Source organism: Phoxinus phoxinus (genome assembly GCF_949152265.1).
Source record: "Phoxinus phoxinus genome assembly, chromosome: 25".
Taxonomy (NCBI): domain Eukaryota; kingdom Metazoa; phylum Chordata; class Actinopteri; order Cypriniformes; family Leuciscidae; genus Phoxinus; species Phoxinus phoxinus.
In genome coordinates, this window is record NC_136900.1 from 3085253 (window position 1) to 3152759 (window position 67507).

Consider the following 67507-nt stretch of genomic DNA (forward strand, 5'->3'; position numbering starts at 1 on the left):
ATTCTGGGAAATACCCACCAACTGAATATTACTTTATAGTCCCTCCCATTTTGGAATCCCTGCCGCCATTTTGAAGTTTATAACAGACCCTCCTTCCCTCGATTTTGACCAAGGCAGCATATTATGTACACTTTTTAAAAAAGAAAATAAGTTATTTTAAAACAGATCACAACTAAAAAGTATAACCTTTTTTTAGTGTTACATGTTAATCAATTTAACGAATCTACTTTTTGTTTTGGAAAATAACAATTAAATACCAATTAGATCAAAACAATTAGGCTACCACAGTTAACAGAAGTGAAGATGCAGATGCAAATGTGATTGTAACTTAGGCCTACACAAACGGTCAAATGAGCTTGTATTTGCTTTTTCTGTCATTTAAGATCTCAACAATAGTTTCACGAGGATAAACTGTTTTAAAATGTGTTTGTGTATTCCTCTCTTTTCTCCAGAACTTCCTCAATGGATTTATAAGGGGTTTAAAAATTACTCGAGGATGCACAATATTAGAAACGCTTCTTTTCTTAAAAAGTATTGAATAAAAGAGCGGGAAATGAAACAACGGAAACTTCGGAGAGGGTGTCGTTCAAACATGGGGCAGTGGGCGGGACTATCAATTATCCGCCTCTGATTGGCCCTCATTCTTCTCAAGTTGTCCAATGAAATATAAGTTTATGGGTTTGGCCTATGAAAACAGACAATCAGAAGTTCCCGTAAACCTTTGAAAATTAGCATAGGGCAGTGAATAAATGCCTCTGTATCGCACTAGAGTTCACATTGATTCGTCAGTCTTGTGATCTCGCGTCATCATGCCTGAACCAGCAAAGTCCGCGCCTAAGAAGGGCTCAAAGAAGGCCGTCACCAAGACCGCCGGCAAGGGAGGAAAGAAGCGCAGAAAGTCCAGGAAGGAGAGCTACGCCATCTATGTGTACAAAGTCCTGAAGCAGGTTCACCCTGACACCGGCATCTCCTCCAAGGCGATGGGCATCATGAACTCTTTCGTCAACGACATCTTCGAGCGCATCGCCGGTGAGTCGTCTCGCCTCGCGCACTACAACAAGCGCTCCACCATCACTTCTAGAGAGATCCAGACCGCCGTGCGTCTGCTGCTGCCCGGAGAGCTGGCCAAACACGCCGTGTCCGAGGGCACAAAGGCCGTCACCAAATACACCAGCTCCAAGTGAGGGGTGCCTGACCTCAACTACCCAAAGGCTCTTTTAAGAGCCACACATCTTCTCCGATAAAGAGCTTATATTTTATCAAATTTTTATTTTTAAGTAACGTTACTGAAATATTGCATGTCTTTATTTTGGTTATCCACTCCATGGGTTTTCTTTATTTAAAGTGAGTAACTAGAATTTCTTATAATACCTGCTTGAAAATAAATATATGCTTATGTCTATTTTTCTCTTATGATGACAGCCTCGTCAACTTGATCCTTTTTGAGGCCAGAATCTTAAGCAACTTATTACTTGCTGGATTTCCACTGAAACCCCATTTCTTCACACACACACGGTATATATATATAAATAAATGTATTTTCTTGCTTGGTGATCAAGAATCTTATTTAATGAAATAACAAAAATAAACGGCTTATGTCAGCACATGTATAAAAAAATAATAAATGTTGACTTAATTTAATCATTGAAGTATTGTAGAAGACGCAAAACTGATATATTTGTGGAGGAGTTAAAGCACTGCTCTTGTTCTTTATTAAAATAATCAAGTGGGATGTTGTTTTCCAGCCTTTCCCAGCATTCAGCACATCCATCTGTGTATTTACACGGATACAACTCACACCTCTCGTCTCACACGGTCATGAATAGTTTATGCAAGAAACGGTAACGGGAGTTCTTTACATTTAGGCTCTTCAAGAACAATAAATGAAGTAATATGTGACTATACAGGGACTGCATGTGTGTTTTCTTACAGAACTTTCTCCCTCTGACCGGTTTGCATTCAGATTGTCTTTGTTGTCTATAAGTTAGTCATTTTAAACCAGGAGTAGGCAAGTTTGGTCCTAGAGAGCTGCTGTTCTGCAGAGTTTGGCTCAAACCCTGAAAAAAACCTCACCTCCCAGTAGCATTAGTAATCCTGAAGACATTGATGGCTTGTTCAGGGGTGTTTGATTAGGGTTTGAGTTAAACTCTGCTGGACAGCGGCTCTCCAGGATCAGACTTGCCTCCCCGGTTTTAAATGATCATTCTTTACATCTGTGGACCAGCAAGCATATATTGTATGACAACACTTTTTATATACTATAACACAGAGGCCTTAACTGCACCTTTTTGCCATAGTGTAGTAGATCATACAAAAATAAATGACATTTGTGTTTTTACAAGTCATTAAGAAATCTGACTGGCTGGTAATTATAAAATAACTTTTTTCTGTGCCTCATTTCTCAGGCTCTTTGTGACACGGATTCACAGAAAGAGTCATAAACGTAGCCAATCTGTTCACAAAACTTATTCAGCATGTTAGCTTTTATTCAAGTAACTGTCCAGTGAGAATATACATTATTACCTCATATATCCAACACACACACACACACATACAAAGAGATGAACAGTTTCTGATCAAGAACAGCTTCTCCCGTCTCTGCATTTCTCCAAAGTCAGATAAAGATAAAAACAGGGAGAGACAAAGACAGAAAAGTTAAGCTGAGAAAATTACTCTTTTAATTCAAAGCAAACACGGTCCGTTTCTAAAAAAAAATTATCAACAACATTAGACCTCAGCATTTGGGTAATTTGAATTAAGACGAAATAAAAGGGAATTGTTGGATCCTCTTGTCATTGATGTCCTCAAAATCTCACTCCAACCTGGCAAGGAAAGATGGAAACCCTGATACCATTTATGAACACAACAACTCAATGGTTCAATCAGTTTTAAGAACAAAAGTATATTAATTTAAGCACATATATGTCCAAAGTATGTTGTTTTAGGCCGAGAAGTTTTCTCAGTTTTGGTTCGGGGTTAAAGAGAGATGTTGTATGTTTGGTTTTATGTGTGAGGCTCATAATCTCCTCATTAATATGGTGAATCATGAGGAAAATTATGATTAATAATTGTTTTTGAATGTTTCAATTCAAAATGTTTCAACATCATTCTAGTTATTATCAGCTCTTCAGCTGCGGTGTCTTCATACTTTAGTCCTCATCCAAGTTTAATGTATATAGTGTAAATACATTACTATTATATGAATTAGCATGGTTAAATCAAGAAATAACAAAATTACAATAAGAAACCTGTGCTTATTATTTACATTTATTCATTTAGCAGATGCTTTTATTCAAAGTGACTTATGGAGAAATACAACAAGCGATTCAGGCTATGGCATTAGAAATTCTAGCAATAAAAAGTTTTAAACATTGTCCAGAAAATACAAGCTAGAACAAGGGAAATATGAAACTGTTGTAAAGTAGTTTTTTGAGTCACTTGCTCTGCCTTGCTTTAAATGAGCAGCTCGTTCAGATGACAATCCTCATTCACTTTATGAAAACTGAGATGAATATCGAATAAGGAGAAACAAATATGATGATTTACGTCATATGATGTAGATCAGCATATGAAAATTATTTATATATAAATACACTGATGCTGATTTCATTATTTATTTATTTATTATTGCACAAGTCATACATACATGCATAAATGTTTAGTTCTTCATTCATCACATGCATGACGTGCATGAACGAACAAACAAAAAAAGGAACAGGAAGAAGAAAATCGTATAATACCTGTCGCTTATTTGTGCACATCAAACGAAACTAAAAACAAAACAAAACAGCTGCTTTATGAATTAATCAATCAACCCCAAACACCAAACATTTTCAGTAATGACTCTCTTTACACTTAATTATCATCATTTTAAGCATTAGTCATAATTTTTCTTGTAACATTAAAGTCTCTTTCAGACTGTTTTCTGAACACACAGAAGAGGCGTTCAGGCTTTTATCAACATTTCAACTTAAACTATCCATTAAATTTACACGCGGCTTTTCCCCGCGGCTGATGCTCGGCTTGGATTTGATCTGACGCAGGCAAAATAAAGATTTCCTCTCGCGTATTTTAGTCTCCACTGAAAGCTCAGAACCACTGCTTGGTGTTCACTTTGTTTTGACTGCGCCAAATTATTTCACCACTCCAGTTTTGAACCAAATGTAAGAGAAGAAAACACACGCGTGAGAGGATCGTGGACGCGCGCTGACGCCGAGCTGGCAGGTTGAGTCTAGCAGGTTCTCATGTGCTATTTAAGAGCGCAGCGCCGCGCTCGAGCACCATTCATCGGTGAAATTAGAGACAGTGTTTGGAAGTCTTCTAGAGAGAAATGGCAGAAACCGCACCCGCTGGTGCCGCCCCGGCCAAAGCGCCCAAGAAGAAGTCCGCTGTGAAATCCACGAAAGCAGGTCCAGGCGTCGGCGAGCTCAGCTCATCGTCAAAGCTGTGTCCGCATCCAAGGAGAGGAGCGGTGTGTCCCTCGCCGCGCTGAAGAAAGCGCTCGCTGCCGGCGGCTACGACGTGGAGAAGAACAACTCCCGCGTCAAGATCGCCATCAAGAGCCTGGTGACTAGAGGCACACTGGTGCAGGTCAAAGGGACCGGGGCCTCGGGCTCATTCAAGCTCAACAAGCAGCAAGCCGAGACCAAGAAGAAAGCGGCTCCTAAAGCGAAGAAGCCCGCGGCCAAGAAACCCGCTGCAGCCAAGAAGCCCAAGAGCGCAGCGGCAAAGAAGCCCGCCGCCAAGAAATCATCGCCCAAGAAACCCGCAGCCAAAGCCGCAAAGAAGGTGACGAAGAGCCCCAAGAAGGCGACGAAGAGCCCCAAGAAGGCGACGAAGAGCCCCAAGAAGGCGACGAAGAGCCCCAAGAAGGCGACGAAGAGCCCCAAGAAAGTAAAGAAGGCAACAGTCGCTAAGAAAGCAGCCAAGAGTCCTAAAAAGGCAAAGACTGCCAAAGCCTAAAGCCGCCAAGCCAAAAAAGGCAGCGCCAAAAAAGAAATAAAGTCCAGTGTTTGTTCCTCAACGGCTCTTTTAGGAGCCACCCAATAACTCTGAATAAGAGCAAATTTTGAAAGTGAATAGAAGAGAAGTGATCTTGACCTCTTGTTAATCATTCTGGACAAACAAGTCAAAACACAGTTTTGAAGAAAAAAAAAGTAATGTTATCCATTATTTGTTTATAAGAAATGTAATGTAACGTTAATTGGCCAAAAAAAAAGCTGAAGAAGGTTCAGACAGTGATCACAATGTAAATAGGATGTTGTACAACACGCCTTATTTGGACATGCACACACACACACACACTGCTGGAGAATTGTGACAAGACAAACAACCCACATCCAACCAATATGGGCAGTGATTAAACTCCAATATTACGATAGGAACATAATACTGTACAGTATCAGACGGTCATCATGCCCAGAATGTACATGACATTTGTGTGAAAGGTGCAGCACTTCTGGAAGAAACAGCGTACAGTATCCATTTTTGTATTTATTTAAATAATATGCCGATATATATATATATATGGTTTCATATCGTCTTAAAGGTTATAATACCTGTGTATAGTAATCCCCACCAGAAAGGGGGTGGGGCTTTGGAGGGAAGTTCAGTGATTGGTTGGAATCTTTACAGCCTCTAAACCAATGAGCGATTGGCACTCTCGTTTAAATACAGTATGTGGACACTCAATAGTTTCATTCGACTAATTTGTTGACTGTAATAAACTAAAATGAGCGGCAGAGGCAAAACCGGCGGCAAGGCCCGAGCGAAGGCTAAGACTCGCTCCTCCAGGGCGGGACTGCAGTTCCCTGTCGGCCGTGTTCACAGGCTTCTGCGCAAAGGAAACTACGCCGAGCGCGTCGGTGCCGGTGCTCCTGTTTATCTGGCGGCGGTGCTCGAGTACCTCACCGCTGAGATCCTGGAGCTGGCTGGAAACGCCGCTCGGGACAACAAGAAGACCCGCATCATCCCCCGTCACCTGCAGCTCGCGGTGCGCAACGACGAGGAGCTCAACAAACTCCTCGGCCGAGTGACCATCGCTCAGGGCGGCGTGCTGCCCAACATCCAGGCCGTGCTGCTGCCCAAGAAGACCGAGAAACCCGCCAAATCCAAATAAGCCGATTGAAGACTGGGTTACTAAAACAACGGCTCTTTTAAGAGCCACCTATTTTATCTGAGAAAGAGTGAATATTTATGAACACCGTGAACATATTTGTTTAATGGAAGAAATTAGCAATCAAACCAGTAAATCATGATTACAGGTACAATTGTGGTTGTTAATGTTATAAACACATGATGATCTCCTAATGTTGTTTTGCCCCCCATCCCCTTAATTAAAATATAGTTATATATAATATAGCCTACCAAACTCTGATAATGTTTTAAATACTTCACTACATTTTCCAAAATAAAAGGCGATATACATATCGGCTTCGAGTAACAGTTGGTCAATGTTATGTCTTTTGCCCAATAAGTAGCAGCTGATCTACGGAACGATCCCATATTTTACGGGACAGATGGAGACCCTTATGTTTCTCTCGCTGCAGTGCTTTTATACAGACTTTAATGTGATTTGATTTTATTATAATTATTGCACAACCACTGGGACTTAAGGCGAGTATTTCAGAAGACATAAATACAATATAATGAGTATAAAGGCGCGCAAAGTAGTCAACGGAACAAAACGGCTCTAGCGGGAAGCCCTCCCCTTATTTGAAAAGAGGAAACGCGCAGTCATTGGCTGGCACTCATGCGCAGACATCACGTATTAGCCAATCACAAGGCCTGTATCCTCGCGACATTATGAACACTGATAACAAAGCTACAATGCTTTAAAAGCGGGTGTATAATACAGACCGGCATTTCCAGCGCAAGCAGGACAGAGAGAAGAAGACCGCAGCAATGGCAAGAACCAAGCAGACCGCTCGTAAATCCACCGGTGGTAAAGCCCCGAGGAAGCAGCTCGCTACTAAAGCCGCCCGTAAGAGCGCTCCGGCCACCGGCGGCGTCAAGAAGCCTCACCGCTACCGGCCCGGGACCGTGGCTCTGCGGGAGATCCGCCGCTATCAGAAGTCCACCGAGCTGCTGATCCGCAAACTGCCCTTCCAGCGGCTGGTGAGAGAAATCGCTCAGGACTTCAAGACGGACCTGCGCTTCCAGAGCTCCGCTGTCATGGCCCTGCAGGAGTCCAGCGAGGCTTATTTGGTCGGCCTGTTCGAGGACACCAACCTGTGCGCCATCCACGCCAAGAGGGTCACCATCATGCCCAAAGATATCCAGCTGGCCCGCCGCATCCGCGGAGAGCGCGCCTAAACCCGCGTCTGCGTCAAACCACAACGGCTCTTTTAAGAGCCAACACAATCGCACAAATCGAGATTATTTCCAGTTTAACTCTGGAGTAGAAAGTTGTATTCATGCATTATTAACACGGTCTTGGTCACCGTTCTCTAAATCACCAGGCAGTCACCATTACTAATATAATTAAATATAATCTATCTACACACAAGTATTTGAATGTTTGTATAGACATTACAATCAATCTATAATCTTCCATTACTTGTGGTGATTTACCATTATGGCTGTATTGGTGCGGATAATAAAGGAGATGTGGCCGACATCTAGATTAGCGCGTTCCTGGAAGTGACGTCAATTCCGGTGCGCCTTGTGTATGTTCAGGAGGTATGACCTACTGGTGTTATTGTAAACAGTTTTTTTTGTGTGTGTTTTGGGCAGCGCATTTGATAATTATTTTATTTACAATGTGGATGATGAGTATTACAGACACGGGGAGTTAATTCTTAGCTAGGTATGTTATGCTGGATTAACATCTGGGTTAATTGAGGTTAACAAACTCCCTATTCCGCTATCCAATTTTCATAGACGGGCTCTTTTATGTTGGCTTCTTATATACAGACATAAGTCCCCCCTTCCCCCCACAAATTGTTAATTTGAAATAATAAAATGGTTAAATATAAGAATAAATCAGTCTTCTACGACAATTGGGCTAAATTATATTAAAATTGTCTCACAACTGATAAATAACGAGGGCCACTTATTTACATACTGACATTTTAAAGCCATTTAAAAATTGCTAATTTTATAAATTGCTGAAATCATTTATAGTCTGCAAATATATACAAATTGTCTAATACAAATGTACTATACTGTCCATCGAGACTAGCAAGTTTCATTACCGTTCAGTATCTCTGTATTTGATGATATTACAAATTAATTTTATAAAACATGTAAGAAGTCGGATATGCCTCGTTAGATTATGGTCTGGGTTAACTCACATTGTTTTGTGCTGGAACTATATTGAGGGGAGGGGCGTGTTTTTGCCTTGTGACGCGATGTTGGTTTCTGTCAGGTCCTGTAAGTAAATATAAAGGGTCTCTGTGCAACACGAGAAAGTACATTTGTTGTCACCAGTTGATCGTCATTCTGCATCATGTCTGGAAGAGGCAAAGGCGGTAAAGGACTCGGGAAAGGAGGCGCTAAGCGTCACCGTAAAGTTTTGCGCGATAACATCCAGGGAATCACCAAACCCGCCATTCGCCGTCTGGCTCGCCGCGGCGGCGTCAAGCGCATCTCCGGTCTGATCTACGAGGAGACTCGCGGAGTGTTGAAGGTGTTTCTGGAGAACGTGATCCGCGATGCCGTCACCTACACCGAGCACGCCAAGAGAAAGACCGTCACCGCCATGGATGTTGTGTACGCGCTGAAGAGACAGGGACGCACCCTGTACGGCTTCGGGGGATAAACGCCTGAAACCAGGAGAAACCACTCAAACCCAACGGCTCTTTTAAGAGCCACACACTCTGCCACAGAAAGAGTCCATTTTTGACCATGTTAACCATATATAATTATTTTAAAACGTCTTGAGTTTGTTATCTAGAATGAAGTGAGGAATCACTAATAAATCAAGACTTTAAATTTTTTTTTATCTTAAACATTTGTTTTAATTTTTAGGTGTGATCTGTTAGTGTTAAATGGTAATCAATTTAACAAATCTATTGTTTTGGGGGAAAAAAAATATTAAATATTAGATCAAAACAGTTAGGTTACCACAGTTGACAGAAGTGAGGATGAAGATGAAAATGTTATTTTAACTTGCTCAAATGAGCTTGTTTGCTTTTTCTGTCATTTAAACATCTCAACAATAGTTACAATAGTTTCACGAGGATAATCGGTTTTAAAGGGTGTTTGTGTGTTCGTCTATTTTCTCCAGAACTCCCTCAGTGGATTTATAAGGGGTTTAAAAATTACTCGGTGATGCAAAATATTAGAAACGCTTGTTTTCTCAAAAAGTATTGAATAAAAGAGCGGGAAACGAAACAATTAAACTTAGGAGAGGGTGTCGTTCAAATTGGGGCAGTGGGCGGGACTATCATTTATCCGCCTGTGATTGGCTCTTTGTCCTCTCGAGTTGTCCAATGAAATATGAGGTTTTGGGTTCGGCCAATGAACCAGTCAATCAGAATATCCCGTATGGCTTCGAAAATTGGCATAAGGCAGTGAATAAATGCCTCTGTATCGCACTGGAGTTTACATTGATTCGTCAGTCTTGTGATCTCGCGTCATCATGCCTGAACCAGCAAAGTCCGCGCCTAAGAAGGGCTCAAAGAAGGCCGTCACCAAGACCGCCGGCAAGGGAGGAAAGAAGCGCAGAAAGTCCAGGAAGGAGAGCTACGCCATCTATGTCTACAAAGTCCTGAAGCAGGTTCATCCTGACACCGGCATCTCCTCCAAGGCGATGGGCATCATGAACTCTTTCGTCAACGACATCTTCGAGCGCATCGCCGGTGAGTCGTCTCGCCTCGCGCACTACAACAAGCGCTCCACCATCACTTCTAGAGAGATCCAGACCGCCGTGCGTCTGCTGCTGCCCGGAGAGCTGGCCAAACACGCCGTGTCCGAGGGCACAAAGGCCGTCACCAAATACACCAGCTCCAAGTGAGGCATGCCTGACCTCAACTACCCAAAGGCTCTTTTAAGAGCCACACATCTTCTCGGATAAAGAGCTTTTGTGTTTAATTATTTAACCAATGAGGTTTTTGATGGATTTGCTGATATGAACACTGTCAACACTTATTCAGATTTTCTCAGAAATCACTTTTTATTCTATTGTTCTTAAGAGTATTTCATGTGTATTTGCATGGTGCATCAAACAAATTAATAAGATTTAAAAAAATAATAATATATCAGGTCCATAGACATTCCAGTTCAAACCATTGCATGAGAAGTGGGTAAGAAATGATATATTTTAAGTGCCACAAAGATAATTGTTTTGGTGATAAATATCAAAAAACAATTACAAATCTCTTTGCAGAATGAACTTAACTAAATAACTCGTAAATAACTTATCACAGTAATAAACCGAGACCATCAACATTCTTGTTTTCTTGAAACCGATAATATCAAACAATTCAACATTTAGTTTTTATATTACACTTTAATCGATTAAACAAATCCTTTTTTACGAAACTAACCAAATAATACCACAGTTAGGAAGTGAAAATGCAGAAACAAAAATATTATATTGGTGCACAAACGGCCAAATGGGTTCATTCTCCTGGCACCGTTGAGGAAACGAATGATAAGGTTGTTTTTCCCCAGTGACTGGCCAACCACAGGAGCAATGGCTGCCACATACACTTTGAGCGTGCAAGGGGAGCGAAGCGACCCGCATCCAACAGCTCTTGCAGGAAGGATAGTACCACTGGCAGTTCGAGTGCAGATTCACTTCCAGTGAATACTGACCACTTCAGAGTGTAGAGACGTCTGGTAGAGGGTGCTCTAGCCTCCATAATGGTATTCAAGACCTTTTCTAGGAGGTCCCAGATACCCGTTGAGGGGCCACACATGGAGGGCCAATAAGTCGGGGCGAGGGTGCCAGATCGTCCCGTTTGCCTGTGCGAGGAGGTCTTTCTTCATTGGCACTGGCCACGGGGCAGTGTCCATCATCTGTGCCAGCTCTGTGAACCATGCTTGGGTTCTCCAGAGAGGGGCTACTAGAAGGACTGGGAATCCGCTCTCCTTGATCCGTCTGAGGACCTGAGGGATCATAGAGACTGGCGGGAACGCATACAGAGGGCGTCTGGGCCAGGCATGGGTTCGAATGTTTTGCGCACATTACGCAGTGAGCAAATCTGCTAGCAAAAGTACGGGACGCCAGAGACGCAAAAGTACTTTGTAAAATACGGGGCGCCAGAGACAGACCGAATGGTTGGACCGTGCACTGATAAGCCTGGCCCTTGAAGGCGGATCTCAAGAATGGCCTGTGATTGGGGGCTATCTGAATCTGACAGTAAGCATCTTTCAGGTCCACCGTAAAAAAAAACAGACCCCCGGACGAATCTGCGCGTGGATTTGTCTAGTAGTTATCATTCTGAACGGCCGTCTCATGACAGCTTTGTTCAAATGTCTCAGATCTAGAATGGGGCGAGTTCCACCGTCTTTCTCCGGAACAAGAAAATAACGGCTGTAAAACCCTGACCGACTTAGGGCTGGGGGGACTAAATATATCACCCCTTTTGCCAGCAGATTTGCTAGCAGTGTTTTGTGCACATTACGCAGTGAGTGTTGACTTCCGAGGCGAAGAGGTCGACCTCTGCCTCGCCAAAAACAATCCATATCAGACGCTCTGTCTGTGGGTTGAGAGACCACTCGACTTGAGGAGTGTTGTTTCTTGATAGCATGTCCGCACCCAAGTTTTGGATCCCCGGAACATGAGCAGCTCTCAGAGAGCACAGGTTGGCATGCGACCATAGGAGGAGATTTCTGGCCATGACGTACAGGTTGCCTAATCTGAGGCCACCCTGTCGGTTTATATAGGTCACCACTGATATGTTGTCCGAGCGGACCACAAGATGTGGTGTCCCCTGAGGTCTGGCAGAAATGCATTCAGGGCCAACCAAACTGCTCTCATTTCCAGACAGTTGATATGTAAGCTCTTCTCCAGGCTCGACCAGAGGCCAGAGACAGGCTTGCACTCGCACAGCGCTCCCCAACCCTGGTTGGAAGCGTCTTTGAAAATTACTTTCCTCCTGGAGGCCACACCTAGCCTGGCAAGCCAGACTTACATCAAGATGTTTAGTCTGGCAACTCTCCATAGACGCGGCTTAATCCGAGGGGCGGGATAAACGGTTGTCTCTCAAAATCCCTCTGCCCACAATAGGATAGCACTACAACCAATCAGAGCAACGAAGAAGGTGAAACTTTTTCCGTATCCAGTCGGCAAAACTCCAAACACATCTACCTTTTTTAAATGACTTAAGTGCCGTTCTTTGCTCTTTTCTTAAAGAAAAACTTAACTCCAAGTCCTCCAGAGTCGCGGCCAAAGCCGATTCGAAAGACCGCTGTTCTCCATCCGTAGCCGCCATTCTTTGTTTTCAAGTCGCAACTCTGTCGTCATATGTTAAGCCCGCCCCCGCCTACTCTATACACAACGTGATTGGCCTGACCCAATTTAGGGTTTTGCAGCTAGAAGGTCTATGGAGAGTTCCTAGACTGCCCTGGCTGCAAAATACATTTTGCTGCCGCTAGGGTGCGTCTAGATTTCTAGGCTAGGCCACACCCACTATCACACTCAACTGGTACCAGTCCTGGGCTTTCCAGGTAGCCAGCGCATTGATGCAGCGTTGGTCCACCGCAATCTGCTGGCGACCTGACCGACACACAGCGTTTTAGCCAGTGTTGAAGGGGGCGCATATGAAGTAGTCCTAACTGGAGGACTGACGATGCGGCGGCCATGAGACCGAGAAGCCTCTGAAACTTCTTGAGAGATGCACTCTCACTCTGAAGGAGGCTATCAGCTGTTGTATATAGAGCGCACACTCTGGTGTGAGCCGCGCTTTCATCGTCATAGAGTCGATAACTGTGCCCAGAAAGATTATACTCTGGCTGGGTAACAGTCTGCTCTTTGAAAGGTTGATTCTGAGCCCCAGGCATTCCAAATGGCTGAAGAGCATAGATCTGTGTGTCAATAATTCGGTCCTCGACTGAGACATAATGAGCCAATCGTCGAGATAATTAAGCACGTGCATTCCCCATTGTCTCAGGGGAAAAAACGCTGCGTCCATCCACTTCGTAAAAGTATGGGGCGCCAGAGACAGACTCAATGGTAGGACCGTGTACTGATAAGCCTGCCCCTCGAAGGCGAATCTCAATAATGGCCTGTGACTGGGGGCTATCTGAATGTGAAAGTAAGCATCTTTCAGGTCCACTGAAAAAAAACAGTCACCCGGGCGAATCTGCACGAGGATTTGTCTGGTTGTTATCATTCTGAACGGCCGTCTCATGAGAGCTTGTTCAAATGTCTCAGATCTAGAATGGGGCGAGTTCCACCATCTTTCTTTGGAACAGGAAAATAACGGCTGTAAAACCCTGACCGACTTAGCGTGGGGGGGGAATAATTATATCGCCCCTTTTGCTAGCAGATTTTGCACGTGAGTCACGTTGTTTCTAACCAAGGTCTCGATGAACGCCTGAAAACGCGGGGGTCTGCGAGCGAATTGGAGCGAGTTGAATTGAATTGTAATTGAAAATTAATCCTTAGATTTCTCTTTGAGTGATTGTTGGGAGAGTAGTTGGAGAAAAAGGTTTGTAGACCTTTTTGTTTCATAATCTATACTCTTTTACTAAGTTTATACTAACCCATTTACATGGTTGGTGGTTTTGCTATTAGTTTTTGTTTTTGCCTTATTTCTCTTTCTCCCTCTCTCCAGACAATTCTAACTCTCTCCAACTGCAGGGCACTTTTAGCCAAGATGATGCTGATGGGTCCGGTTCTGAGAACGCCACCTTCAGCTAGCATGATGCAATGTTTTAGCCCCTGTTTATTTAACTTGACATGAGTCAAGATTCTGTGTAACAAAATATAACTGTCTTGTGGAGTGGGTTTCATGGTTTGGTTTGTAAACTCATCTTTCGTTTAGATTGCCAAGGTTTTACCGCCTCTTGGATTAGTTTGTGATGGCTTTATTGTCATGTGGATAACAGGAGGACTGTCTATTGAGGTCAAGTTTAGCCCAAGAAGTCTTCGGCTGTGACATACGGTGAACATTTATTCTTCCCAGTTTAATTTCTTTGAGGACTATGAAAAGTGTTTAATATTTTGCAGATATTGCCATTATTCATAGATAAGAGAATGAGTCCCACATAATTGCGGACGTAGTTTGCCCAACATATTCTAGTTTACTCCCCACGATAGGAGTGGCAGAATGATGTGCTTGCTTATATTTAATTTGCAGTTCACAAATGATGTTGCATAATTTGTATATAAATTCAAATCTGTTCCTTTTGCTTACAGGATTTGTTGAATGTCATTAAAGCTCTGGACTCTGTAAATGAAAGAAGAAAAAAAACAAAACAAAAAAACACACACATACAGTGACCATTGATAGACTATGATATGAAAAAGTGTCTAAATTTTTTTGTGGATATTTATAGATGAGTCAATGATTACGGAGTCTTACTTGTGGAAGCAGTTTGAATGACTAGTTTGCCCAACATGAATCTAGTTTACTCCCCATGATATTACTCTAAACCCTTGTATTTTCATCCATGAAACAAGGCTGAAGGGTATGTTTGTGATTGTAATTGTCAGTCACAAAACAGCACATTAAATGATCCAAGAGTATAGTCTGAGATTCATGTGTTCATTAATTGTAAGTTGTTTTGCTGTTTGATAGAAGCAATCCAAAATTTCTGAGCCCCCCTTCTACACTGATATATAAATCCCTGTAGCTATAGTAGGAAGTCTGCTGCATGTCTGGCAGATGTCTCTTCAGTCTATGTTTAGACATCATTTCAACCCTGACCGATGGCATCACCTTGCGGAAGACCGAGCAGCTTGGCGTTCTGCGCTGACAGAGGGCACGACTCTGTCCTGCATGCTTACACCAGCTTTTGCTCAGAAAGACGGCATGTTAGACACTGTCCAGATCGGCGCTTGCCCTGCAAAAGGCATTGGTACTAAACTTTTTTTTTTTTTATGAGACAACTGTACTTGTTCTGTCCTCTTTATTTGGTACATTGCTGCCTTCACAAATTTTCACCAGATGATTTGGAATAATATAGCATTGCCTGGTTTCACAGACAAATCTTCAGCCTAGCCCCAGACTAAAATGCATGTTTGAGTTGGTTTACCCTTAAAGCATAATATATGCAAATGCTGTTTTGTCTCAAGATGCACACCAGTAACGCCTTTTTGTAAGACATTACTGGTGTAAGAAAACTTGCACTTTGATATGTTGTGGCAAAAATTATCATTAAACATCATCACTGCTTAAGAGACACTCAGAATCAAATTTGTAAAAAGAGAAGTATTTATTCTTGCAAGAATAGGTTCAATCTTTAACACAGTAGTTACTCTGTGCAGGAGTGACACACTCAGTCACAGAACTGGGCAATCTTTAAACTCAAGGCACTTTCCCTACAGAGTTTCACCTCCCAATAGTTTTCCACAGACAAAGGACCCATATTGCTAGTTTAGATTTATCGCTAACCCTTTAAGCCCCCTCAAACTAGATGACCTGTGACCTCAGATGTCAGGGGTTCTTGCCCATCCATTTTCTTGAGTGTCTCGCTCCCGCTTGTCAGGTGTATCAACATACATAAATTTCAGAAAAGTCCCCCGTCTCTTATCTCTCTACAAATGGCAAAACCATAGCACATTCCTTTGCAGTATCTACTGAAAATTTCCCACAACAGAAACACGGTTTCAATGCGTTTTCAGGCTCCCAAAGCACCGTTGTCATGTAAAGGAACGGCCAAAACACATACAAAGTTTTACGTTTTTAGTTGAAAATGGTGTCGTGTAAACAGCCCCTAAGCTCTATGAAATATAACATCAGCTGGTATAATGGGTGATTAATTCATTATTGATCTCCTTAATTAGCAGATTAGCCTAGTAAACGAGTCATCCAGGTGGTACAAATGGTTTTCTGTTTGGCTTTAAAAGACATGTTTGGGTTTGAAACTTTAGCTTTTGCAGTTGAATTGGCTGTCTTAGAGGCTCAGTTCGTGTTATAGAATGGGTTCGATTAAAATTGCTGTTTTGTTAGTTCTTTATCACCAGTTAGTATGGCATGGTGAGTTTAATTTTTGTTTGCTTTTATTAAGTATATTTGTCTTTTTTTTAAAATGTCAAATTTGTTTCTCAGTTTTCAGCTGCGCAGTCGAAGATGGATCCTTAGATTTCTCCTTGAGTGATGTTGGGAGAGTAGTTGGAGAAAAAGGTTTGTAGACCTGTGTTTCATAATCTAACACTCTCTTACCAAAGTAATATGAGTTTATACTAACTATTAGCAAAAAAATATATATATATATTATTTATCTTTCTCCCTCTCTCCAGGAAATTGTAACTCTGTCCAACAGCAGAGCACTTTTAGCCAGGATGATGTTGAAGGATCCAGTTTGGTCAACGCAACCTACAGCCAGGACTCTCCTGAGGGGTCCGGTTCTGTGAACGCCACCTTCAGCCAGGATGATGCTGAGGGGTCCGGTTCTGTCAATGCCACCTTCAGCCAAGACTCTCCTGAGGGTTCTGGTTCAGCCAACGCCACCTTCAGCCAGGACTCTCCTGAGGGGTCCGGTTCTGTGAACGCCACATTCAGCCAGGATGATGCTGAGGGGTCCGGTTCTGTCAATGCCACCTTCAGCCAAAACTCTCCTGAGGGTTCTGGTTCAGCCAACGCCACCTTCAGCCAGGACTCTCCTGAGGGGTCCGGTTCTGTGAACGCCACATTCAGCCAGGATGATGCTGAGGGGTCCGGTTCTGTCAATGCCACCTACAGCCAGGACTCTCCTGAGGGGTCCGGTTCTGTGAACGCCACCTTCAGCCAGGATGATGCTGAGGGGTCCGGTTCTGTCAATGCCACCTTCAGCCAAGACTCTCCTGAGGGTTCTGGTTCAGCCAACGCCACCTTCAGCCAGGACTCCCCTGAGGGGTCCGGTTCTGTGAACGCCACATTCAGCCAGGATGATGCTGAGGGGTCCGGTTCTGTCAATGCCACCTTCAGCCAAGACTCTCCTGAGGGTTCTGGTTCAGCCAACGCCACCTTCAGCCAGGACTCTCCTGAGGGGTCCGGTTCTGTGAACGCCACATTCAGCCAGGATGATGCTGAGGGGTCCGGTTCTGTCAATGCCACCTACAGCCAGGACTCTCCTGAGGGGTCCGGTTCTGTGAACGCCACCTTCAGCCAGGATGATGCTGAGGGGTCCGGTTCTGTCAATGCCACCTTCAGCCAAGACTCTCCTGAGGGGTCCGGTTCTGTGAACGCCACCTTCAGCCAGGATGATGCCCAGGGGTCCGGTTCTGTGAATGCTTCCTTTAGCCAGGACTCTCCTGAGGGGTCCGGTTCTGTCAACGCCACCTTCAGCCAGGACTCTCCTGAGGGGACCGGTTCTGTGAACGCCACCTTCAGCCAGGACTCTCCTGAGGGGTCCGGTTCTGTCAACGCCACCTTCAGCCAGGACTCTCCTGAGGGGACCGGTTCTGTGAACGCCACCTTCAGCCAGGACTCTCCTAAGGGGTCCGGTTCTGTCAACGCCACCTTCAGCCAGGACTCTCCTGAGGGGACCGGTTCTGTGAACGCCACCTTCAGCCAGGACTCTCCTGAGGGGTCCGGTTCTGTAAACACCACCTTCAGCTAGGATGATGCTGAGGGGACCGGTTCTGTGAACGCCACCTTCAGCCAGGACTCTCCTGAGGGGTCCGGTTCTGTAAACACCACCTTCAGCTAGGATGATGCTGATGGGTCTGGTTCTGTTTTAGCCCCTGTCTATCTAACTTGTCAAGATTCTGTGTAACAAAATAAATGTTTGTTTTGGAATGGGTTTCATGGTTTGCTTTGTCAACTACTTTCTTTTAGATTTGCTAAGGTTTTATAGCCACTTGGATTAGTTTGTGATATCTTGATTGTCATGTGGATAACAGGAGGCCTGTCTATTGAGGTTCGGTTTTGCCCTAGAATTGTTCAGCTGTGATGTGAACATTGATAGACTATGATAGGAAAAATTGTCTACAAATTTCTGCAAATATTTATAGATGAGTGAATGATCCATCAAGAAGTCTTACTTGGGCAAATTAGTCCTTTAAACTGTTTCCACAACATGAATCGAGTTTATTCCCCATGATATTACTCTGAATTCTTGTCTTTTTCATCCATGAAACAAGGCTGAAGGGTATGTTTGTGACTTAAGTGTCAGTCACAAAAAAAGCACTGTAAATGATAATGTTCCAAGAGTAGTCTGAGATATTTGTTCCTTCTTTTTTTTAAGATGTTTTGCTGTGACAAACAATCCAAAATGTCTGAACCCCCTTCTACACTGATATAGATTTCCCTGTAGCTATAGTAGGAAGTTCGCTTCTTATAAATAGAGCTTTTCACATTACAAAATTAAAATACTTTTTAAAGCAAATAAGTGACTCCAAAAAAATCTAACACCCAGCAATGTGTCATTTCAACGAATACAACATTCAAATTAGACAAATTATATCCTGAGAAAAGTGGATTTTGAGGAGTATAGCTCCATAGACCTCCATTCATTCTGCACTCGTCCTGTGAGCGCCCTCATGTGGAGCCAGAGTGGAACTGCAACCAGTTCAGAAGCTGGAAGTTTACTGAGAGTGGCAGTTCTCCCATTATTAGACATTCTCTGATAAAACTGATCAGAGATCAGGTAAAATCAACCCGTTTTCTGTCTTTTCACACTCTTATAAACTGGGTGACTGACAGCATTTGAACAGGATGTTTTTCTCCTCTTTGTCTTACCATGAGGCTCCAGTGCTCAGGTTACCTGGACAGTAAATGTGCCACAGAGAACGATGGGAAGATGTCCAATGGATTATGCTGGCAAAAGAAACAACAGTTTTTGGGGAAACTCCTTAATAGAGAATACAGGGAGATGTTACCGGTTCTGAATTTCTCAAAATATAAAATTTTAGACCTTCTCATGAAGGTCTAAAATCTCACATATTTAAAACCCCATAGCATCTGAGGGTTTGGATCCTGAAGATGTTGGACATGCCCTAACATTTGTGCTTCAGCTTCATCATCTTCAGCTATTAACATCAGCTATTTATACCAGAAGGCAAACGGCTCCTATACTGCATTCAGCCCAGATTGTATTACAGCAATAAATGCTACTTTCATTTTCTTAGAATGGCAGTATGCAAGACAGTGTGTGGTCATAAATACTGCGCATTAATGCACCCGGGAGATATTGATCCGTTCCCTAATGGGTCTATGAATATGAAAATTGAGAATGTGAGGAGACTTTTTTTTTGTAGTTTATTAAAAAAACATAGTGCACAGTATACACAAAATCAAATAAAAAAAGGTGTTAAAGGCACATTTTTGTGCACCCAGATTTGAACACACTCACACACCTTTGTGCCATTCCTGGAAACAGTTCCTGTTCAAATGAAGACACAAGTGAACGTCACATCCCTGGCATTTCCATGGAGTTTGCTGCTTCTTTCCATGCACAGCTTTGCAATGAACACACAAGCGGCGACCAGCAGTGGCAATATTTCTGACATTGGAGGTCAGCTCAGCTCCTGGAACCGGCACATGGTCACTACTGGTGTGTTTTGGTGTTACTTTCTGAGACACCACAGAGCTCTTCAATAAGCTCTTCCATAAACTCCTTGTGTGTCATGTTGCCGTGTAGCTCCTTGTGCAATATGAAAGCGTTGGTGGCAGCAACGTCCAAGAAGTGTAGAAAGACTTTTCTGTACCACTTCATGGTTTTGTGCTGTGCAGTGTAGTACTGCAACAGCTGATCGGATAGGTCAACACCGGTCATGTGCTGGTTGTACGCGGTCACAGGCGCAGGACATGGAAAAGTCTTTGTCCTCCATGTATCTTGTGCTTTCACTTTTCGTTGCACACGATCTCCTGTATAAGCAGCATGGATGGTGGAGCAAATAGACACTACTTGTTTGTCCATCCACTTCACACACACAAGAGGCCCGTCCCGAATCCACCGGATCGATCCCCTGCTGGACTTTTTGGTCAGTGAATTAGATGAGCTCCGTGGGAAGTCCTTCCTATAGTCTCTGTACGTTCCACAAGCACCAAACTTCATAGCAAACAAGTCTGTTAAGAGCTTTGGACTTGTGTAGAAATCGTCCATGTACACATGGTACCCAGAGCCCAAAACTTTCTTGTCCAGAAGAGACATCACAGCTTCATAAGAAAGCCCATGGCCTGTGGGAAAGATGTCATTGTCCGTGTACACAGAGAGGTCCACAGTATATCCATTCGACGAGTCAGTAAGGACAAAACACTTGAAGCCCAGCTTTGTTGGCTTGGCTTTCATGAATCTTCTCATAACTGTATTTGCTCTGCATGCCACCAGTCTTTCCTTCACAGCTAAATTTCTTCTAGGATGATAGAAGGCTTTGCACGCAAGACGGATAGTGTCCATGAGGGGTTTGACCCTGAAAAGTCGGTCATGTTCAGCTGTGCCGCTATTCTTGTCATTTTCCGTGTCTGCATCTGGGTGGCTCATGTGCAAATTCGATGAAATGGTGCGGTATCGGTCCCTAGACATAACTGTGGCGGGAAAAGGCACAGAGAAAAGACTGTCCTGCCGCCAGTAGTCAGCGATGGAGCTCATCTTCACCATGGCCATGTAGAAAACGAGTCCAATGTAGCGGTACAGCTCGCCAACACTGACATCTGTCCAACCGTATTTGCGATCCTTTGCAAGTGCGCTGGCAGCCTGAGCGTTTGTGTTGTGGCATAGATTTGACACGGCGCTCTCTGAGAAGAACAGTTTGAACAGACTCACAGGGGAGTGCGAGTCAGCGAGACTCAACTGCGGCCCAGGTTCCCGTGCCGGCAGGAATCTCCGAGGCTTTGGGGCCACGTCGACATCAGTCTCTTCTCTCCATGACAGAGTCTTCTTGGCTCTCTTTGCAACAGGTATCTGGTCATTCTCACATCTGTGGGGGAGAAAACAAAAGTGAGCATGCTGACAACAGGATCACAACGACATCCATTACTAATACATAGATAATGCTGATATATTACCCACTCATTAAAGGGTTAGTTCACCCACTCATGAAAATTAGTTCCAACCCCGTAAGACTTTCGTTCATCTTTGGAACGCAAATTAAGTTATATTAAATGTGTTGAGCGTGCATAAGGTCGTCGATGCCCCATCAACAGGCATGAAGCACGAGACCATAATATATCCATTAATTGCCAATCACTTATGCATGCACTGGTGTGCCACCTTCTCCAATATCTGCTGAGGTGTAAATGTTTCAATGATGCCTCATCGTCAGGCATAAAGCATCAGCGATATACATTAATTGCCAATCACTTATGTATGCACTGGTGCCATCTTGGACATCCTAGGCTAACAAATGTTTACTAATATTTGTGCTTGTACCTTTTCTTTTCTTAGGAGTGTGTTTCCTTCACGTGCACCTCACACAGGGGCGGCACAAAAGCATTGTTCAGTTTTTAGCCGGGTTGAGAATCTTAATGAGTAAGTGCACATTATCTGATATTTTACAACTGACAGATTAATTTTGATGACATACTGTAAAATAATACAAACAAAGTGATTGTGAGTGTTCTAAAGCTTTTTAATGGATATATTATGGTGTCGTGCTTGTATTAGCAGATATTAGCAAACATTTGTAAGCTTAGGATGTCCAAGATGGCACACCAGTGCATACATAAGTGATTGGCAATTAATGTATATGGCTGATGCTTTATGCCTGACGATGAGGCATCATTGAAACATTTACACCTCAGCAGATATTGGAGAAGGTGGCACACCAGTGCATGCATAAGTGATTGGCATTTAATGGATATATTATGGTCTCGTGCTGCATGCCTGTTGATGGGGCATCGACGACCTTATGCACGTTCAACACATTTACACCTCAGCAGATATTGGAGAACACAGTTAAGCTCCGTTAATGAGCCAGTATTTTACAGTCAACGCAGATGTTCTGTCGAATAATGCTATCAGATTGTGCTACCAACACTAAATTTGCATTAAGGGGAGGTAATACAGCCTCAAACCACATGAATATGATGTAAGCTAACCCAGAGTCTGAATATTTAATTTGATCTCTCTTCACAGTATAGAGAATAAAAGCTTTTTTTGTACGACATAGGCTACTAAATGAACACAGGACAATATCACCCATAATATTAAAAACAGGCAGATGTCAGTCTGGACAGCTCTTAAAACGGCGATTGAAACGTCTAACACTAATAACTAATAACTCTAATAACTAAAATAAGAATACATGACTTACTCTTCAGAAAATGTGTCCTGTGCTGGATCAAAGCGCTCCCCAAAATGCAGTTCTTCATCGTCAAGGTCTTCGTCGTCTTCGGACTCTGAGGAGAAAGTGAATTCTTCCTCACTGTCTGTGGTCATCTGGAGATCTTGCTCGCGTGCGTGAAGTGCCATGATGTAAGGTCAATGAAGCCAAAAAAAAGTTTGCTTCCAATTTTATCCTATTGATAGGGGGCGTTTACCGGTGGGTGTGGCCAGACCAGCGCTATTTACAAACCCCTCCCCCCCCAGAATTACACATGTAATGATACAATAGATACAAATATTTCACATATAATGTTCTAAATGATTCCAAAGCATCATAAGATACGAGGAACAAAATAAATATCAAAAATATTAAAGAACATTTGTTTCACACAATACCGAAAAAGGAAAAGAAGACATAACGGAATGGAATTCCAGATAGCAAGGTGACATTGATTCAATGTTGAAATTCCATCAGAATAATCATTTTGGTTGTGGTTGAAAATTCAATGCTAAATAATATTGGATCAATGTTGATATTTCAATGCTTTTCAGTGTTGAAAAAGACAAACATTTGCAACAGGCACATTTCCGGATATTTATGACCCACCTTCTGCCAGTCATACACTAAGTACCAATCAAAGGTTGTAGAACATCGTGCAGCTCTAAATTCCTGTTTGTTTTTGTATTCTTTAGATGCCGTACAACAACAAGTGATGGCTGAGAAAAAGGAGGCCTCAAATTTAGTATTTGCTGTTACTACCCCTGACCTGCTTGAGGACATTGCCTGTGTGGTGGAAGCCCCTGAGTTCATCAGAGTATCAATTTAATAAGGACATCCTTTTTGCATCAGCAGAGTAGCTTCAATCCTTGAAAAGCTTCAAGTCCTGAACAGTGAACTGTAGTGGTTAAGTTTGTAGCACTGTGTTTCTGTCTTTAATGGTGAGTTAAATTTGCATTTACTTCAATTTTACAGATGCATGTTGCATTTATGTCATGTTTTTTCAGGCTCTTCTACTGGTATCTACTTTAAGAATTCAGAATCAACAATTCCATGTCATTGGTTTAAGTCTCTTTGTCATCTTTTTTTTTTTTTAAGCCCTGACAGTGAAACTGGAGGCATCTTGCACTGAGATATCTTACCGCCAAATCTAACCTTATCTAACCCGCCAAATCCAAATAAGCCGATTGAAGACTGGGTTACTGAGACAACGGCTCTTTTAAGAGCCACCCATTTTATCTGACAACGAGCACTTTTCCCTTGTTAATATTTTCAAACGCTTTTGTTTGAAGGCGAAATGACCCTAGTGTATGACCTCGACGATTAACTGTACAGGTGACTTTGTGCATGTAATAAGCACATGATTATACCCTAATGTGTGTACCACCCATCCATCTCCCCTAAACTTAAAAAATAGTTTTCTGCCAAGCTCTGATAATATCAATATTCAATATTATAATAAATAATCCAAAATAAAGTAATATACATGTCGGCTTCATGGAAACATAAATTGGTCCATGTTACTCTGGGTATTTGCTCCTTTAGTAGCAGCAGAGCATACAGATCTCTATATGGCTCTGAGTAACATTAGCAGGGCTAATCTACTGATCCCCTATTTCACGAGGAGGATGGAAACCACACAGTGTGATATTAAGAATTTGGGTAAGACAAAAGGCCAAAACTTTAAACTTAAACGTATACATATACATTTATTTTAAGGCCCTTTGTGGGAATCCAGCCGTTGTCTAATCTGATTGGACACTGGAAAATTGGGCTAGTTTTCATTCCATTAGGGCGGGTTTTGAGTTGTCATTGGGCTGGAAATATTTCTGGGACCTGGCAACCCTGATCATGCCCAAAGATATCCAGCTGGCCCGCCGCATCCGTCTGCGTCAAACCACAACGGCTCTTTTAAGAGCCACTTAAGTTTAAACTGAATGAGATAATTTCCAATGTAACGCTGAAAATAAGACCAATATAAAAGATGTGATTTTGTTATAATAACTTCCGGGTTTGAATAACCAGCAGCAGATAAAGGGTGTGCGCGAAAAAAAAGTCAATCAATGACTTTGAAATAATTTTGTTCTGCTGTTTAGTGATTGACATCTAAACTGTTATTACAGTATCAAACTGAAGTGTCAGAGGTCAACATACAGTTTAAAGCGTTTTAAATGTTCTCTTCATTTAAGCGCATGTTATCACTTCAAAAAAACCAGTGTATGCTGTGATCATCTCAAATCAACTGATTTGGACTGTACGTGGTCAATGTAAAACATTTAAACAAATATCAGATATGATATTGGGTGATGGTGGAGGGAACAATGCTAATGACATCTACTATTTATGTTAATATATTTTGGGTGATGCTACTGTCATCTACTTCTTATGTTAATACATTTTGGGTGATGGTGGAGGGAACAATGTTAATGCCATCTACTATTTATGTCTATAAAGGGGCAGATAAATATAAGAATATTATTATTCCATCTGCTCCTTTCTGATCATGGAAATGTAAAGGAAAAAAAAATAAGTGAATTGTATGTGATTAGTACAAACAATGCATTTTCATGAAAAGAATAAAAGAGAAAATGAAATCATGTGGGAGTGCATGACTACTGTATGCTGAGAATAGTGTCAAATAACGCTATATTGGTGAATACTTTTACTTTGAACGGGTGGATTCTGGAATCAACTTCTGCTTCAATGTATATGTAATGATGATGAGTGATTATAATCAAGGTATTAATCAATATTTTTTCCTTCTAAATATCACATGAGTTGAAGGACTTCTCTAAGATTATGAGATTTTACTTTGTTATAGAAGTTACCAGTGTGATTAATGTTCTTTCATGTATTCTCTAATGTCTGTATTCAATATCTGAGAGGAGACTGGAGGGTATGACCCGTGCCAGGAATGCAGTAACAGTGCTTGCTCATTTAGCTTGGATGATATATATATAATACATACATTTGCTTTTCTAGGGTATCCTGACAACTATGGTCACATGGGTAATTGAAGTCTATAGTTTAATGCACCATTTCTTTGTTAAAGCCTTACTTTCCAGTTAGATTAAAAGTGTCCTCTCCTTGAGAGAATGAACGTATTATCTTAATGTTTTGAGAAGATTCTCCTGTTTACCGTTATATCCTATTAAGGAAAGTTAGGAACAACTGGCATTATTGGAGATTGACTGACTTGTTTTCTTCGACATGCTGGCACCTGGACAGTCGTGTGACCTCGGAGGACCACTCGTACCTGACTCAGGGTCCTGGTGGCAGCCGTACAAACTATGGAGATATTCATCTGTTTATGTGTGGAAAATTACTATGTTTGTCTATTTCTTAGCCTTTGTCTTTCAACCTGAAGCAAGGATGTAGCTTAGACCTCAGTGAAGGGTTTAACTGCTGTGATCTGTGCAACTGTAAGTGGGGTAATCTGTTTATGTGTCGTTCATATATTTTGTAATACAAAATTGTATTTTTTATATTTTGTAAAATGTATTTAACACATTTTGAAACATCTGTATCCCGGACATGGCCAGATTTGGGTAAGAAAAAAGGTTGATCCACAGTATTTCACAATCTATGTAAATTGAGTTAAAAAATATCACAAATTTTAATAATAACATGTTAAACTGATGTTATTATATTTAGTTGACTACTTCTTTGAATTCGGGAAGGGTCCGATTCCGGAATCCACTGCCGCTTCAATGTATATATGTATCTTTTTGAGTGATTTATAGTCAAGTTATTAATTAATAATCAATATTTTTCCATCTACATATTAAATTATTTGAATTGCTTTTACTTTTCATCTTCAATCACTAGAGAATAACAATGAAATTGTCTGCACCTCTCACTGTGAGAGAAAAACCCATCAAGGTCTTTGGGTCTTTAACTGTAAAATCCCCTACATTTTCAACTTTCCTTGCAGGGCAGAACAGGGGTTGTCCACCATCCTCCAGAGTTCCGCTAGAAAGTGGCATGAAAGGATGTTTTGCTGATCATTTTTCAGTCTTGGGTTAAACTGTATGCAGTCAGTAATGACAGTGCGGAGTATCAAACATAATCCTGCATTTTAGCATTGCAGTTTTAAAACAATAATTTTGTCTGTGTCTCCATCATAGAATGTGTCCATTGTTTGTGTTTCCTAATTTCCCATGTTGCATGTTACATACACATTCAGGCATAAACAGAAGATAAATGATATGTGCCACTCTATTATTTAATAATTTTACTTTAATATCGTGATGTATATTGTGTGATGTAAAATCACTTTTTATTATGAATCAGTACTACAGTAAAACATGATCTTTGTGAAATACATTTCACAAATTTTAATATGAAACAAAGGTCAGGGTTGGGATTAAATCACACGTGGTCTTGCTATAATTTGGGGGAGGGGTGTGTGTCATGTGACGCTGCGCTGGTTTCTCTCAGGTCCTGTAAGTGAATGTAAAAAGCTTTTCCTTGTGTCACACACAGTATCTATTTGTTGTCTTTCACTGATAGACTGAAGTAACCAGAGCTAAACATGTCTGGAAGAGGCAAAGGCGGTAAAGGACTCGGGAAAGGAGGCGCTAAGCGTCACCGTAAAGTTTTGCGCGATAACATCCAGGGAATCACCAAACCCGCCATTCGCCGTCTGGCTCGCCGCGGCGGCGTCAAGCGCATCTCCGGTCTGATCTACGAGGAGACCCGCGGAGTGTTGAAGGTGTTTCTGGAGAACGTGATCCGCGATGCCGTCACCTACACCGAGCACGCCAAGAGGAAGACCGTCACCGCCATGGATGTTGTGTACGCGCTGAAGAGACAGGGACGCACCCTGTACGGCTTCGGGGGATAAACGCCTGAAACCAGGAGAAACCACACACACCCAACGGCTCTTTTAAGAGCCACACACTCTGCCACAGAAAGAGTCAATGCTTTGGTTATGTCAAGCATAAATTACTTAACGCTTTGTTTTCTCAATCCAGAATGAATTTAACCTAACAACTCGTAAATGTTTCACAGTAATACATCGAGGATATACACTTTTTCTATTACTTTAACATAATACTACCCACAATGAAACCGTCTGTTTATGAATTAAATGTTAATCAGTTTCACGAAGCTGTAAAACAAAAAAAATTAGATAAAGTGGCAAGTTACAACCGTTGGCAGAAGTGATAATGCCGAAACAAAGATATATATTGTCTTCAAATGGGCTTGTATTTACTATTCCTGTAGTTTAAACTTCTCAACAGTTTCATGAAGCTTTCAAAGCGTCTCTGATCATTATTGGTCTCTTTCCTCCCAAACTCGCTCAATGTGTTTATAAGAGGTTTTAAAATCACACGATGATTCATAATATTAGAACCGCTTATTTTCTCAAAAATATTCAATAAAAAGAGCGCGAAACGAAACAACGGAAACTGAGGGGAAGAGTGTCGTTCAAAAAGAGACGGTGGGCGGAACTATATTTTATCCGCCTGTGATTGGCCCTCATTCTTCTCAAGTTGTCCAATGAAATATAAGTTTATGGGTTTGGCCTATGAAAACAGTCAATCAGAAATAACCCGTATGGCTTCGAAATATTAGCATAGGGCAGTGAATAAAAGCCTCTGTATCGCACTGGAGTTTACATTGATTCGTCAGTCTTGTGATCTCGCGTCATCATGCCTGAACCAGCAAAGTCCGCGCCCAAGAAGGGCTCAAAGAAGGCCGTCACCAAGACCGCCGGCAAGGGAGGAAAGAAGCGCAGAAAGTCCAGGAAGGAGAGCTACGCCATCTATGTGTACAAAGTCCTGAAGCAGGTTCATCCTGACACCGGCATCTCCTCCAAGGCGATGGGCATCATGAACTCTTTCGTCAACGACATCTTCGAGCGCATCGCCGGTGAGTCGTCTCGCCTCGCGCACTACAACAAGCGCTCCACCATCACTTCTAGAGAGATCCAGACCGCCGTGCGTCTGCTGCTGCCCGGAGAGCTGGCCAAACACGCCGTGTCCGAGGGCACAAAGGCCGTCACCAAATACACCAGCTCGAAGTGAGGCGTGCCTGACCTCAACTACCCAAAGGCTCTTTTAAGAGCCACACATCTTCTCAGATAAAGAGCTTTTGTGTTTAATTATTTAACCAATGAAGTTTGGATGGATCTGCTTATATGAACACTGTCAACACTTTATCAGATTTTCTCAGAAATCACGTTTTATTCTACTGTTCTTAAGAGTATTTATTGTGTATTTGCATGGTGCATCAAACAAATTCATAAAATTAAAAAAATATATATATCAGGTCCATAGACATTCCAGTACAAACCATTGCATGAGAAGTGGGTAAGAAATTACATATTTTAAGTGCCACACAAAGATAATTGTTTTGGTTATAAATATCAAAAAACAATTACAAATCTCTTTAAAGGATGAACTTAACCAAATAACTCGTAAATAACTTATCACACTAATAAACCGAGACCATCAACATTATTGTTTTCTTTAAACCAGCAATGATATAAAAAAAATTCTACAATTTGTTTTTATATTACACTTTAATCGATTAAATGAATCCTGTTTTACGAAACTAACCAAATAATACCACAGTTAGGAAGTGAAAATGCAGAAACGAAAATATCATATTGTGCACAAACGGCCAAATGGGTTTGTATTAAAGGTGGTGAGGTATGTAATTCTCTTTTTTGGCATATTTTTCAAAATCACTTAAAATCCTATTCCTAACCCACTTACAAGCCACTGAGTTAGAAGCACTGAAATAAAAATGAAGCAATTTAATCATCTGTGGAACGGGCAGGACTCGAAAAAACACCAGACAATCATTTCCAAGACCACCTAGAATCATTGGACAGTAAGTGTGTCAATCAATCGGTCGTAAAATCCGGGTGCAGCTTCTTACTGGCAAGGGCTTCTCGATGTAAAAAACAGTGGATAAAAGTAGCTAATGGGGCCAGCTCCCTTACTCGAGCAACAAGACCACTTTTATTGCCTGTCATTGCACCCGCAGACGCCCAAACAGTTTTCCCACTGGAAGCCCTCGGACGTTATGAATCTATTTAAGCTGTCAAAAATATCTGCCCCTGTCGTTCGTTCTTTCAGTTCTTAACTAAATAAAAAGTCCTCAACGATGTCAGTGGAGTCAACGTACCTGACATAAGCCAGTAACTGCACATTTTGACACAGCTGTCCGGTTCTGTGAATGCCACCCTCAGCCAGCACACCCTGAGGAGTTCAGTTCTCTCAACTCCACCTTCAGCTAGCATGATGCTGTGAGGTCTAATGTTTTAGCCCCTGTCTATTTAACTTGACATGAGCCAAAATTCTGTGTAACAAAAAATAAAACTGTCTTGTGGAATGGGTTTCATGGTTTGGTTTGTCAAATCATCTTTCTTTTAGATTTGCCAAGGTTTTACCGCCTCTTGGATTAGTTTGTGATGGCTTTATTGTCATGTGGATAACAGGAGGCCTGTCTATTGAGGTCAAGTTTAGCCCAAGAAGTCTTCGGCTGTGACATACGGTGAACATTTATTCTTACCAGTTTAATTTCTGTATGGACTATGATAGGAAAGTGTCTAATATTATGCAGATATTGCCATTATTCATAGATAAGAGAATAAGGAGTCCCACTTAATTGCGGAAGTAGTTTGCCCAACATATTCTAGTTTACCCACGATAGGAGTGGCGGAATGATGTGCTTGCTTGTATTTGATTTGCAGTTCACAAATGATGTTGCATAATTTGTATATAAATTCGAATTGGTTCGGTTTGCTTACAGGATTTGTTGAATGTCATTAAAGCTCCTCTGGGCTCTGTAAATGAAAGAAATGTAAAAAAAATAAATAAATACAGTGAACATTGATAGACTATGATATGAAAAATTGTCTACAATTGTTTGCGGATATTTATAGATGAGTCAATGATTACGGCGTCTTACTTGTGGAAGCAGTTTGAATGACTAGTTTGCCCAACATGAATCTAGTTTATTCCCCATGATATTACTCTAAACTCTTGTATTTTCATCCATGAAACAAGGCTGAAGGGTATGTTTGTGATTGTAACGGTCAGTCACAAAACAGCACATTAAATGATCCAAGAGTATAGTCTGAGATTCATGTGTTCATTCATTGTAAGTTGTTTTGCTGTTTGATAGAAGCAATCCAAAATTTCTGAGCCCCCCTTCTACACTGATATATAAATCCCTGTATAGTAGGAAGTCTGCTGCATGTCTGGCAGATGTGTCTTCAGTCTATGTTTAGACTGTTTCTGGAGAATCAATTCAACCCTGACCGATGGCATCACCTTGCGCAAGACCGAGCAGCTTGGCGTTCTGCGCTGACAGAGGACACGACTCTGTCCTGCATGCTTACACCAGCTTTTGCTCAGAAAGACGGCATGTTAGACACTGTTCAGATCGGCGCTTGCCCTGCAAAAGGCATTGGTACTAAACATTTTTTTCAATGAGACAACTGTACTTGTTCTGTCGTCTTTATTTGGTATTTTTTTTTCACCAGTTGATGTGGAATAATATAGCATTGCCTGGTTTCACAGACAAATCTTAAACCTAGCCCCAGACTAAAATGCATGTTTGAGTTGTTTTACCCTTAAAGCATTAAATAGGTAAGTGCTGTTTTAGTGCTGTCTCAAGATCCACACCAGTAACGCCTTTTTGTAAGACATTACTGGTGTACGAAAACTTGCAGTTTGATAAGTTGTGGCAAACATTCTCATTAAACATCATCACTGGTTAAGAGACACTCAGAATCAAATTTGTAAAAAGAGAAGTATTTATTCTTGCAAGAATAGGTTCAATCTTTAACACAGTAGTTACTCTGTGCAGGAGTGACACACTCAGACACAGAACTGGGCAATCTTTAAACTCAAGGCACTTTCCCTACAGAGTTTCACCTCCCAGTAGTTTTCTACAGACAAAGGACCCATATTGCTAGTTTAGATTTATCGCTAACCCTTTAAGCCCCCTCAAACTAGATGACCTCAGAGGTCAGGGGTTATTGCCCATCCATTTTCTGGAGTTTCTCGCTCCCGCTTGTCAGGTGTATCAACATACTTAAATTTCAGAGAAGTCCCCCCTCTCTTATCTCTCTACAAATGGCAAAACCATAGGACATTCCTTTGCAGTATCTACTGAAACTTTCCCACAACAGAAACACGGTTTCAATGCGTTTTCAGGCTCCCAAAGCACCGTTGTCATGTAAAGGAACAGCCAAAACACATACAAAGTTTTACGTTTTTAGTTGAAAATGGTGTCATGTAAACAGCCCCTAAAGGCAAGTTCACACTACAGGATTTTAAAACGTCGGGCTGAACTGTGCAGTTCACACTACATGACTTGCTCTCTGTGAAATCAGGAGTGTTCAAGTTGTTGAGCTGTTCACACCACACGACACAACGTGATTGATCCGCAACAGGAGGTAACTCACTACACGAGGTGACAACAACTCTGTCAGCCAACGATTCTATCTTGTCTACAAACCACGTTTTATCACGAAGAAATCACGCGATAAAACGAACCGGAAATGACGCAATACAGCACGCGCGCCACTACCCAGCGAAGAAGAACACAAGTACACAACACGCGAGTCTTTGTTTGAATATGGACGTCAGACAGAAATTAGTGCTGCAAACTGTTTGCGCGATGATTTGCTCTGGAAAAAAATAAATAAAATTCCCATAGACAGTATAAACGGTATTTTTCCAGTGACCTCAACCCATGCCTTGCTCTGATTGGCTGTAGCTCATGGCATCACATGTGGTTGAGTCGTGCGACAGCTCCAGATATCTAGCATGCTAGATATTTTTCTGGGCTCTGCGACGCGTCTGCGAGCGTCTTTGATGCGTTGTTGGCTCTTTCATACTAACAGATTGGCGAGCTTTCATCGGCCGCTAATCCCCCGCGATTTGCACGCGATAACAACCCGACCTGTCGGCGAGCTCAACGATTTGCAAATCGGGCTTAAAATCCTGTAGTGTGAACTAGGCTTAAGTTCTATGAAATATAACATCAGCTGGTATGCTGGGTGATCAATTAATTATTGATCTCCTTAATTAGCAGATTAGCCTAGTTAACGAGTCATCCAGGTGGTACAAATGGTTTTCTGTTTGGCTTTAAAAGACATGTGTGGGTTTAAAACTTTAGCTCTTGCAGTTGAATTGGCTGTCTTAGAGGCTCAGTTCGTGTTATAGAATGGGTTCGATTAAAATTGCTGTTTTGGTAGTTCTTTATCACCAGTTAGTATGGCATGGTGAGTTTAATTAGTGTTTGCTTTTACTAAGTATATTTGTCTATTTCTTTTTTTTAAATGTCAAATTTGTTTCTCAGTATTCAGCTGTTCAGTTGAAGATGGATCCTTAGATTTCTCCTTGAGTGATGTTGGAAAAGTAGTTGGAGAAAAAGGTTTGTAGACCTGTGTTTCATAATCTAACATACTCTCTTACCAAAGTAATGAGTTTATACTAACTATTAGCAAAAAAAAAAGTGTATTTATCTTTTTCCCTCTCTCCAGGAAATTGTAACTCTGTCCAACTGCAGGGCACTTTTAGCCAGGATGATGTTGATGGATCCAGTTTGGTCAATACCACATTCAGCCAGGACTCTCCTGAGGGGACCGGTTCTGTGAATGCCACCTTCAGCGAGGACTCTCCTGAGGGTTTCGGTTCTGTGAATGCCACCTTCAGCCAGGACTCTCCTGAGGGTTTCGGTTCTGTGAACGCCACCTTCAGCCAGGACTCTCCTGAGGGTTTCGGTTCTGTGAATGCCACCTTCAGCCAGGACTCTCCTGAGTGTTTCGGTTCTGTGAACGCCACCTTCAGCCAGGACTCTCCTGAGGGGTCCGGTTCTGTGAATGCCACCTTCAGCCAGGATTCTCCTGAGGGGTCCGGTTCTGTGAACGCCACCTTCAGCCAGGACTCTCCTGAGGGGTCCGGTTCTGTGAACGCCACCTTCAGCCAGGACTCTCCTCAGGGGTCCGGTTCTGTGAATGCCACCTTCAGCCAGGACTCTCCTGAGGGGTCCGGTTCTGTCAATGCCACCTTCAGCCAGGATTCTCCTGAGGGGTCCGGTTCTGTGAATGCCACCTTCAGCCAGGACTCTCCTGAGGGGTCCGGTTCTGTGAATGCCACCTTCAGCCAGGACTCTCCTGAGGGGTCCGGTTCTGTCAATGCCACCTTCAGCCAGGACGATGCTGAAGGGTCCGGTTCTGTGAACGCCACCTTCAGCCAGGACGATGCTGAGGGGTCCGGTTCTGTCAATGTTACCTTCAGCCAGGACTCTCCTGAGGGGTCCGGTTCTGTGAATGCCACCTTCAGCCAGGACTCTCCTGAGGGGTCCGGTTCTGTGAATGCCACCTTCAGCCAGGATTCTCCTGAGGGGTCCGGTTCTGTGAATGCCACCTTCAGCCAGGACTCTCCTGAGGGGTCCGGTTCTGTGAATGCCACCTTCAGCCAGGATTCTCCTGAGGGGTCCGGTTCTGTCAATGCCACCTTCAGCCAGGACTCTCCTGAGGGGTCCGGTTCTGTGAACGCCACCTTCAGCCAGGACGATGCTGAAGGGTCCGGTTCTGTCAATGCCACCTTCAGCCAAGACTCTCCTGAGGGGACCGGTTCTGTGAACGCCACCTTCAGCCAGGACGATGCTGAAGGGTCCGTTTCTGTCAATGCCACCTTCAGCCAAGACTCTCCTGAGGGGACCGGTTCTGTGAACGCCACCTTCAGCCAGGACTCTCCTGAGGGGTCCGGTTCTGTCAATGCCACCTTCAGCCAGGATTCTCCTGAGGGGTCCGGTTCTGTGAATGCCACCTTCAGCCAGGACTCTCCTGAGGGGTCCGGTTCTGTGAATGCCACCTTCAGCCAGGACTCTCCTGAGGGGTCCGGTTCTGTCAATGCCACCTTCAGCCAGGACGATGCTGAAGGGTCCGGTTCTGTGAACGCCACCTTCAGCCAGGACGATGCTGAGGGGTCCGGTTCTGTCAATGCCACCTTCAGCCAGGACTCTCCTGAGGGGTCCGGTTCTGTGAATGCCACCTTCAGCCAGGACTCTCCTGAGGGGTCCGGTTCTGTGAATGCCACCTTCAGCCAGGATTCTCCTGAGGGGTCCGGTTCTGTGAATGCCACCTTCAGCCAGGACTCTCCTGAGGGGTCCGGTTCTGTGAATGCCACCTTCAGCCAGGATTCTCCTGAGGGGTCCGGTTCTGTCAATGCCACCTTCAGCCAGGACTCTCCTGAGGGGTCCGGTTCTGTGAACGCCACCTTCAGCCAGGACGATGCTGAAGGGTCCGGTTCTGTCAATGCCACCTTCAGCCAAGACTCTCCTGAGGGGACCGGTTCTGTGAACGCCACCTTCAGCCAGGACGATGCTGAAGGGTCCGTTTCTGTCAATGCCACCTTCAGCCAAGACTCTCCTGAGGGGACCGGTTCTGTGAACGCCACCTTCAGCCAGGACGATGCTGAAGGGTCCGGTTCTGTCAATGCCACCTTCAGCCAAGACTCTCCTGAGGGGTCCGGTTCTGTCAATGCCACCTTCAGCCAGGACTCTCCTGAGGGGTCCGGTTCTGTCAATGCCACCTTCAGCCAGGACTCTCCTGAGGGGTCCGGTTTTGTGAACGCCACCTTCAGCCAAGACTCTCCTGAGGGGTCCGGTTTTGTGAACGCCACCTTCAGCCAGGACTCTCCTGAGGGGTCCAGTTTTGTGAACGCCACCTTCAGCCAGGACTCTCCTGAGGGGTCCAGTTTTGTGAACGCCACCTTCAGCCAGGACTCTCCTGAGGGGACCGGTTCTGTGAATGCCACCTTTAGCCAAGACTCTCCTGAGGGGTCCGGTTTTGTGAACGCCACCTTCAGCCAGGATTCTCCTGAGGGGTCCAGTTTTGTGAACGCCACCTTCAGCCAGGACTCTCCTGAGGGGTCCAGTTTTGTGAACGCCACCTTCAGCCAGGATGATGCTGAGGGGTCCGGTTTTGTGAACGCCACCTTCAGCCAGGACTCTCCTGAGGGGTCCAGTTTTGTGAATGCCACCTTCAGCCAGGACTCTCCTGAGGGGTCCGGTTTTGTGAACGCCACCTTCAGCCAGGACTCTCCTGAGGGGTCCGGTTTTGTGAACGCCACTTTCAGCCAGGACTCTCCTGAGGGGTCCGGTTTTGTGAACACCACCTTCAGCTAGGATGATGCTGATGGGTCTGGTTCTGTTTTAGCCCCTGTCTATTTAACTTGTCATGAGTCAAGATTATGTGTAACAAAATAAATGTTTGTTTTGGAATGGGTTTCATGGTTTGCTTTGTCAACTACTTTCTTTTAGATTTGCCAAGGTTTTACAGCCACTTGGATTAGTTTGTGATGGCTTGATTGTCGGTTTTGCCCAAGAATTGTTCAGCAGTGAAGTACAGTGAACATTGATAGACTATGATAGGAAAAAGTGTCTACAAATGTCTGCAAATATTTATAGATGAGTAAATGATCCATCAAGGAGTCTTACTTGTGGAAACAGTTTAAAGGACTAGTTTGCCCAACATGAATCGAGTTTATTCCCCATGATATTACTCTAAATTCTTGTTTTTTTTTCATTCATGAAACAAGGCTGAAGGGTATGTTTGTGACTAAGTGTCAGTCACAAAAAACAAACACTGTAAATGATAATGATCCAAGAGTAGTCTGAGATTTTTGTTCATTCTTCTTTAAGATGTTTTGCTGTGACAAACAATCCAAAATGTCTGAACCCCCTTCTACACTGATATAGATTTCCCTGTAGCTATAGTAGGAAGTTCGCTTCTTATAAATAGAGCTTTTCTCTAGGGCGTCTGGTTTAAAGTTAAATCTGATTTTTTTAAAATTATTACCAATTCATAACTTCACACTGTCAACTTTTTACAATATTCTTATTAAAGATACTGTTAAATACCTAGGTATACACATTACTAAGGATAATGTCTCACTTGTATAATCTCGACATTTGGTATGATCTAGATAAGTGTAAATATTGTTTGAATTTGTGGTCCCAAAGAGTAATTTCTATTATTGGCCAAATATTTCTTACAAAAATGGAATGCTTTTCTAGACTCATTTACCCAGCTTACTCAATCTTATTTCCTCAGAATGCAATAAAAGCTATAAATCAAGCCAACTTCAATTTTATCTATAAAAACACACTACATAAGGAATCTTGGTTAAAGAGTATGAAGAAGGAGGGCTAAAAGCAATCGACATTGAATGTATTAATAAAACGAATCGGCTTAGATCCTTTTTGAAAAATGAAAATAGTTTTTGGCTTCATATCCCCAGTCAAATCTTTATCAAATTAGGCGAGTCAATCGTCTCCTTAGATGTTTATGACCTTAAAAAAACGTCCTGTTAAGTTATCAGTGTTTTATCAACAGATCTACTTGACAGAAATTATGCTTTTAGATCATTTTCCAGTACTCACAACATCCCTTTGTGGAACTGTATGTGGTATTTAGGAATAAGTATTTATTTTACAAAAAAAAAAAAAAGGAATATGGTCTGTAAGGCATATTTTGGTTAATACCGGAGTCATTATGTCTTTTGAGACTTTCTGTTTTAAATTGATTTTATTTGACAGAAAACATTATGCTAACATTATCAAAGCAATCCCACAATATAATTCAGATGTTTTTCAACGTATCTCAAAGTAATGTAACCCCCTGTCTTCCTAAGCTTTTGGTGAATGGAGTTTCTCTTACTCACATTTACCCAATTTTACAATTCGGAAAGCCTTTGTGGATGAATTTTATTCTTCAAATAAAAATTCTATATTTTTCCAGTGCTGAATTTTAAGAACAAAATATCTTAAAAATATCCAGTTGCACGAAAAGCAAAGGAGATGCACTTTCAAATTCTGAATGGAGTGTATCCATCTAGAGAATAGGGTTATCTAGGAAATCCCAGGCAGACTCATGGAGACTCACTAGTAGAGGTCTACATGGGCTTTAAACTGAACTATTACTTTTTTTTGCATCACATAAAGCAGAAAATGTATGACTTATATATACATATATAAACTTATCCTGGGAGATACAACTTATAAAATCTATCAAAATCTATCTAAATATATGATATATATATATATATATATATATATATATATATATATATATATATATGGCCTGTTCAATAAAGTTGTGAAAGAGTATTAAACATAATCCTGCATTTTAGCTTTGCAGTTTTAATACGCTTTTAAGTATTAAAACAAATAAAAATGTTATCTTTCTCCATTGTTTGTGCTTTCTAAATTCGATTCCCATTACTAAAAAGAGAAATATACACTTACAATATACATGTACAAACACACACAGGCATAAACAGAAGATAAAAGAGATGTGCCACTCTATTATTTGATCAATTTACTTTAATATTGTGATATGTCGTCTTGTGTCCCTCTTCATTTACTTTGGTGAACCTGTAGAAAATCACTTTTCATTATAACCAGTACTACTGTGATTTATATGATCTTTGTGAAATACATTTTATGAAACCTGAATTTTAATATGAAACAAAGGTCAGGGTTGGGAAAAAATCACATGTGCTCTTGCTATATTTTGGGGGAGGAGGGGTGTGTGTCATGTGACGCGGCGCTGGTTTCTGTCAGGTCCTGTAAGCGAATGTAAAACGCTTCCTTGTATCACAGACAGTATCTATTTGCTGTCTTTCATTGATCGACTGAAGTAACCAGAGCTAAACATGTCTGGAAGAGGCAAAGGCGGTAAAGGACTCGGGAAAGGAGGCGCTAAGCGTCACCGTAAAGTTTTGCGCGATAACATCCAGGGAATCACCAAACCCGCCATTCGCCGTCTGGCTCGCCGCGGCGGCGTCAAGCGCATCTCCGGTCTGATCTACGAGGAGACCCGCGGAGTGTTGAAGGTGTTTCTGGAGAACGTGATCCGCGATGCCGTCACCTACACCGAGCACGCCAAGAGAAAGACCGTCACCGCCATGGATGTTGTGTACGCGCTGAAGAGACAGGGACGCACCCTGTACGGCTTCGGGGGATAAACGCCTGAAACCAGGAGAAACCACACACACCCAACGGCTCTTTTAAGAGCCACACACTCTGCCACATAAAGAGTTAATGCTTTGTTTATGTCAAGCAGAAGTTACATAACGCTTTGTTTTCTCAATCCTGGATGAATTTTACCTAACAACTCGTAAATAATGTTTCACAGTAACACATCGAGGATATTTATAATTTTTTCCACATTTTACCTTAACCACAATAAAACCGTCACGAAGCTGTTCCACAAAAAATAACTAAAAAAGAAATGATAATATGGTACCAGAGTTGGCAGAAATGATAATGCCGAAACAAAGATAGATATATGTCTTCAAATGGGCTTTTATTTACTATTCCTGTAGTTTAAACTTCTCAACAGTTTCATGAAGCTTTTAAAGCTTGTCATCATTATTGGTCTCTTTCCTCCCAAACTCGCTCAATGGGTTTGTAAGAGGTTTTAAAATCACACGTTGATTCATAATATTTGAACTGCTTATTTTCTCAAAAATATTCGATAAAAAGAGCGCGAAACGAAACAACGGAAACTGAGGGGAAGAGTGTCGTTCAAAAAGAGACGGTGGGCGGAGCTATATTTTATCCGCCTGTGATTGGCCCTCATTTCTCTCAAGTTGTCCAATGAAATACGAGTTTATGGGTTTGGCCTATGAAAACAGTCTGTACCTTTGAAAATTAGCATAGGGCAGTGAATAAATGCCTCTGTATCGCACTAGAGTTCACATTGATTCGTCAGTCTTGTGATCTCGCGTCATCATGCCTGAACCAGCAAAGTCCGCGCCTAAGAAGGGCTCAAAGAAGGCCGTCACCAAGACCGCTGTCAAGGGAGGAAAGAAGCGCAGAAAGTCCAGGAAGGAGAGCTACGCCATCTATGTGTACAAAGTCCTGAAGCAGGTTCATCCTGACACCGGCATCTCCTCCAAGGCGATGGGCATCATGAACTCTTTCGTCAACGACATCTTCGAGCGCATCGCCGGTGAGTCGTCTCGCCTCGCGCACTACAACAAGCGCTCCACCATCACTTCTAGAGAGATCCAGACCGCCGTGCGTCTGCTGCTGCCCGGAGAGCTGGCCAAACACGCCGTGTCCGAGGGCACAAAGGCCGTCACCAAATACACCAGCTCGAAGTGAGGCGTGCCTGACCTCAACTACCCAAAGGCTCTTTTAAGAGCCACACATCTTCTCAGATGAAGAGCTTTTGTTTATTTATATCTACAGTATTGAATCTATTACAGTTTTGATGAATCTATTATAAACGCTGACAACACTATCAGTGTATGAGATTTACACACACAGCACATTTCATAATCCTAGTTCATCTCTTATTAAAAAAAAAAAAAAATGCAAGTAAGGTCTTTCTTTGCTCCTTGTGTAAATGGCCTAGTACTCGCATCATTTCCCAACTTTTAAATCTCATCAACACCAAACCACAAAACGTTCCTTACATTTAAAACTCAGATGTGTTCTACCTTCCAACAACAGGCCTTTGGAAACTATATCACTGAAAGTAAGGAATCCCGGTTTAAGTTCTCTTACGTAGAGTTCTCTCGTACTGCGTCGAAGAACGCTACGGGAAAGTATTTCTTTGTCGAGATTGAAGCCTAAAAATTTATCCTTAATTTTGTAAATATTGTAAAACGCTTTTCTGTAGCATACAACCCTAGGCGGAGCAATATCGCTCACCCATTGGCTGCTCCGCCAGAAAAGCACAGCCTATGCGAGGCCAGAGACGCTGACCAATGAGGGCGCTTCGCGCCCTTCTGCGTCACCTCCCGCCAAAACAGGCGTGGCCTAGGCCTATAAATACGAGCATAGCTGTCTAACAAACTGATTTTTCTTAATTCACAAAGCTGCACGCATCGTTGGATTGGATTCGAGCCGCCACAGCCGTTTGGAACAGCACTTCAGCAGGACGAGCCTTTTCTCTGAAGCCGCCGCCTTCAGCCGCCGTTCCCTGCTGCGCTTCTCCGGCGTGGAATATCCTTTACATTATGTGTGTGTGTTTTGTGTGTGTGTTCGCCGTCGCGACACACAGTTTTTCCACCACTAAAAGAGCCGAGCGTCTTTTTCAAGATGCCTTGCACCTCCTGTGGCTCGTGTAGAGCCCCGCTCAGCGACGGGGACCACGTGCTTGTGTTTCCTGCCTGTAAGGATCACGCAGCTTCAGCTCTCGTCGATGGCGGCTGCCATCACTGTGATTTGATGCCTACGGTGACTCTGCGGACTCGCCTGGGGTTCATTTACTGAAGCTGCATCTTTCCGCCCGCTGTAGTGCCGCGCCGTGAAAAGCGCCGTGCTCAGCGGAGCCCGGAACCTCCCTCCACCACGAGGTGCTCGCCGCTGCTGCCGCCAGCTTCTCCGCCCGCTTCGCTGGACTCTCTGACCGACGGACAAGGGCCGCTGTGTGCCGCCGCGTCCGTCATGGACGAGGAAGGTGAAACCGCGTCTGTGGAGGACGACTGCTATTCTCTCCTCGCTTCGGGTAGCAAGGGATGGGCGAGCTCCGAGGATCTCCCCTCCCCCGCCGCTCGTGAGCGTCGACGGAGAAAGACCAGCATCGATGCGCTTACCGGCTGGATGGCTGCTTTTCTGCAGAGGAACGTACGTTACCGTCCTCACGACCCGCGCCTTTTTCTTCCTGAATTCACGAAGAAATCGCGGAGTCCCGGAAAGCCCCGTTTTCAGCCAGGATGCGCACTTCTGCTTCGAGGAAAGCTAACGTTACAGTGTTAAAATCCCGCCGCGGCCGGATTTCACTAAAATGTCTCGCTCGCACAGTCCCAACATACGCGACCGTGCCAGTGTATTTTGCAGTCACCAAATCGGCATCAAGGCCCGTTTGCCTGCACACAAACGCCGTTTTCACGACGCCCCAGGTAAATCTGAAAATGTATTTTCTGGTGTCCCGGCCACGGCCGATGGTGTAATGTGTGTATCCGTAATGCCCACGACCCAGTGCCCATTCGTACACACAAGCACAGCCCTACACAACAGGGCTTGCACACATAAAATCGACTCTGTCGATTGTGCGTCACATGTAAGTTAGTGAACGTGCCCGCTTTTCAGTGCCCACAATCACTACACACTGTATGTCCCGTGGTTTCTGTAAAAACTAAACGAATGCACGGTCAGTCGGTTCTGATAGACAGTACTCTCTGTGCTACATGGTGTCCCGGCCACAGCCGATGATGTAATGTGTGTAACTGTATGCCCACGACCAGTGCCCATTCGTAGACACAATACAGGGCTTGCAGACATAAAATCGACTCTGTCGATTGTGCATCATATGTAGTGAGCGTGCCCGCTTTCAAGTGCCCACAATCACTACAAGCTACATGTCACACGTTTTCTATGAAACGAAACCGATGCACGGTCAGTCAGTTCTAATAGACAGTACTCCCCAGTGCTATAAATGTACCCGCGTTCACGCACCCACATTTATTCTCAAACATGCCGAGCCGTACGGGGCTCGCACCGCGCGCTCTCTCTCTCAGCTGAGAGAGCTGAGCGCGCGCGGGCTGCCCGCTCGATTAAGCGCGCCCCCCGCATCATACGCTGCAATGGCGCCCATGTTACAGCACACGACTGCTCTCGTGTCGCCGCCATTTCGCGACCAGAGCCCGGTTTTTCAACCCGTGCAAGCACAGCCCCGTACAACACAGGGTCTGCACACATAAAATCGACTCATGCCGATTGTGCTTTACATGTAGTGAGCGTGCCCACTGTCCAGTGCCCACAACCACTACACACTGCACGTTCCGCGTTTTCTGTAAAAACGAAACTAACGAACGGTCAGTCAGTACACAAACACAGTGTCCCCGGTGTTATAAATGTGCCCGCCACCAAGCGCCCACGTTTATTCACAAATATAACGAGCCCTACGGGGCTCGCCCCGCGCGCTCTCTCTCAACTCAGAGAGCCGAGCGCGCGCGGGATGCATACTGTGTTAAACATGCCCCCCGCCTCACACGCCACGGCGTCCATGTTACAGCACACGGTTGCTCTCGTGTCGCCGCCATTTCGCGACCAGGGCCCAGATTACATTCAACCCCTAGTCACACGTGCAGATGCATGGGAAAGACTTCCCGGGGTCTCAGAATGGGTGCTAGAGACTATAAAAAGAGGCTATTCGCTACAGTTTCATCGACGCCCTCCCCGTTTCATGGAGAAAGTCGAAACCACGGTAAAAACAGAAGTAGCACACCTACTTCGAGCCGAAATAGCGAAGCTATTGAGCAAAGGGGCCATAGAGCCTTTATCTCAAGCTCAAAGCGAAGGGGGTTGGTACAGCAGATATTTCCTGGTACCCAAGAAAGACGGGGGTCTCAGACCCATTTTGTATCTGAGGCGTCTGAACAAAGCGCTAGCAAGGCGAAAGTTCAGAATGCTCACGACCAGAAAAATCCTCGCGCAGATTTGCCGAGGAGACTGGTTTATGGCGATAGATCTGAAAGACGCGTATTTTCACATACAAATTGCGTCACGTCACAGGCGATTTTTGAGATTCGCCTTCGAGGGCCGGGCATATCAGTACACAGTGCCATTCGGCCTATCCCTAGCACCTCGTACATTTACAGTGTGCATGGACGCGGCGCTGGCACCCCTGAGACTCCGAGGCATTCGAATTCTGAACTATTTGGACGATTGGCTGATTCTGGCTCAATCGCCTTCAGAACTCGCTCACCACAAGACACTAATACTCGATCACCTCGAGTGCTTAGGTCTGAGAGTCAATTGGGAGAAAAGTTTACTGTTTCCCAGTCAAAGGGTCTCCTTTTTAGGACTGGATCTGAACTCGCTGTCTATGACAGCACAGCTGTCATCACAGCGCAGGCAGGACACCCTGCAAATGGCAAAATCCTTCTGCAGCGGCCATTTAGTGCCGCTCAAGAGATTTCAGAAAATGCTAGGCCTCATGGCCTCAGCCTCGGCAGCTCTACAGTTGGGCCTGCTGCGCATGCGCCCACTGCAGTTCTGGTTGAAAGCGCGCGTACCGCGCCGAGCATGGTTGCACGGTCGTTATCGCCTCAAGGTCAATCAGGAATGCATTTCAGCCCTGACACCATGGAGAGCGTCAGACTGGTACCGGTCAGGTGTAAGCCTGGGGACTTCCTCGAGCCTGAAGGTGGTGTCCACGGACGCGTCCACCTCAGGCTGGGGAGCACTGCTCGACGGCAGACCGTTCTTTGGCCAGTGGGTGGAACGAGCCAAACTACCGCACATAAACTGCCTGGAAATGATGGCGGTGGACTTTGCGCTGAGGCGTTTTTGTCCCCGGATAAAAGGGCACCACGTCCTGGTCCGTTCGCACAACATGTCGGTAGTAGGCTACATAAACCGCCAGGGGGGCGTGAAATCCCGAAACCTATTCAGGTTAGCGGAACGCATACTGGTATGGGCCCAGCACAACCTGCGCTCGTTGAGAGCAATGCATGTGCCAGGCCACTTGAATGTAGGCCCAGACAGACTCTCACGGAACAATGTTCCGACGGGAGAGTGGTCTCTACACACACAGACAGTGCGTCTGCTGTGGAAAACGTTCGGCAGAGCGGAAATAGACCTGTTTGCAAACCAGGAAAACGCTCACTGCCCAGAATTCTTTTCAAAGAGCACGAACGCGCTGGCCAGTGTCTGGCCCCGCCGTCCGCTCTATGCTTTTCCTCCTGTCTCACTCCTGCCTTAAGTGCTAGAGCGTATCGAGGAAAGCGGATGCGCGGTGCTACTAGTCGCTCCGTACTGGACGAATCAACCCTGGTTCCCAGTTTTGATGCGACTGAAGAGTACTGCCCCGTGGCCGATTCCAGTGAGGAGAGACCTCCTCTCGCAGGCCAAGGGCTCGATTTTGCATCCTCACCCGGAGCTCTGGTCCCTACACGTATGGGCCATAAACGGGTACCCACTAACCTCCCAAAGGGAGTGTTAGACACGATCGAACAGGCTAGGGCTCCGTCTACTAGACGGCTCTACGCTTCCAAATGGTCGGTGTTCTCTGGTTGGTGTTCAGACCAAGGTCTGTCACCACTTCAGTGCGGGGAAACGGAGATTCTCTCCTTCCTCCAAGAGCTATTGGATAAGGGAAGAACCCCATCCACGCTCAAAGTCTATGTGGCTGCCATATCTGCGTTCGTTAATCCGACGCTTGGCCATTCACTGGGCAGAAACGACCTGGTGGTCCGTTTCCTTAGAGGAGCCAGGAGGTTAAACCCTCCAAGGCCTCCTTCAGTCCCCGTTTGGGGCCTTTCTACAGAGTTGAACGCTATGAAAGGGGCCCCTTTCGAGCCTATTCACTCAGTTGACATGAAACACCTGTCTTTCAAGACCGTGTTTCTTTTGGCTCTCGCTTCAGTGAAGCGCGTGGGGGATTTGCAAGCGCTCTCAGTTAGAGCTTCTTGTATGGAGTTCGGGCCAAACGACTCTGTAGTCGTGTTGAAACCGAAGCATGGGTATGTACCTAAGTCCCTCAACACACCGTTCTGGGCTCAGGTCATTTCCCTGGCGGCCCTGCCGGCCTCGGAGAACGGAAATAGCTCCTTTTGCCAGGTCAGGGCATTAAGAGCTTATGTGTCCCGCTCCGCTGTTTTTCGACAGACGGAGCAGCTCTTGTTTCGTTCAGTGGGCGCTCTAAAGGGCGAGCCGCGACGAAACAGAGTCTATCTCGATGGGTAGTGGATGCCATTGCGCTAGCCTACGCATCTAGAGGTTTGGAATGCCCCCTGGGCATCAGAGCACATTCTACGAGAGGCATGGCCTCTTCGTGGGCTTGGTATAGCGGAATCTCGTTACAAGATATTTGTATGGCGGCAGGCTGGGCCTCCCCGTCTACATTTATACGGTTCTATAACCTAGAGGTTCCTGCGTTGCAGGCTAAACTGCTCTCGGTCTAGAAGACTATGTTAGTGTTCCTGCCCCGCGTTGCGGCCCAGGTCACTTCAATGTTTAAGCATCACTCACTGACAATGTGTCCCATGAGCATGCTATTACCCCTCATATATATATATATTTCATATATATGTTATTATGCCCTTAGAGGCACTACTATAAAGGGATGATGCTATTTTTAGCCGCTCTCCCTATACTTCTTGGGGTAGGCACTTGTATGCCAGGGCGCGCGCGCCCTTAGGTGTCTGTGTCGGTCCAAGAACACGCATGGCGGGTTACATAGGGTTCCCGTAGCGTTCTTCGACGCAGTACGAGAGAACTCTACGTAAGAGAACGTACTCGGTTACTAACGTAACCTCGGTTCTCTCTAGGAGAGGAACGAGTACTGCGTCTCATGCCATGCGTGTCCACGCTGCGTCGCTTTCGTGACGAAAATCAGTGTGTTAGACAGCTATGCTCGTATTTATAGGCCTAGGCCACGCCTGTTTTGGCGGGAGGTGACGCAGAAGGGCGCGAAGCTCCACACAGCGAGGAACAGCCGCGGACGATGGAGGAACCAGAAGTGGCCGGAGCAGCCGCTGCAGTAGAGGAGCGAGACCCGCCCGGCGGTAAGGAGGAAGAGCCCGCGCAGACTCGTCACGGAAATTTACGATAAAATGCCGTCTTTTCAGTTTCAAGTCAACTAGTAGCCTATTTGAATAAATTCTTCCGATACTGGCCTCTGTAACCGATAGGCGTGGCCTCGTATGGCAGCGAAGCAAGTGCATTCTGGGAGTTGTCTTTCATCCAAATGAGCCAAAAATAAATTTTCTGGCTTTTCTAAGTCTAGAAGGCACCAACTTCTAAAATAATTTCACATTTCTACTACATACATGACCCAATTTAAATACACATTCATCCTTCCAGCAGTGAAGTATCCCTTTAAAGGGTAACTAAACACTAAACCAACTTTTTTTAGTTAATGATCTGTAAGAATGGAGCTTCATAAATGCTGTTCATTGATTCGAGTACTTTTTTTAACATTTGAGTATAAAGTGTTTTAATTTTCAAATATATGGTGTAAAAACGTCTGAGTGCTGCCCTCTTCAGGTTAAACGGAATCTCCTGAAGTAGGGGTACTCTCTGACGTAGGGTACTCTGTGACGCTACTCTGCCACGCCCCCCTTGGCAGCCCCTGGTATAAAAGCATCTGCTTCCGTCAACACCAGAGCGAGTCAGGAGTTGGAAATTGGAATTACGAGTATTGAAAACGATCAGGATAGCGTATTTTAACATCTAGTTAGCATAGCATTTATATAGTTATTTAGATTATTTCGTGTAGCCTAGGTATTTATTTAGCATAGTTGTTAGTGTTGTTAGAAGCATAGTTTAGTTAGTAGCATCAGTTAGTATAGTGTAGATTTTTAGCATCAGCTTTATCTGTGTTTAGTACAGTGGTTAGGCTGGTATAGGTGTAGTGTTGCCGGTAGCAACAGCACTGCTGGACTGTATAACTTTCCACCAGACTTGGAAATTAGGCGCCAGTGTTTACATGCACTTGTGTGCCAAACGCTGCTCTTCCTGCACGGACTCCTCAACCGCCGGCGCGTTTTGCTGGATATTTCTTTTCACATAGCGGCAAAATATGCTTAACGGAGGTCAATAGTAATAATAATCCACTCAGATACTGGACCCATTTTCTCTTGCGCGGCTGCTTCGCTAGCATCGTCGGATGCCGATCGCGATGCGATGCGACACCGCAGTTTGAGCTCGCGGCTCGAGCCCGCGGCTCGAATTGATATGGTTTTAGCTCTGTGTCCACAGACAATTCCTCCACTTCAGGGGAAGGTGGGGGAGAAAAGTCCTCGACTTTAAATGACCGCTCTGTTGCAAAGCTACTTGCGTCACTCTCCATCTTAGCGAGTCTGACAGGAGCTGTCAATCACTGCGTCACTGCGGGTCTGTCAATCACCCGCTCAGCCCCGCCCTCGGTTCGTTCGTTGGGCTCTGCCCACTTTTCCAGCATTTTTCAAATATTGCCAGTGGGTGGAGTCAGGCTCTGACCAGGGGTTTAGTTACCCTTTAATAGCCTAAACCAAATTGTCGAATACATTACTCTTTCTGTAAAACATCCAACAAGTTCAGGTAGTTAAAACGTACTCCGTTACTAACGTAACCTCGGTATTGCGTAGCTAATATGCAGTGGGGAAACTCCTTTCCTCGAGATTATTGAAGCTTATATTTTAAAAACCAACGAACCAGACCTAAGTTGGGTTCTAATGACATAATGAGGGCTCATATGGCCAGTAATACTTCCTAGGACAATCTTGCGCTTATGGACAGTAACTTGTTAGACTTATAAGAGCGACCAGACGGACCTCCAAATTATAGAACCTGACAAATGTGGACGGGAAGGACCAGCCGGCCGCTGTACATATGTCTTCAATTGGTACACCACTGGACCGGGCCCTGCTTTAGGTACGTAACTGTGTCTTGGTTTAAGAGTGACTCTGGAATCACCAACCCCGAACTCCAGGCAGGACGAACTCATGGAGAGTGCCTGCAGATCGTCCACTTGCTTAACTAAATCATCTTTGAGGGTGGTCCGGCCACGGCGAGACTCAGGCCCTCTCTTTTCTCTCTCGTTGCTAGGAGGTCTTCGGAGGCTCAGGGTCCAACACAATCTTGGGTCGAGGTCCCTGTGGGCGCGGGTAGCGTTTAGCAGGTCATGAGCTGGGTATCATCCGCAGGGTGGGGCTGAGAAACGCAGTCAGTGAAAATACAGACATAAACTTTAATAGAAACCTATTGACTCCGCCGCCGTTCCGGAGCGGATCCGCAGCCGTTGCGAAGTTGGTGGAAATTGCCCGTTAGTCCTCGCGTTAGCACTAGACTGTGAGAGAGGGGCGGGGTCAGCTGGGCTCGACCACTCTTTTTCAGACGCCGCAATGGAGACGAGACCCGCTGCTCGCTGGGAGGGGCGCTAGGCCGTCTGAGTTAACAGGACCGGCGAAGTCGATTGTGATGGAGAAAGCGAGGCATGCGGGGGTCGCTTAACTCCACGTGCTCGGGCTGCCGCTGGCTGAAGCTCTTGGCTGAAGTAGTGCGAGAAAAGGAGGCGCGGAAGGACCAGTGTCGCCATCTTCCTGCGGCTGCGGCCATTACTGACAGCTGAAGTCACGAGGACCCACAAGATCTCGCAAATTCATGTATGATCGCGGCATATAACCTGTCCCGCAAAATCTGGCGACGTAGCCGGCGTAGGCTCGCTTAACTCCATGTGCTCGGGCTGCCGCTGGCTGAAGCGCTTAGCGTAACTCACGTCCATTCTGATGGGCTCTGACGCGCTAGCTCCTGATTGGTTTGCACGTCTGAGCTACTTCGACGATGCAGTTGCTGCAGCACAGCCAATGGGCGAGCTAGACGCTCTTGCTGGTGTTTGCTGTGCAGCTGCACTGCATTTAAAATATAAGCTTCAATATTCTCGAGGAAAAGTTGTTTCCCCACTGCGTTATTAGCTACGCAATACGAATTGACCGTTCTCGAAAGGTGTTGGTGCAGTGTTATATACATGTGTGGTGTAATTGCATATTGACTCCACTAGAGTGGCCACCTTGATTTTACTCCTGTGGTTACCGGGAGTGAGTGGGTGTTATACAATATACAAGCACGGGCTGGTGAGCAGCACACGCTGCTGGTGTTCGGTTCAATAATACATTTCTAGTTCTGATATCTAGTTCTGAGATACATCTATGTGTGTAGTTTATCAAATGAATTACACAAGAAGGAACACTACAATGTGTTTTTGTGGGATCAGTAAATGCCTGCATAACAACTACAGTAAGCATCATGTTCACAGCGCACACAAAGCCTCAGCACTCATGATTTCTCTCAACATGAGGACAGGAGAGCTGTCAATCAATACATTGGAAAACAAATAACTTGCGTTAAGAGGAACTCAGAATGGTATGGCTTTCCATTAAGAGTGTTTGCACGTTATACTTGCTCACTCACTCAGAGTCCATGTAAAAGTGTGGATGCAAACATTGTTTATCTTTATTTTGTTCCAATGAATAAAATCCATGGTCATAATATGGCACAACACCAACCTCAGAATTTACAAAGTAAGACCATAACTTCAAGAGCAATCATTTGTATCAAAAAAGATATAAGTAATTGAGTAATTGATTTTTACCAGAATATTTGCAGTGTATTTTATTAAACTGTACATCTTATCTTTTATTGGACCATTTTTTAAAGTCTCTCAAAAACCTTATGGTCTGTATTTTGCTAATCTCTCCATTCGTTATTTCCACTCATCTGCAGACTTTTTCACAGTGGAATTATCCACTCATTGGATTTGGCGGGTGGGTTTTATTTTTGTTTTGTGCAAAAGTATTGTGGAATTTTCTGTCTAGTCCACAGAAATCACTATTAAAACAAATTAAACAAACTTTACATCAATCAAACTTTTATCACAATTTCTAATTAAATTATCGTCAACCAACAAACAACATGATTAACTTAAGTTGTAGCAAAAACACATTGATAAGTTGATAACTTATAAATATTAAATTGTTGTTTCGAATGGGGTGCATTCTGGAATCCACTTCAATGTATATCTAATGAGTGATTATAATCAAGGTATTAATCAATATTTGTCATTCTAAATATCACATGAGTTGAATTATTTCTCAGGATTATGAGATTTTACTTTGTTAGAAGTTACCAGTGTGATCACTGAAATGTTATTTTCATGTATTCTCTAATGTCTGTATTTGATATGTGAATGCAGGAACAGCGCTTGCTCATTTAGCCCGGCTTCCAGATATTATATGGACTTGTTTTGTCTGAGAAAGTTCTTCAAAGTGTTAAAATACATAAGGGTCATTGGAACCAATAGTTTAAAAGACCATTTATTTGTTAAAGCTTTATTTTACTGTGTTATATTAAAGTGTCCTCTCCTTGAGAGAAAGAATGTATTATCTTGATGTTTTGAGAAGACTCTCCTATTTATAGTTGGAGCCTGGTCAAATTCAACCTTGGAAAAACTGTGTGTTTGTGTGTGTGTGTGTGTGTGTGTGTGTGTGTGTGTGTGTGTGTGTGTGTGTGTGTGTGTGTGTGTGTGTGTGTGTGTGTGTGTGTGTAACTGCAAGCGGGGCGGCCTACAAACTCATCGTGAGTTTTGAAGCTGATTTCTGCTGATGAAACTGCAAACTATCTTCAGTAAAACTTTTCTTCAATTTATTATAATTCTGACTCTGGGTCTTCCTTCATTATATCTGGTTCTGGGTCTTTGACTGTAAATCCCCTTCCAGTTTAAACTAGTTTCAACAATTCACTTATAAAGGGAGTGATGGCCCTCTAATCTATTTAGTTCAAATAAAAATCTAGAGCTCAAACTATAAACTTATTAAGCATGTACAATTATTGAACAATAAGATATTGTCATTAGCACAGTCATTGCTCATATAGAAACAATTACTTTTACAATGATGTATCTCAAGTTATTATTAAATAATAACTAAAGTATCTCTATATTAGCGATGTGATTTTTTTTTCACCAGTGTTCATTTTCTGAAAACAAATGCTCTATAAATTACAGTCATGTTCTCACTTGAAATTTGTAAGTAATGTTGTCAATATTTTATCCTCCTGAGACCCAGACAAAAAAAAGGTTTTTTGAATTCAGTTTTTTTCTTTTTCATGTCATCACATTGTTTAGAGCATTGTTAAGAAACAAATGGTAAATAAAAAGTAATGTGAAATCAAACCCGATAACGTTTTACTGAGATGTTGGTTTATTAAATACAATTTGAAAAGTTAAATTAAATTAAAGTTAAATTAAATTGAAAAGTTAAATTTAAATTATAATTACAATATAGTATCATATTTCCATAAGGGTGCTACATTTGATCACTAAATTAATGTCAGACATTTTTAAAGACCAATGAGTTGTTTTCATGGTGAAACCTCCAAACATTTGGTATCTCTGAAAAGCCCCGAATGTGCTCTTTACAGGACACCCAGGTTATGACGTGGCATGTATGGCGTCAGAGAAATTTACTAAAATATAATGTACACTACAGTGGACACAAGTCTATTCCTGGGTCCCATAGAATGTTCATTTATAGAAAATCCAGGGAAATAAAGTTTCTAAATTGTACTTTCATCTGGAATTAAATTAAAACAATAAAACAAAAGTGTATGACTTGTTTTAAATAGTACAAAAAAAAGAAAAAAAAGATTAAGGTACAAAACACTATCATCTTTATTCTTTAAAAAGTGTCAGCACATCAGGGTAATTTTGGCTGTACTGTACTTCTGCAAATCCATCTTTTAAGACTATTTTTTCAGGTACATATTTTATTTTCTCTTAATTTAAACGGTGATTCCTTTAATTAGTATGATTTATTTTTATTGGTATAATGCCTGTTGTTGGAAGGTAACAGTCTGAGCAAGTTTAAAATGTAAGGAACGGTTTGCACTGGTGTTGGTGATATTTACACACGGTGGGTAATGCTGCGAGTAGGCAACTTTACTTCTACAATTTTAAACTAATGACAGACTGAAAGTGATTAGGGTTATGAAACGTGTTCAGCCTAGATCTCCTCAGAAAACTGAGACTAGTGTTGTGTTTCTATGAACAGATTAATCAAAATTGTCATGGGATGAAGACTAGATAAATTAAATACACAGAAGCTCTTTATCTGATAAGATGTGTGGCTCTTAAAAGAGCCTTTGGGTAGTTGAGGTCAGGCACGCCTCACTTCGAGCTGGTGTATTTGGTGACGGCCTTTGTGCCCTCGGACACGGCGTGTTTGGCCAGCTCTCCGGGCAGCAGCAGACGCACGGCGGTCTGGATCTCTCTAGAAGTGATGGTGGAGCGCTTGTTGTAGTGCGCGAGGCGAGACGACTCACCGGCGATGCGCTCGAAGATGTCGTTGACGAAAGAGTTCATGATGCCCATCGCCTTGGAGGAGATGCCGGTGTCAGGATGAACCTGCTTCAGGACTTTGTAGACATAGATGGCGTAGCTCTCCTTCCTGGACTTTCTGCGCTTCTTTCCTCCCTTGCCGGCGGTCTTGGTGACGGCCTTCTTTGAGCCCTTCTTAGGCGCGGACTTTGCTGGTTCAGGCATGATGACGCGAGATCACAAGACTGACGAATCAATGTAAACTCCAGTGCGATACAGAGGCATTTATTCACTGCCCTATGCTAATTTTCAAAGCGATACGGGAACATTCTGATTGTCTGTTTCATTGGCCAAACCCAAAACCTGATAGTTCATTGGACAACTCGAGAGGACAAAGAGCCAATCACAGGTGGATAAATGATAGTCCCGCCCACTGCCCCAATTTGAACGACACCCTCTCCTAAGTTTAATTGTTTCGTTTCCCGCTCTTTTATTCAATACTTTTTGAGAAAACAAGCGTTTCTAATATTTTGCATCATCCAGTAATTTTTAAACCCCTTATAAATCCATTGAGGGAGTTTGGGAGAAAATAGGCGAATACACAGACACCCTTTAAAACAGTTTATCCTCGTGAAACTATTGTAACTATTGTTGAGATGTTTAAATGACAGAAAAAGCAAATACAAGCTCATTTGATCATTTGTGCAAGTAAAAATAACATTTTCATCTGCAACCTCACTTCTGTTAACTGTGGTAGCCTAACTGTTTTCCCCCCCAAAACATTAGATTTGTTAAATTGATTACCATTTAACACTAACAGATCACACTTAAAAATTAAAACAAATGTTTAAGATGAATTTTTTTTTTTAAAGTCTTGATTTATTAGTGATTCCTCACTTCACTCTAGATAACAAACTCAAGACGTTTTAAAATAATTATATATGGTTAACATGGTCAAAGCATTGACTCTTTCTGTGGCAGAGTGTGTGGCTCTTAAAAGAGCCGTTGGGTTTGTGTGGTTTCTCCTGGTTTCAGGCGTTTATCCCCCGAAGCCGTACAGGGTGCGTCCCTGTCTCTTCAGCGCGTACACAACATCCATGGAGGTGACGGTCTTTCTCTTGGCGTGCTCGGTGTAGGTGACGGCATCGCGGATCACGTTCTCCAGAAACACCTTCAACACTCCGCGGGTCTCCTCGTAGATCAGACCGGAGATGCGCTTGACGCCGCCGCGGCGAGCCAGACGGCGAATGGCGGGTTTGGTGATTCCCTGGATGTTATCGCGCAAAACTTTACGGTGACGCTTAGCGCCTCCTTTCCCGAGTCCTTTACCGCCTTTGCCTCTTCCAGACATGATTAGCTCTGGTTACTTCCGTCGATCAATGAAAGACAGCAAACAGATACTGTCTGTGATACAAGGAAGCGTTTTACATTCGCTTACAGGACCTGACAGAAACCAGCGCCGCGTCACATGACACACACCCCTCCTCCGCCAAAATATAGCAAGAGCACATGTGATTTATTCCCAACCCTCAGATTTGTTTCATATTAAAATTCAGGTTTCATAAAATGTATTTCACAAAGATCATATAAATCACAGTAGTATGGTTATAATGAAAAGTGCTTTTCCACAGGTTCACCAAAGTAAATGAAGAGGGACACAAGACGACATATCACAATATTAAAGTTACAAATTGATTAAATAATTGAGTGGCACATCTCTTTTATCTTCTGTTTATGCCTGTGTGTGTTTGTACATGTATATTGTGTGTATTTTCCCCCTTTTTAGTAATGGGAGCTTAGAAAACACAAACAATGGACAAAAAGACAGCATTTTTATTTGTTTAATACTCAAAAGCGTATTAAAACTGCAAAGCTAAAATGCATATCATAATTTCATGTCACTTTAAACTTTAATCTAGAGTTTTTTATATTTCATATATTTAGATAGATTTTGATAGATTTCATAAGTTGTATCTCCCAGGATAAGTTTATATATTTATATATAAGTCATACATTTTCTGTTTTATGTGGTGCAAAAAAAAAGTAATAGGCCTATGCAAAATTTGCTGCATGTATGACATTGAAAACGCAAAGATAGTCAACTAAATATAATAACATCAGTTTAACATGCGTGATTATTAACATTTGTGCAATTTTTAAACTCAAATTAGATTGATTGTGGAATATTGTGGATTGACCTTTTTTTCGTACCCAAAAATCTGGCAACGTATGTTTCAAAATGTGCTAAATAACTTGGCTCATCGTCTAATCCATTTCAAAGTCATCCCAGAGAATGTATATTAAGGAGTATGGGGAGGCTGCAGACCTGGAGCCGGTAGATATAGGACCCAAACAGTTTTACGCCCCTGGCAGTTTTACGCCCCTGTTGTTCCTGATGCGTCCAGTAGGGGGAGGCTGTACAGCGACACGAATTGATGTATGTTTTAATCTTTTTTTTAATTAATTAATTTATTTATTTTGTATTGCAAATGAAAGGATACAGACATTAACAGTGAGAAGAGGAAAAAAAAACAAAAAACAAAAAAAAAAACAAGGGGGTATACGGACATCAAAAGAGATTGTATTAGGCTACACAAATCAATACAATATTACATTGTCAATAAAAAATTAAAGGTTCTTTACAACAGACTCGAGGATATTATTTGTTTTAGAAACCTTTGAGTTTAAAGGTTTTGCCATTGGATGGTTCTGTCTTTATGCAGATGAAACTTGCCCAGCATTTACCTATAAAAGTTCAGGACGATCTGGCTTAAACTTATCTTACCACGTATGTAGGACACTGTTTTGTAGCTGTATGACGACCAATAGAGAATAGTACAGCAGATATTAAATCGAGGATCCATATGATTACACGGTACTGTATGTCTAATGGTCTAAATATGGTTAACATCTAAATCATTTAGATGTTAACCATATTTAGACCATTAGACATACAGTTTAACATTTAGACTAAATGTAACTTTATATAAATTCACAACAACATATTTCACTTAGTCTCCATATAAAAACCTACTATTGCCTATAATTGCAGTAGCCTAGGTCATATCATTACTTGTCATAACACGTAGTTGATCCAACTATGTGTATTTTTAATTTTTCAATTCACAAAAACAAGTCTTCTGAAGGCTGAGTGAAGAGAGTGAACACCGACTGATCTGCATCTATTTTTCTATTTTAATCCGTGCAGATCTACACTGTAGCGTTTATATTTAAATGAACAAAAAACACAAAATTGTCAAGTCTATGGACGGGTTATTAATGTGTTAGCGTCGATTTAATTATGTTATTTCGCAGTATATCCCCCTACTGGACGCATCAGGAACAACAGGGGCGTGAAACTGCCAGGGGCGTAAAACTGTTTGGGTCCTATATCTACCGGCTCCAGGTCTGCAGCCTCCCCATATAGCTATTAAGGGGAGAAGTTTCACTCATTCCACATGAGGGCGCTCACAGGACGAGTGCAGAATCTATGGATCTATACCCCTCAAAATCCACTTTTCTCATGATGTAATTTTTTGTCTAGTAATTTGAATGTTGTATTCGAAAGGAGATACAAAGAAATTAAACATTGCTGGGTGTTAGATTTTTTTAGAGTTACTTATTTGATTTAAAAAGTATTTTAAAATGTCAACGACGTCATACACGACCAGAGATACTGCTTTACAGCAATCCTTCAGTCACTGTGGTGCTTTCGGGCTCTGCACTTTCTTTTCTCTCGAGGCATCGACAACAGGTAAACACACAACACAGCGGAGACAGGTAAACACACGTGCTAGAAGAGTTTCTGCTAGAATACATTCTGTTCCCGCTTCGGATGCCACAATGCCATCAAGTAGTGTCTCTGGTCGTAATCAGTCCTTCACTGACCAATCAGTGTTCATTAGCAGAATGCTAGCGTGTTATGGGTAACAACAACTCAACCTGTAAGAAATCGAAAGGACATAAGTACTCGTTCATTCAACTTTCGACCTATAACCCATGTTGAACTTGCAAAACCTACAATCAAATCTGAGATTTCTCAACGGCAATCGGTGAAAGAGACACATTTAGCCGTCTAGCTCCATAAACTCCCATTCATTTTGCACTCGGGCGATCGCCCCCAGTGGAACTCTGGTGGAACTACAACCAAAATTTGGTACAATAGGACTTAATAGGGAGTGGGCAGGCTCTCCGTAGACGGGCTCTGGTCATCCATAGGGCATTCATAACTACGGTGGCCGAGAGGTTCAAAATGAACCTGCAATCAACCTATGACTGCCATATCTGTAGCACTGCATCATCAGGTACTTTTCTTCATGTTTTGGGAGTGGCCAATTGTCGTCAACCTATGGACTAATGTAAGCTTGGTATTGTCCTCCTTACTACAAATTGATTATATATCTAATCCAGGTGTATGTCTTCTCAATGATGATTCTGACTCCTGTATAAGTTCATTGCAAAAGATAATGTTGTTTGCTGGGTTTACAGCTGCAAAGAAGACACTTATACAGAATTGGTTTACCCCGCACATGTGTGCAAAAACATATTGGATTCATAGCCTCTATAAAATAGTGACTTGTTGTGAATGTACAACAGCATGAATTAAAGGTTCTCTAAGCGATCCTGGGTGACGTCACTTCTTGTTGACGTTCAAACTATTGTCAAACAAAACGGAGGCTAGCTAGACCCTCCCTCCTCCTCTTTCTAGCTAGACCCCCCTCCTCCTCATCCGCGCACTAACCCCCCAAACCCCACCCCCACCCCTTCTTGTCGGTTATTGGCTGGAACACTGTTTGTTATGTTTCGTGGTGCGGGTTTGCCCAGTTTGTTTTTGTTGCTGTTTGTGGAGCCTGGGGTGTCTAACGAGACTGCATTTTTTTAGAGTGTGTTCAGGAGACAGACAGCTAGCGGATAGTGAGGAGAAAAAAATGTTTGGCCTAAAAAATAACAGCACCTTTAACAAGGCTAAACCTAGTACCATTGATGCATGGCAATGTTTATCTTCGAACATATTGGACTATAAAGGAATGACTATATAAAGTTTTTTTTTTTTTTTTTTATAAATATATTTTTTTCTCCCTCTCTCATATTGTTAAATTATGGATAATATGTCTGTTGCTCCCCCTTCCCTGTCTGTTTGTTTGAATGTATGTTATTTCTAAAGACAATAAAAAGTTGATCACAAAAAAAAGTGCTAAATAACATTATGAACAACATGAATGACAACCCCCCCCCCCCATCCCCCCGCCCCCCCGCATCTTAAGACAATGTTCACAATTAAAAAGCAGCTCATTGCTTATTTTACTGAATAAAATATTAATATACTAAAGTCTGAATGTCCAGCAACAGCACCATGAAAACATTTGAACCAAGTCATGAACCACATACTCAAAAGAGACTTAATCACGATGATAATAACAGTCAGGGTTGGGCAAAGATACATCACAATGTTTTTTTTTCCAAATAAAATACCAAATACCTTAATTTTAAGTGTATCAAAATAAACTACAAAATACAAGCCACACCATGTATCAAAATGAACTACTGTATTTTTGAATTTTTAACATTTTTGTATTTAAAAATGCACAGGGACGTGCAACAAGGAATCCGGCTTGTAAAGAGGAATGTGTATTTAAAATGGGTAATTTATGTGAAATTATTTTTGAATTTGGAGCCTTCTAGACTGAGAAAATGTTCATCATGTTTACTGCGGCGAGCAGGACGAGGCTGACGGCCGCGGGAGAACGGCACGAGGCCGGTGGCGTGATTACTGATGAGTGTAACAAAGTATTTCATAGTCATAGTCTGAATTAGGCTACAGGCTGAATATTCATATTTGAATACAAAAATAATCATAGCTTGCAAACAAACATTTTAGTTGTGATAAAAGGAAAAGGAGAGAAAGGGGAACTCCTTGAGCTCGGACCCATAATCTATGCCGCACAAGTCATGAAAAGGGAAAGTTTTTTTCTTTTTCTATTGTTTTTTGTATTACGTACTTTATTGAACAATTTTAACAACCATAATTATTGTGTAAAAATTATTTCCTAAGAAAAATAAATGTGTTAACTGCCAAGTCATGTGTTTCATCTTTCATAAAAATACCAACATTTACATTTTCCTTTGTTAATACAGGTCTTCAAAGTTAGGAGATAACCCTATTCTCTAGATGGATACACATTCAGAATTTGAAAGTGCATCTCCGTTGCTTTTGGTGCAACTGGAAATTGAAGATATTTTGTTCTTAAAATTCAGCACTGGAATTTTTTATTTGAAGAATAAGGATATAATTCATCCACAAAGGCTTTCCGAATTGTAAAATTGGGTAAATGTGAGTAAGATAAACTCTATTCACCAAAAGCTTAGGAAGACAGGGGGTTACATTACTTTGAGATAAAGACATCTGAATTATATTGTGGGATTGCTTTGATCATGTTAGCATACTGTTTTCTGTCAAATAAATTACATTTTAAACAGAAAGTCTCAAAAGACATGACTCCGGTATTATCCAAAATATGCCTTACAGACTATATTCTTTTCTCTCTTTTTTTTCTTTTTTTTGTAAAATAAATACTTATTCCTAAATACCACTACAGTTCCACAAAGGGATGTGGTGAGGACTGAAATTATGCTTTTAGATCATTTTCCAGTAAAGTAGAACCTGTTGATGAAACACTGATAACTTAACAGGACGTTTTTTTAAGGTCATAAACATCTAAGGAGACGATTGACTCGCCTAATTTGATAAAGATTTGACTGGGGATATGAAGCCAAAAACTATTTTCATTTTTCAAAAAGGATCTTAGCCGATTCGTTTTATTAATACATTCAATGTCGATTGCTTTTAGCCCTCCTTCTTCATACTTTAACCAAGATTCCTTATGTAGTGTGTTTTTATAGATAAAATTGAAGTTGGCTTGATTTATAGCTTTTATTGCATTCTGAGGAAATAAGATTGAGTAAGCTGGGTAAATGAGTCTAGAAAAGCATTCCATTTTTGTAAGAAATATTCGGCCAATAATAGAAATGACTCTTTGAGACCACAAATTCAAATAAGATTTACACTTATCTAGATTATACCAAATGTCAAGATTATACAATTGAGGCATTATCCTTTAATGTGTATACCTAGGTATTTAACAGTATCTTTAATAAGAATATTGTAAAAAGTGGACAGTGTGAAGTTATGAATTGGTAATTAATTTTTTTTCAGATTTAACTTTAAACCAGACGCCCTAGAGAAAAGCTCTATTTATAAGAAGCGAACTTCCTACTATAGCTACAGGGAAATCTATATCAGTGTAGAAGGGGGTTCAGACATTTTGGATTGCTTGTCACAGCGAAACATCTTGAAGAATGAACAAAAATCTCAGACTACTCTTGGATCATTATCATTTACAGTGTTTTTTTTGTGACTGACACTTAGTCACAAACATACCCTTCAGCCTTGTTTCATGGATGAAAAACAAGAATTTAGAGTAATATCATGGGAATTAATGAGATTCATGTTGTGGAAACTAGTCCTTTAAACTTTTTCCACAAGTAAGACTCCTTGATGGATCATTTACTCATCTATAAATATTTGCAGACATTTGTAGACACTTTTTCCTATAGTCTATCAATGTTCACTGTACTTCACTGCTGAACAATTCTTGGGCAAAACCGACAATCAAGCCATCACAAACTAATCCAAGTGGCTGTAAAACCTTAGCAAATCTAAAAGAATGAAGTTGACAAAGCAAACCATGAAATCCATTCCAAAACAAACATTTATTTTGTTACACAGAATCTTGACTCATGACAAGTTAAATAGACAGGGGCTAAAACAGAACCAGACCCATCAGCTTCATCCTAGCTGAAGGTGGCATTCACAGAACCGGTCCCCTCAGGAGAGTCCTGGCTGAAGGTGGCGTTGACAGAACCGAAACCCTCAGGAGAGTCTTGGCTGACGGTGGCATTCACAGAACCGGACCCCTCAGGAGAGTCTTGGCTGAAGGTGGCATTCACAGAACCGGACCCCTCAGGAGAGTCTTGGCTGACGGTGGCATTCACAGAACCGGACCCCTCAGGAGAGTCCTGGCTTAAGGTGGCATTCACAGAACCGGACCCCTCAGGAGAGTCTTGGCTGACGGTGGCATTCACAGAACCGGACCCCTCAGGAGAGTCCTGGCTGAAGGTGGCATTCACAGAACCGGACCCCTCAGGAGAGTCTTGGCTGAAGGTGGCATTCACAGAACCGGACCCCTCAGGAGAGTCCTGGCTGAAGGTGGCGTTGACAAAACCGGACCCCTCAGGAGAGTCCTGGCTGAAGGTGGCGTTCACAGAACCGGTGCCCTCAGGAGAGTCTTGGCTGAAGGCGGCATTCACAGAACCGGACCCCTCAGGAGAGTCCTGGCTGAAGGTGGCGTTCACAGAACCAGACCCCTCAGGAGAGTCTTGGCTGAAGGTGGCATTCACAGAACCGGACCCCTCAGGAGAGTCTTGGCTGAAGGTGGCATTCACAGAACCGGACCCCTCAGGAGAGTCCTGGCTGAAGGTGGCGTTGACAAAACCGGACCCCTCAGGAGAGTCCTGGCTGAAGGTGGCGTTCACAGAACCGGTGCCCTCAGGAGAGTCTTGGCTGAAGGCGGCATTCACAGAACCGGACCCCTCAGGAGAGTCCTGGCTGAAGGTGGCGTTCACAGAACCAGACCCCTCAGGAGAGTCCTGGCTGAAGGTGGCGTTCACAGAACCGGTCCCCTCAGGAGAGTCTTGGCTGAAGGTGGCATTCACAGAACCGGACCCCTCAGGAGAGTCCTGGCTGAAGGTGGCGTTCACAGAACCAGACCCCTCAGGAGAGTCGTGGCTGAAGGTGGCGTTCACAAAACCGGACCCCTCAGGAGAGTCTTGGCTGAAGGTGGCATTCACAGAACCGGACCCCTCAGGAGAGTCTTGGTTGAAGGTGGCATTGACAGAACCGGACCCTTCAGCATCGTCCTGGCTGAAGGTGGCATTCACAGAACCGGACCCCTCAGGAGAGTCTTGGCTGAAGGTGGCATTCACAGAACCGGACCTTTCAGGAGAGTCTTGGCTGAAGGTGGCATTGACAGAACCGGACCCTTCAGCATCGTCCTGGCTGAAGGTGGCATTCACAGAACCGGACCCCTCAGGAGAGTCCTGGCTGAAGGTGGCATTCACAGAACCGGACCCCTCAGGAGAGTCCTGGCTGTAGGTGGCATTGACAGAACCAGACCCTTCAGCATCGTCCTGGCTGAAGGTGGCATTCACAGAACCGGACCCCTCAGGAGAGTCCTGGCTGAAGGTGGCATTCACAGAACCGGACCCCTCAGGAGAGTCCTGGCTGTAGGTGGCATTGACAGAACCAGACCCTTCAGCATCGTCCTGGCTGAAGGTGGCATTCACAGAACTGGACCCCTCAGGAGAGTCCTGGCTGAAGGTGGCATTCACAGAACCGGACCCCTCAGGAGAATCCTGGCTGAAGGTGGCATTGACAGAACCGGACCCCTCAGGAGAGTCTTGGCTGAAGGTGGCATTGACAGAACCGGACCCTTCAGCATCGTCCTGGCTGAAGGTGGCATTCACAGAACTGGACCCCTCAGGAGAGTCCTGGCTGAAGGTGGCATTCACAGAACCGGACCCCTCAGGAGAATCCTGGCTGAAGGTGGCATTGACAGAACCGGACCCCTCAGGAGAGTCCTGGCTGAAGGTGGCATTCACAGAACCGGACCCCTCAGGAGAGTCCTGGCTGAAGGTGGCATTCACAGAACCAGACCCCTCAGGAGAGTCCTGGCTGAAGGTGGCATTCACAGAACCGGACCCCTCAGGAGAGTCCTGGCTGAAGGTGGCATTCACAGAACCGGACCCCTCAGGAGAGTCCTGGCTGAATGTGGCATTGACCAAACTGGATCCTTCAACATCATCCTGGCTAAAAGTGCCCTGCAGTTGGACAGAGTTACAATTTCCTGGAGAGAGGGAAAAAGATAAAAACGCTTTTTTTTTTTTGCTAATAGTTAGTATAAACTCATTACTTTGGTAAGAAAGTATGTTAGATTATGAAACACAGGTCTACAAACCTTTTTCTCCAACTACTTTCCCAACATCACTCAAGGAGAAATCTAAGGATCCATCTTCAACTGCACAGCTGAATACTGAGAAACAAATTTGACATTTAAAAAAAAGAAATAGACAAATATACTTAGTAAAAGCAAACACTAATTAAACTCACCATGCCATACTAACTGGTGATAAAGAACTACCAAAACAGCAATTTTAATCAAACCCATTCTATAACACGAACTGAGCCTCTAAGACAGCCAATTCAACTGCAAGAGCTAAAGTTTCAAACCCAAACATGTCTTTTAAAGCCAAACAGAAAACCATTTGTACCACCTGGATGACTCGTTAACTAGGCTAATCTGCTAATTAAGGAGATCAATAATTAATTAATCACCCAGCATACCAGCTGATGTTATATTTCATAGAACTTAAGCCTAGTTCACACTAGAGGATTTTAAGCCGATTTGCAAATCGTTGAGCTCGCCGACAGGTCAGGTTGTTATCGCGTGCAAATTGCGGGGATTAGCGGCCGATGAACGCTCGCCAATCTGTTAGTATGAAAGAGCCAACAACGCATCAAAGACCCTCGCAGACGCCTCGCGGACGCGTCGCCGACCCCAGAAAAATATCTAGCATGCTAGATATCTGGAGCTGTCGCACAACTCAACCACATGTGATGCCATGAGCTACAGCCAATCAGAGCAAGGCATGGGTTGAGGTCACTGGGAAAATACCGTTTATAGTGTCTATGGGATTTTTTTTATTTTTTTTCCAGAGCAAATCATCGCGCAAACAGTTTGCAGCACTAATTTCTGTCCGACGTCCATATTCAAACAAAGACTCGCGTGTTGTGTACTTGTGTTCTTCTTCGCTGGGTAGTGGCGCGCGTGCTGTATTGCGTCATTTCCGGTTCGTTTTATCGCGTGATTTCTTCGTGATAAAACGTGGTTTGTAGACAAGATAGAATCGTTGGCTGACAGAGTTGTTGTCACCTCGTGTAGTGAGTTACCTCCTGTTGCGGATCAATCACGTTGTGTCGTGTGGTGTGAACAGCTCAACAACTTGAACACTCCTGATTTCACAGAGAGCAAGTCATGTAGTGTGAACTACTGGGAGGAGAAACTCTGTAGGGAAAGTGCCTTGAGTTTAAAGATTGCCCAGTTCTGTGTCTGAGTGTGTCACTCCTGCACAGAGTAACTACTGTGTTAAAGATTGAACCTATTCTTGCAAGAATAAATACTTCTCTTTTTACAAATTTGATTCTGAGTGTCTCTTAACCAGTGATGATGTTGCATGAGAATGTTTGCCACAACTTATCAAAGTCCAAGTTTTCGTACACCAGTAATGTCTTACAAAAAGGCGTTACTGGTGTGGATCTTGAGACAGCACTAAAACAGCACTTACCTATTTAATGCTTTAAGGGTAAAACAACTTAAACATGCATTTTAGTCTGGGGCTAGGTTTAAGATTTGTCTGTGAAACCAGGCAATGCTATATTATTCCACATCAACTGGTGAAAAAAATTACCAAATAAAGACGACAGAACAAGTACAGTTGTCTCATTGAAAAAAATGTTTAGTACCAATGCCTTTTGCAGGGCAAGCGCCGATCTGAACAGTGTCTAACATGCCGTCTTTCTGAGCAAAAGCTGGTGTAATCATGCAGGACAGAGTCGTGTCCTCTGTCAGCGCAGAACGCCAAGCTGCTCGGTCTTGCGCAAGGTGATGCCATCGGTCAGGGTTGAATTGATTCTCCAGAAACAGTCTAAACATAGACTGAAGACACATCTGCCAGACATGCAGCAGACTTCCTACTATAGCTACAGGGATTTATATATCAGTGTAGAAGGGGGGCTCAGAAATTTTGGATTGCTTCTGTCAAACAGCAAAACACAATGAATGAACACATGAATCTCAGACTACTCTTGGATCATTTAATGTGCTGTTTTGTGACTGACAGTTACAATCACAAACATACCCTTCAGCCTTGTTTCATGGATGAAAATACAAGAGTTTAGAGTAATATCATGGGGAATAAACTAGATTCATGTTGGGCAAACTAGTCATTCAAACTGTTTCCACAAGTAAGACTCCGTAATCATTGACTCATCTATAAATATCCGCAAAAAATTGTAGACAATTTTTCATATCATAGTCTATCAATGTTCACTGTCTGTCTTTTTTTTTTTTTTTACATTTCTTTCATTTACAGAGCCCAGAGGAGCTTTAATGACATTCAACAAATCCTGTAAGCAAACCGAACCAATTCGAATTTATATACAAATTATACAACATCATTTGTGAACTGCAAATCAAATACAAGCAAGTTCAAAACTGTTAAACTGTTCAAAATACATGAATAGTTAAAGGTGGGGTATGTGATTTGCAAAACGGCTGGCAGATTTTGAAAATACACAACTCAAATGGTCCTACCTTCTTTCCTTTGACTCCACCCATTCAAAGAACATGGACATGGATGGGGGGATGGGGGGGGGGGGGGGGGGGGTACGACCGATTGATTGACGCACTTACTGTCCAATGATTCTAGGTGGTCTTGGAAATGATTGGCTGGTGTTTTTCGAGTCCTGCCCGTTCCACAGATGATTAAATTGCTTCATTTTTATTTCAGTGCTTCTAACTCAGTGGCTTGTAAGTGGGTTAGGAATAGGATTTTAAGTGATTTTGAAAAAAATGCCAAAAAAGAGAATTACATACCCCACCACCTTTAATACAAACCCATTTGGCCGTTTGTGCACAATATGATATTTTCGTTTCTGCATTTTCACTTCCTAACTGTGGTATTATTTGGTTAGTTTCGTAAAACAGGATTCGTTTAATCGATTAAAGTGTAATATAAAAACAAAGTGTTGAATTTTTTTTATATCATTGCTGGTTTAAAGAAAACAATAATGTTGATGGTCTCGGTTTATTAGTGTGATAAGTTATTTACGAGTTATTTGGTTAAGTTCATCCTTTAAAGAGATTTGTAATTGTTTTTTTGACATTTATAACCAAAACAATTATCTTTGTGTGGCACTTAAAATATGTAATTTCTTACCCACTTCTCATGCAATAGTTTGAAGTTTGAACTGGAATGTCTATGGACCTGATATATATATATTTTTTTAATTTTATGAATTTGTTTGATGCACCATGCAAATACACAATAAATACTCTTAAGAACAGTAGAATAAAAAGTGATTTCTGAGAAAATCTGATAAAGTGTTGACAGTGTTCATATAAGCAGATCCATCAAAAACCTCATTGGTTAAATAATTAAACACAAAAGCTCTTTATCTGAGAAGATGTGTGGCTCTTAAAAGGGCATTTTTTTTTTTTTTTTTTTAAATACGAGATGAACTAGGATAATGAAATGTGCTGTGTAAATCTCATTTCCAATCTTACACACTAGCAGTGTTTATATTAATAGATTCATCAAAACTAATAGGTTCAATACTGTAGATAAAAATAAACAAAAGCTCTTTATCTGAGAAGATGTGTGGCTCTTAAAAGAGCCTTTGGGTAGTTGAAGTCAGGCACGCCTCACTTCGAGCTGGTGTATTTGGTGACGGCCTTTGTGCCCTCGGACACGGCGTGTTTGGCCAGCTCTCCGGGCAGCAGCAGACGCACGGCGGTCTGGATCTCTCTAGAAGTGATGGTGGAGCGCTTGTTGTAGTGCGCGAGGCGAGACGACTCACCGGCGATGCGCTCGAAGATGTCGTTGACGAAAGAGTTCATGATGCCCATCGCCTTGGAGGAGATGCCGGTGTCAGGATGAACCTGCTTCAGGACTTTGTACACATAGATGGCGTAGCTCTCCTTCCTGGACTTTCTGCGCTTCTTTCCTCCCTTGACAGCGGTCTTGGTGACGGCCTTCTTTGAGCCCTTCTTAGGCGCGGACTTTGCTGGTTCAGGCATGATGACGCGAGATCACAAGACTAACGAATCAATGTGAACTCCAGTGCGATACAGAGGCATTTATTCACTGCCCTATGCTAATTTTCGAAGCGATACGGGATTTTGTCTGTTTTCATAGGCCAAACCCATAAACTCGTATTTCATTGGACAACTTGAGAGAAATGAGGGCCAATCACAGGCGGATAAAATATAGTTCCGCCCACCGTCTCTTTTTGATCGACACTCTTCCCCCAAGTTTCCGTTGTTTCGTTTCGCGCTCTTTTTATCGAATATTTTTGAGAAAATAAGCGGTTCTAATATTATGAATCATCGTGTGATTTTAAAACCTCTTATAAACACATTGAGCGAGTTTGGGAGGAAAGAGACCAATAATGATGACACGTTTTAAAAGCTTCATGAAACTGTTGACAAGTTTAAACTACAGGAATAATAAATAAAAGCCCATTTGAAGACAATATCTTTGTTTCTGCATTATCACTTACTGTGGCACCATTTTATCTAATTGTTTTTTGTTTAACAGCTTTATTAAATTAACATTTAATAAAAAAACAGACGGTTTAATTGTGGGTATTATATTAAAGTAAAAGAAAAAGATATACATATTTTCGATGTATTACTGTGAAAAACTTATGAGTTGTTAGGTAAAATTCATCCTAGATTGAGAAAACAAACCATTATGTAATTTATGCTTGACATAACCAAAACATTGACTCTTTCTGTGGCAGAGTGTGTGGCTCTTAAAAGAGCCGTTGGGTTTGTGTGGTTTCTCCTGGTTTCAGGCGTTTATCCCCCGAAGCCGTACAGGGTGCGTCCCTGTCTCTTCAGCGCGTACACAACATCCATGGCGGTGACGGTCTTCCTCTTGGCGTGCTCGGTGTAGGTGACGGCATCGCGGATCACGTTCTCCAGAAACACCTTCAACACTCCGCGGGTCTCCTCGTAGATCAGACCGGAGATGCGCTTGACGCCGCCGCGGCGAGCCAGACGGCGAATGGCGGGTTTGGTGATTCCCTGGATGTTATCGCGCAAAACTTTACGGTGACGCTTAGCGCCTCCTTTCCCGAGTCCTTTACCGCCTTTGCCTCTTCCAGACATGTTTAGTTCTGGTTACTTCAGTCGATCAATGAAAGACAACAAATAGATACTGTGTGTGACACAAGGAAAAGCTTTTTACATTCACTTACAGGACCTGAGAGAAACCAGCGCAGCGTCACATGACACACCCCTCCCCCAAAATATATTCTTCTTCTTCTTCTTTTTACATTTATTGGCGGTTGGCATACCAATTTGGTGCATTACCGCCACCAACAGTTTGGGGTGTGGAGCTTCAATGCGGATTTATATACTAACATAATACCCCCAAAATATATTATCTCTCCTCTCCCATTAAATTGTTTGGGGATTTACAGTTAAAGACCAGATATGATGAATTAAGAC

General features: G+C 43.0%; 17 protein-coding genes and 1 pseudogene across 20 annotated transcripts; 12 read left to right on the plus strand and 6 right to left on the minus strand.

Annotated features, from left to right (window-relative positions):
• Window positions 1-780: 780 nt before the first annotated feature.
• On the plus strand, window positions 781-1471 carry LOC306994022 (histone H2B). Its single transcript, XM_079604298.1, has one exon. The coding sequence runs from the start codon at window positions 810-812 to the stop codon at window positions 1182-1184; it is 375 nt and encodes a 124-aa protein (XP_079460424.1). The 5' UTR covers window positions 781-809; the 3' UTR covers window positions 1185-1471.
• Window positions 1472-4330: 2859 nt separating this feature from the next.
• On the plus strand, window positions 4331-5002 carry LOC306993265 (histone H1.01-like; annotated as a pseudogene). Its single transcript has one exon. The product of its transcript is annotated as a histone H1.01-like (transcript).
• Window positions 5003-5726: 724 nt separating this feature from the next.
• LOC306993277 (histone H2A-like) lies at window positions 5727-6128 on the plus strand. Its single transcript, XM_079602950.1, has one exon. It carries the CDS (start codon window positions 5732-5734, stop codon window positions 6116-6118), a length of 387 nt encoding a protein of 128 aa, XP_079459076.1. The 5' UTR covers window positions 5727-5731; the 3' UTR covers window positions 6119-6128.
• Window positions 6129-6728: 600 nt separating this feature from the next.
• Window positions 6729-7452, plus strand: LOC306993269 (histone H3.2). The gene has a single exon (XM_079602942.1). It carries the CDS (start codon window positions 6904-6906, stop codon window positions 7312-7314), a length of 411 nt encoding a protein of 136 aa, XP_079459068.1. The 5' UTR covers window positions 6729-6903; the 3' UTR covers window positions 7315-7452.
• Window positions 7453-8418: 966 nt separating this feature from the next.
• Window positions 8419-8787, plus strand: LOC306993296 (histone H4). The gene has a single exon (XM_079602970.1). The coding sequence runs from the start codon at window positions 8450-8452 to the stop codon at window positions 8759-8761; it is 312 nt and encodes a 103-aa protein (XP_079459096.1). The 5' UTR covers window positions 8419-8449; the 3' UTR covers window positions 8762-8787.
• Window positions 8788-9569: 782 nt separating this feature from the next.
• Window positions 9570-10023, plus strand: LOC306993287 (histone H2B). Its single transcript, XM_079602960.1, has one exon. The coding sequence runs from the start codon at window positions 9584-9586 to the stop codon at window positions 9956-9958; it is 375 nt and encodes a 124-aa protein (XP_079459086.1). The 5' UTR covers window positions 9570-9583; the 3' UTR covers window positions 9959-10023.
• A 5311-nt stretch (window positions 10024-15334) lies between these two features.
• Window positions 15335-18635, plus strand: LOC306993263 (uncharacterized protein). Its single transcript, XM_079602937.1, has 3 exons — window positions 15335-16094; window positions 16167-16241; window positions 16358-18635. The coding sequence occupies exons 1-3, from the start codon at window positions 16037-16039 to the stop codon at window positions 17656-17658; spliced, it is 1434 nt and encodes a 477-aa protein (XP_079459063.1). The 5' UTR covers window positions 15335-16036; the 3' UTR covers window positions 17659-18635.
• Window positions 18636-19587: 952 nt separating this feature from the next.
• LOC306993719 (piggyBac transposable element-derived protein 4-like) lies at window positions 19588-22454 on the minus strand (the record flags this gene model as incomplete). The annotated part of the gene is made up of 2 exons (XM_079603715.1): window positions 22295-22454; window positions 19588-20959 (listed from the first exon to the last, which is right to left on the minus strand). Exons 1-2 carry the CDS (start codon window positions 22450-22452, stop codon window positions 19588-19590), a joined length of 1530 nt encoding a protein of 509 aa, XP_079459841.1. The 5' UTR covers window positions 22453-22454.
• A 4367-nt stretch (window positions 22455-26821) lies between these two features.
• LOC306993302 (histone H4) lies at window positions 26822-27710 on the plus strand. The gene has a single exon (XM_079602976.1). The coding sequence runs from the start codon at window positions 26838-26840 to the stop codon at window positions 27147-27149; it is 312 nt and encodes a 103-aa protein (XP_079459102.1). The 5' UTR covers window positions 26822-26837; the 3' UTR covers window positions 27150-27710.
• Window positions 27711-27942: 232 nt separating this feature from the next.
• Window positions 27943-28590, plus strand: LOC306993278 (histone H2B). The gene has a single exon (XM_079602951.1). The coding sequence runs from the start codon at window positions 27961-27963 to the stop codon at window positions 28333-28335; it is 375 nt and encodes a 124-aa protein (XP_079459077.1). The 5' UTR covers window positions 27943-27960; the 3' UTR covers window positions 28336-28590.
• A 3509-nt stretch (window positions 28591-32099) lies between these two features.
• Window positions 32100-35989, plus strand: LOC306993254 (uncharacterized protein). The gene is made up of 3 exons (XM_079602924.1): window positions 32100-32555; window positions 32633-32707; window positions 32817-35989. Exons 1-3 carry the CDS (start codon window positions 32498-32500, stop codon window positions 35465-35467), a joined length of 2784 nt encoding a protein of 927 aa, XP_079459050.1. The 5' UTR covers window positions 32100-32497; the 3' UTR covers window positions 35468-35989.
• Window positions 35990-37951: 1962 nt separating this feature from the next.
• On the plus strand, window positions 37952-38367 carry LOC306993293 (histone H4). The gene has a single exon (XM_079602967.1). The coding sequence runs from the start codon at window positions 37999-38001 to the stop codon at window positions 38308-38310; it is 312 nt and encodes a 103-aa protein (XP_079459093.1). The 5' UTR covers window positions 37952-37998; the 3' UTR covers window positions 38311-38367.
• Window positions 38368-39060: 693 nt separating this feature from the next.
• LOC306993281 (histone H2B-like) lies at window positions 39061-39500 on the plus strand. Its single transcript, XM_079602954.1, has one exon. It carries the CDS (start codon window positions 39080-39082, stop codon window positions 39452-39454), a length of 375 nt encoding a protein of 124 aa, XP_079459080.1. The 5' UTR covers window positions 39061-39079; the 3' UTR covers window positions 39455-39500.
• Window positions 39501-51850: 12350 nt separating this feature from the next.
• LOC306993284 (histone H2B) lies at window positions 51851-52335 on the minus strand. The gene has a single exon (XM_079602957.1). The coding sequence runs from the start codon at window positions 52320-52322 to the stop codon at window positions 51948-51950; it is 375 nt and encodes a 124-aa protein (XP_079459083.1). The 5' UTR covers window positions 52323-52335; the 3' UTR covers window positions 51851-51947.
• Window positions 52336-52963: 628 nt separating this feature from the next.
• LOC306993298 (histone H4-like) lies at window positions 52964-53448 on the minus strand (the record flags this gene model as incomplete). Its single annotated transcript, XM_079602972.1, has 1 exon — window positions 52964-53448. One exon carries the CDS (start codon window positions 53446-53448, stop codon window positions 53137-53139), a length of 312 nt encoding a protein of 103 aa, XP_079459098.1. The 3' UTR covers window positions 52964-53136.
• A 6400-nt stretch (window positions 53449-59848) lies between these two features.
• LOC306993255 (uncharacterized protein) lies at window positions 59849-62497 on the minus strand. 3 transcript variants are annotated; one of them, XM_079602926.1, is made up of 4 exons: window positions 62323-62487; window positions 62171-62245; window positions 60359-62059; window positions 59849-59952 (listed from the first exon to the last, which is right to left on the minus strand). In XM_079602926.1, exons 1-4 carry the CDS (start codon window positions 62378-62380, stop codon window positions 59918-59920), a joined length of 1869 nt encoding a protein of 622 aa, XP_079459052.1. In that variant the 5' UTR covers window positions 62381-62487; the 3' UTR covers window positions 59849-59917. The 3 variants fall into 3 exon arrangements, with proteins under 3 accessions (XP_079459052.1, XP_079459053.1, XP_079459051.1); XM_079602927.1 differs by having other exon boundaries at window positions 59849-59997; XM_079602925.1 differs by having other exon boundaries at window positions 59849-62059; window positions 62323-62497.
• A 3127-nt stretch (window positions 62498-65624) lies between these two features.
• LOC306993282 (histone H2B-like) lies at window positions 65625-66263 on the minus strand. The gene has a single exon (XM_079602955.1). The coding sequence runs from the start codon at window positions 66068-66070 to the stop codon at window positions 65696-65698; it is 375 nt and encodes a 124-aa protein (XP_079459081.1). The 5' UTR covers window positions 66071-66263; the 3' UTR covers window positions 65625-65695.
• Window positions 66264-66793: 530 nt separating this feature from the next.
• LOC306993300 (histone H4) lies at window positions 66794-67211 on the minus strand. The gene has a single exon (XM_079602974.1). The coding sequence runs from the start codon at window positions 67163-67165 to the stop codon at window positions 66854-66856; it is 312 nt and encodes a 103-aa protein (XP_079459100.1). The 5' UTR covers window positions 67166-67211; the 3' UTR covers window positions 66794-66853.
• Window positions 67212-67507: the final 296 nt, after the last annotated feature.

Coding starts and splice junctions, on each gene's coding strand:
- LOC306993277 (XM_079602950.1), top strand. CDS start 5,732: ATGAGCGGCAGAGGCAAAACCGGCGGCAAGGCCCGAGCGAAGGCTAAG.
- LOC306994022 (XM_079604298.1), top strand. CDS start 810: ATGCCTGAACCAGCAAAGTCCGCGCCTAAGAAGGGCTCAAAGAAGGCC.
- LOC306993293 (XM_079602967.1), top strand. CDS start 37,999: ATGTCTGGAAGAGGCAAAGGCGGTAAAGGACTCGGGAAAGGAGGCGCT.
- LOC306993281 (XM_079602954.1), top strand. CDS start 39,080: ATGCCTGAACCAGCAAAGTCCGCGCCTAAGAAGGGCTCAAAGAAGGCC.
- LOC306993284 (XM_079602957.1), bottom strand. CDS start 52,322: ATGCCTGAACCAGCAAAGTCCGCGCCTAAGAAGGGCTCAAAGAAGGCC.
- LOC306993302 (XM_079602976.1), top strand. CDS start 26,838: ATGTCTGGAAGAGGCAAAGGCGGTAAAGGACTCGGGAAAGGAGGCGCT.
- LOC306993254 (XM_079602924.1), top strand. CDS start 32,498: ATGGGTTCGATTAAAATTGCTGTTTTGGTAGTTCTTTATCACCAGTTA. Junction 32,556..32,632: donor TCACCAGTTAGTATGGCATG/GTGAGTTTAATT, acceptor TTTGTTTCTCAG/TATTCAGCTGTTCAGTTGAA. Junction 32,708..32,816: donor AAAAGTAGTTGGAGAAAAAG/GTTTGTAGACCT, acceptor CCCTCTCTCCAG/GAAATTGTAACTCTGTCCAA.
- LOC306993282 (XM_079602955.1), bottom strand. CDS start 66,070: ATGCCTGAACCAGCAAAGTCCGCGCCTAAGAAGGGCTCAAAGAAGGCC.
- LOC306993269 (XM_079602942.1), top strand. CDS start 6,904: ATGGCAAGAACCAAGCAGACCGCTCGTAAATCCACCGGTGGTAAAGCC.
- LOC306993296 (XM_079602970.1), top strand. CDS start 8,450: ATGTCTGGAAGAGGCAAAGGCGGTAAAGGACTCGGGAAAGGAGGCGCT.
- LOC306993263 (XM_079602937.1), top strand. CDS start 16,037: ATGGGTTCGATTAAAATTGCTGTTTTGTTAGTTCTTTATCACCAGTTA. Junction 16,095..16,166: donor TCACCAGTTAGTATGGCATG/GTGAGTTTAATT, acceptor TTTGTTTCTCAG/TTTTCAGCTGCGCAGTCGAA. Junction 16,242..16,357: donor GAGAGTAGTTGGAGAAAAAG/GTTTGTAGACCT, acceptor CCCTCTCTCCAG/GAAATTGTAACTCTGTCCAA.
- LOC306993278 (XM_079602951.1), top strand. CDS start 27,961: ATGCCTGAACCAGCAAAGTCCGCGCCCAAGAAGGGCTCAAAGAAGGCC.
- LOC306993300 (XM_079602974.1), bottom strand. CDS start 67,165: ATGTCTGGAAGAGGCAAAGGCGGTAAAGGACTCGGGAAAGGAGGCGCT.
- LOC306993255 (XM_079602925.1), bottom strand. CDS start 62,380: ATGGGTTTGATTAAAATTGCTGTTTTGGTAGTTCTTTATCACCAGTTA. Junction 62,246..62,322: donor TCACCAGTTAGTATGGCATG/GTGAGTTTAATT, acceptor TTTGTTTCTCAG/TATTCAGCTGTGCAGTTGAA. Junction 62,060..62,170: donor GAAAGTAGTTGGAGAAAAAG/GTTTGTAGACCT, acceptor CCCTCTCTCCAG/GAAATTGTAACTCTGTCCAA.
- LOC306993287 (XM_079602960.1), top strand. CDS start 9,584: ATGCCTGAACCAGCAAAGTCCGCGCCTAAGAAGGGCTCAAAGAAGGCC.